Source organism: Talpa europaea, assembly GCF_964194135.1.
Source record: "Talpa europaea genome assembly, chromosome: 5".
NCBI lineage: Eukaryota > Metazoa > Chordata > Mammalia > Eulipotyphla > Talpidae > Talpa > Talpa europaea.
This window is the reverse complement of record NC_140071.1, coordinates 42,647,527-42,719,615: the sequence shown is the minus strand read 5'-3', so window position 1 is coordinate 42,719,615 and position 72,089 is coordinate 42,647,527. Positions and strand designations below refer to the sequence as shown.

Genomic DNA, 72,089 nt, shown 5'->3' with positions numbered 1-72,089 from the left:
ACCTTGGCAAACACTTATTTTCTCTTGTCACCATTGTTTTGCCTATTCCAAAACGTCATACAGTTGGATTCATATAGTGCACAGCATTTTAAGAATTACTGCTTTCGCATACCAATATGCTTTATGTTTTCTCCAAATTTTTCCATGACTTGACAGTTCATTTCATTTTAGCACTGAATAATATTCCATTGTCTGAATGTATCACAGTTTATTTTTCTGTTCATTTATTGAAGGACATCTTGGTTGCTTCTAAGTTTTGACAGTAATTGAATAAAACTGCTATAAACATTTATATATAGGTTTTTGTGTAAACATGAGCTTTCAACTCCTTTGGGTAAACACTGAGGAGCATGATTACTTGATCATTGGTAAAAGTAAATTTAGATTTGTAAGAAGCCAACAAACTGTCTTCCTAATAGACTGGACCATTTTCCATTCCCACCAGCTTTGTATGAGAGTTTCTATACTTCACACCCAGCATTTAGTGATGTCCATATTCCAGATGTTAGCCACTCTAATTGATATATAGTGATATGTCATGGATGTTTTATGGGAATTTCCATAATGACATATAATATCAAGCATGTATGCTTACATTAATTTCATAGGCTTATTTGCCACCTGTGTGTCTTCCCTGGTAGGAAGAGACTGTTAGGTTCTTTTGCCCAATTTTAATCAGGTAATTTGTTTTCTTATTTTGTTAATTTCTTTGTTTTGAATGAAAGTTCCTTACCAGATGTGTAACTTATGTCTACTTCAGTGTGTGATTTTTCTTCTTATTCTCAACATTGTCCTTCACAGAGCAGAAGTTTTAAATTACACTAAAGTCCAGCTTAGCAATTATTTCTTCCACTGTTCATATGTTTCATGCAGTATCTAAAAAGGCATTACCATACCAAGCTTATATAGGTTTTATCCTATCTTATCTACTAGGAGTTTCATAGTTTTGCATTTATATTTGGGTCTGTGATCCATTTTGAGTTAATTTTTATAAAGAATGTTAGTTCTGTGTCCAGATTCATTTTTTGCTTGTGAGTATCCTGTGGTCTCAGCCCTGTTGGTTGAAAAGACTTTCTATGCTTCATTCTATTACCTTATTTCCTATGTCAAATATCAGCTGACTATATTTATGGATGTCTACTTCTAGACTCTCTATTCTGTTTCATTTCTCTATTTGTACATTCTTTCGTAATGCCAAGCTGTCTTGATTACTGTTGCTTTCTAGTGATTCTTAGTTGGATAATATCAATCCCCCAGTTTTGTTCTTCCCCTGAAATATTGCGCTGGTTAGCCTGAGTCCTTTTCTTCTCTATGTAAACTTTAGAAATCTATATAAACTTTTTCCTCTTTATATAAACATGTGATCTCTCCTCTACTATTCTGTGCTAAGTAGTGGAGAAGACTAAAGTTACCTGTATCTATAGTGAAATCAACAACTTAAGAACATGTGAGTGTTTCTGTAGCTAAAGATATTTATCTTAAAGCACGGGTGCTTTGAAATTGTTTTTAGCTTATGCTATATTAAAATGCCCTTTAATTTTAAGAAATTATCTTAATAGGTAGAAATTTTAAGCTTAGAATTGTTACTGGCAATATTTAAATTTGGCGGCTTCATTCTGATATTCCATTTTTTGTCAAGATGTTCTCGTCTTGTAGATACCAAAATATGGGAACTCCTGTGCTTGATTTCCTAAATAGCTGAAGATTCTTCCTAGCATCTCAGTCTCAGCCACTGCCCCTGGAGAGGCTATCAAAGGAATTAGAGGGAATCTAGTCTCTCTCTCCAGATAAATCAGAGCTAAAATAAATAGACTCATAAGTTGGATAATAAATAACATTAAACTTTTCCTGAGGGAAATAATTATCCTAAAATACCAGTTTTGCCACTAGATTATTGATATACATTAAATTTGTGTCTCTGGGATTAGCTTATGAAATATACTTCTATTTGTGTAGTGGCCTCAATGGAATTTAACCTATCAACATTCTTCTGATAGGCTTTCCAGTGAAATAAAAACAGTCTACCTAAAATAGCTGACCCTGCCCAGTGAACTCAAGTTTCTCCCTTCCTATCACAGTCCATTTGACTCAATTCATTAAAAAAAATCCATGTGGGCCTCCCTGGTGGCACAAGGGTAAGTTAAGAGGCAACCTATGAAGCTATCTGCAACCACTGCAGCACGAGTTTGATCCCTGGCCAGGGAGATACCCACATGGCATGGCAGACCTTACCGGACTTGCCTGCTGTTCCTCTCAGCAGTGTATTTCAGCCAATTTGCCTGTTCCATTCCCCACTCTGTCTTTGGTGAATCCTCTCACCCCCCCACACCTCTGGTCTGAACCTCAGTTCTTGTATGCATAAATAAATAAATATTTTTAAAAAATCTATGTGAAAAACTACTGCAGAAAGATGTTGGTATAGTGTGCATGGAATAAAAAAAAATAGCATGAGAATATGCTTGAACTAAAAGTGACCACAGTAGTGTATATAGCAATATGTATGTAACCAAATAAAGAATTTGCAGTTCCTACTGGGAAAAAAATACTGAATAAGTCAACAGTATGTTTAAATAAAGAGAAATGGTCTTTTTTTCTAGAATGGTAACAGATGGAAAAGGACTGAGCATTTCCAGGTTGATGCCATATAGCCAAGGCACACACTAGAATAAACAGTATAGATGTACTCACCCACTTGGTGCCTAGAAGAATAAAAAGAACTGCATAGAAGGTAATACTCCCCTTAACTAGAGAATTCTGAATGTGTTCTGCTGTTATAGGGCTGGCAAGTTAATAGTACATTCTATGTCTACCAAGTACAACAAGTATAAAAAGCAGTGCAGTTTGCCTAAGACCACATGGTATAGGTGATTGTCATGAAAATGTACCACCCAATGCCCATTTAAGCAAGTCTGTTGTAGTGGGCAGAAGCTGGCTTGGGTCTGCCTGCGCTACAGAGGTTGCCACCTTGGTCAAGGACACATATCCAGTGCAACCCTCATCCAATAACTGACTGATGTAAAAAGACTCTGTCATTTCAGCACAAGGAGACTCCAAAGGGTTGTTTTAATTTTCAAATTTCCCACCACATCAGCTGAGGCTCTTTATTAGGCCTGCATTGTAGCTCTTCTTCTGCCTCTGCTAAGTGTGGTTTCTCTTGAAGAATATTCTTATAAAAATACCACACATTAGCTTCTGCACTCCCAGGTTCTTTGCAGCACTATTTATAATAGCCAAGTTACGGAGACAATCTCAGTGTTCAAAAGCAGGTGAATAGTTTAAGGAAATGTGGTATATATGGACATAATGGAATACTATTCAGCAATATAAAAGATGAACTTTTGCCGTTTGCAACAACATGGATGGCACTGGAGAGAATAAAGCTATGAAAAAATAAATCAGGAGGAGAAATACAATTACTAGATGTTCCACTTATATGTAGGATATAGAGAAATAAAACAAAGGGTCATACAAAACCAAGGTAATAACAACCCTAGAAATCTGATTGGAGAATTGAGGCTACCAGAAGGGGAAGGAAAGAGTAGAGAGTAAAGTATGGAGGGGGCCCAATAGACTATGGTGGAGGACTATGGATGCCTTGGTGGTGGATGTGGTGTAGCATATTATTCTGAAGGGCTGTGGCCTATACATCTGAATCATAAACTATGTTGTTAATCAAAGTTACCTCAAAGTAAAAAAAATTAAGGACTGCAAATTTGGATTTCAGTGGTGAAAATAAGCTTAATATCTCATCTCTCTTCTCTCCAAGCCACTGGCATCTTTCTTTCCTGTTCCCTATCCTATACATAGACAATTCTCCCAAGAATGAGTTGTTACTCAAGATCTCAGCTCTCTCACATTCAAAGGTAAAAGGAGAGAGAGCTTCAATCACTGTGTCTTTTTGTTCCATAAGGAAACAATAGTAACAACATGAACCATACTGAGTGAAAAATTAACTGCAATTTTAAGCCAAATACAACTTAAAACAAAATTCAAACAAACACTGAGGCAAGAGTTCTTTGAGCCAGAGTGGTCCAAAAGGACACTGTCTTTCCCATGGTTTTCACTTTATCCTGTAGCTGGTTCTTTTCTTGATCTATGACAGGTTTCTGTCCTCTCAACCATTTCTCTCAACTATTTCCAAAGGCTCAGTGTTCTTAACCAATGGTCTGAGGATGCCAGCACAAATGATCTCTATTAGAAGCCCTGCATGGATTTAAAGGAGAAAATGCCCTTTAAAAACTACAGTAAAAAGAGAGTGTGTGTGTGTGCGTGTGTTCATGTGCAGAAGCAGATGCATTTTCTGGAAAAAAGAGTCATATTTATTACTAATATCCTAAAAATTTCTCCAAAATTAGTCAATTTTAATGGTTCATCCATATACTTAATTCCATTTATCTGTTTTGTTCTTTTCTTCTCTCATTGCACTTACATTTAATCATATACCAATAATTCTACTCAGGCATTTTAGATCTCAAAACAGAAATATTTCCTCCTTATTCACTGTTGTTTGAGAGGATTGGCACTAGTATAGGGTCTATGTAATAACATTTCAATTAAAATGATTTTTTTCAAATAGTGTGAAAGTATGGGGACAATAAGGGGAATTAAGCTTGGCTCTTGCTGTCCAGGAGTTTGCAATAGAACAGCAAGACAGTTGTGTTAAAAGAAAAATAACCCAAAATACACCACCACCAATCATAGCAAAGCAGAGCCACATACATGGGGAATCATAGAAAGGACAGATGAGGATTTTCTACTTCTGTCTGGGACAGTTAAGATAGACCTATTGAAATAAGTCATCTTCAAAAGTATTCTGAAAGGACTTAGGGGACTCCCTGGTGGCCTAGGGGTTAAGTCTCAGTGCTATCACATCTACAGCCTGAGTTTGATCCCTGGCCTGGGAGCTAACCCACATGATGCAGCAGACATCCCCTGTCTCTCCCGCTGCTCCCCTTAGCAGTATATTTCAGTAAATTTGCCTGTTCTGCTCCCTACTCTATCTCGGGTGAGTCCCTTCATCCACTGCACCCCTGGCCTACATCCCAGTTCTTCTATGCAAGAATAATAAGAAAATTATAAAATAAAATAAAAGTACTTCAGAAATTTTCATATGAAGAATCAGTGAGAACGAACATCCTTGACAAGATTAGGTACAATTAGCTTGGGGGTGTCTGGGTGAATGGATAGGTGTGTTGAGATCTGTGTCTAGAAGAGGCCATTGGGGTCAGATGAATGATCCCAGATGAATGAATTGGGATTTAGGTCAAATAATAAATGTGTGTGTGTGTGTGTGTGTATACCCCTGGATGTGTATGTATCTACCTAGATAAAATGTACTTTGGGGAGACGTTTGCTCAGTTGCCAGGAAGTTCCAGGGAGAAGATGAGAAGGCAGATCAACAGATATAAGGCGTTTGATAACTGATGAGTCCAGCATCTGAACCCTAGAAGTGCAACAAAGATCTGAGGTAGGGATGGGGGGACATTTCCTTCAGGCATAAAAAAGGACTCCAATCCATCTGAAAGGAAAAAAGTCAAATCTGCTACATAATGAACATATACAGTGAATTCTAAGAGCACTTTCAGTGGCATCAGTGAATACAGACCCTTAAACACACTTCCATTTGCTTATTTAAACTGGGATGTTTTAACTTATGTTATTAAGAGATGTCTCGGGTTTTGTGAAGAGCATTGTGCAGAGTGTACTTGGTTTAGGTCATACAATTATGCTCCAAATGAAACCCCATTATTCACTGGTAAAGGTCATATGTAAAAGGGCTATTTTTGAAAAGGTGACTCTCACATAATTCCTTTGCATTTTAATAAATAACATGTTCCTGGACACTTTATTCTGAGCACGTCTTGGCAAAGAGGGCTACATAATATTCTCACTGATAAACACATTACTGATGGCAGAGTCTATAAACCAAACAATGCAAGACTAAACATTGTAAAGTTGTTTGCACATTATGGCTCTCTGTGAAAGAACCAGACGTTTGTATTCTTTGCCTAGGGCTGCTTAGAGACAGTTTAGCTGTCAAATAAAGTTACTAAATGGACTTTTAATTTACCATATATATTAGAACCTGAGGATAATGTCGCAAGTATCAGAGAATTGGCTAATAGGAGAAGTTAAATTTGGCTGTTATCACTGTTAAAAAGGTCATATTTGAATCATTGTTTTAGTTTGCAGAAAATATTTTAAGGAAGTGCTGAGATAATATATTTGAATTAAATTTAGTGGGCAGAATAACTATGGAAAATTTTCACTCTGAAAAATGGCTTTTATCTAAGTTCCTTTCCATGAGAAACATAGAAAATGGTATAGTCTGATGTTTTATTTTATTTGTTTTTGTTTCTCTACCAGTAATATCTACTATCTTTATTTATGACAAAAGCCTTCTTTCTCCCATTGTTATCCTGGATGATTTTGTTTACGCAGGTTACTAATAGGCTTAAATCAAAAACTTCAGGATCATGCAGGGAGGACATTGTGTTAATGTTTTACAGGATGTTGTCAGGGTACAGATTTCATTACAAGTGAAGAGATTTTGGGACTGTGACCAGTAGAGTCACAGAAAGAAGCCCTTGTCTAAATCTTCCTACTCATTCCTGGAGGGTGCATCAGCAGCCTGGAATCAGCGGACATGAACATATTGTAAAATGGATAGGAACACCACTCTACTCCCAGCCTAGTAGGCAAGAAAGCAAAGCTATTTGCATAGACATGAAGCAGGTATGCAAAACCCTACTGTCTGCAGATAAGGCAGCCTTTCAACCCCCACTAATGACCTAGGAGCCAGATAAAGATTTAAACAATGGGTATCCCACCTTTGCATCACCATCTTATTTAGAAATCAGGGAAGTGATTAAATGCCAACATTTGCCTTCTTCTGCACATAGTTAACTAACTTTAACATATATTTAGGTCAGGGTCTCCCTGGGTGCAGGGGGTTAAGATGCAACCTATGAAACTATCTGCAGCCACTGCAGTACGAGTTCCATCCCCCGCCAGGGAGATGTCCACATAGCGCAGCAGACCTCTCCTGCCTCGACTGCTGCTCCCCTCAGCAGTGTATTTCAGTCAGTCTGTCTGTTCTGTTCCCACTCTGTCTCTGCTGAATCCTCTCACGCACACCCCCCCCACACACCTCTGGCCTGAACCCCAGTTCTTATATGCATAAATAAATAAATCTTTAAAAAAAAAACCAAAAAAACCCAAAAACATGTATTTAGGTCAAAGTAACATAGGACTAGAAGCCACACCTTGTCAAGAATAATTATATTTTTATGTCAATAAGTCATTGTTCCTATCTATATCAATTGAACAAAACTTGTGATAGTTGCAACAATTCTCACAGAATAAAATCAGACTGTTTAAATCCTCATTTTGATTATCTAACTTCTTTGTCTAACTCACCTGGCAAGGAGAAAGCTCAACTGCTCTGGGAAACATATCCCTCTGAGCAAGTTATACTTCTTTACAGGCACCGAGGAAGGATGTTAGTAGCCACAGGACTGGATTAGCCTGACCATGCCCCAGATGACAATTGGGAGAGCATGCAAAAAGAGATTTGAGCAAATGTGCCTAGTGCAAAAGAAGTCACCCCGTCTTAAGCCCTTGATAGGCAACTATTTCCCCATAAAAGATCCTACATTCCCTTGCATGGGGAGAAGATACCTTTTGAGCATGAGTTTGTCCTTTTCCATTCCTTGACCAACAAATAAAGTTTCTACTTATTGTGCTAAACTCAGATTTCACTTTATTGATGAAAACAATTCTGAGTAGGGGGAAAAAAAAAGTCAGGGGCTTAACCCCATAACTATTATTGAGATTTCTCTTTCCAGTTAATATAGATCATGAACCTGGCAGAGTCTGGACCTGCAGGGGTCTGCAAGGACACACTGATACAGACATTTTCCAGAAAAACTAATCTGTGTCAATAATGGCTAAAATGTACTTCTCCATAGTTGGTATATTATCTCTAACACAAGATGCAATATATTCAGTGCAGACCAATGTGGAACACAGAGGAGAAGAAATAAAGAGCCGTCAAGAACTAATACAACTCGACAAAAAGAAAACAAATAACCCAATCAAAAAACTGGCCTAAGAGCTAAATAGGCGATTCTCCAGTGAAAACATACAAATGGAAAACAGCATGTGAAAAATGCTCATCATCATCTATTGTAAGGGAAATGCAAATCAAAATCACAATGAGATGCCACTTCATACTTGTAAGAAGGCCAAAACAATAAATGTTTGTGAGGAACCTCACGTGCTTTTAGTGGGAATGAATACTGGTGCAGCCTTTATGCAAAACAGTATGGAGATTTCTCAGAATATTAAAAATAGATCTGCCTTATGATTCAGCAATTACACTCCTAGGTATCTACCTGAATAATGCAAAAACACTACTTTGAAAGAATATATGCACTCCTATGTTCATTGCATCATTTTTTTTAAGATTTATTTATTTATGCATACAAGAACTGGGGTATAAGCCAGAGGTGCAGGGGGGTAAGGATTCACCAGAGACAGAGTGGGGAACAGAAAAAGCAGATTGACTGAACTACACTACTGAGGGTAGCAGCAGGTGAGTCAGGAGATGTCTGCCGTTCCATGTGGGTCAGCTGCCTGGCCAGGGATTGAAATCATACTGCAGAGGCTGCTGATAGCTTCATAGCTATCCGCGTAGTGCTGTGTTTAACCCGTTCACTAGGTAGGCCCTATTCATATAACTTCTAACATCAGCCACAGTATTGCAAGATGGCCCTGCATCATTGTTTGCAATAGCCAAGCTATGAAAACAGTTTATGTGCCCAAAGACAGATGACTGGATTTGGAAGGTGTTTTCTATACACACAATGGGATATTACTCAGCTATTAAAGAAGATATTTTTTTTAATTTTGTGACAACATGGATGGAAATTGAAGGGATTATTCTAAGTGAAATAAGTCAGAAGGAAAAAGACAAATACCTGATATGTCACTTATATGTAGGATACAGAGAAAAAAACACAACAATGAGTGTTAATATTTTAAGAGTTTCAGGAACTCAGAGAGAAAGTCTTTTTGAGGGCTATGGGAGTGATGACTGATGCTGGTCCATTATTGTTACACTGGAAAAAGGCAAAGAAAAACTGAGGTGACTAATCATTAATTAAAGAAAAAATGAAAAATCATTAATTAAATAAAAAATATCTTTAGAAGCAAATAAATCAGCTCTTACATTCTATTAGTGTAAGGTAGAGAAACCTAAGTTTTAGACCCAAGACTTAAGCAGAAGTGAAACAAAACTGCAGAGAAGGAATGCTAGAATCCCAACCTCAACAAGTGTGTATATCAAGGTCTAGGCAGCCATGGGGAACATGTGGGTGTCTACAATCTTGAGTTTGATGCACTGAAATTTCAACTTTAAATCACTGAAACTTTTGAATCTGCAGAACTGAGCCAGTCCTCTCTAAGGGACTAGTGTCCTGGATTTTTTTTGAAGATGATACAAAGACCTCTGCCTTGTGAGGTAACAAGCACTCCTCTGAGGCTATACGTCACCTGGGTGTTTGGAAACTGGATCAATTGCTGAAGCTGAGTCACCACATAACCTGGTCAGAATTGGTGGAAGACAATGTCCCTTGAAGAAGCTGTGTGACTCAGCCAGTGTATTCTAACAAGAGTTGGGAGACCATGTATTGCACTAGATTCTGAGGGTGCTGAATCAGGGGAATAGAAAGTAAAGTTGGGTAAGAGATATTTATTCAATACTGGAGCACTGTCCTGTGATCTAAGAGTTAACATCTTATGAAAAATGGCAGAGAGAGTGCCAACACTCTCTGAAGAAAGCTCTGAGAAGACAGGACAAAGTAATGGCCCCCACTAAGTAAAGTAGAAACATGAGAGCTGCTGAACAAATGTTGGGAAGAGATCAGATAGAGGCTTGAAGTGGGCAAGCTAGGCAGATGTGCTATGTAAGAGCAGAAAACACTGGCTGGATTAAATTTGTAAAGAAAAAGAAAACAACATTTGTGTTATTGAAGGTGCCCAATCTGACTGCCCCAAGATTCCCAGAAAGGGTCTCCTCAAGAAGTCCTACTCTGGAACACAAAGTATTTTGAGCTAAGAGTAATGAAATCCCTTGGGACTGAGGAGAAGCTTCTGTTCTTGCCTGTGTCCTTCAGCCTGTCTAATCAAAGAAGAGATCATCATGTTCTAAGTTTCTGCTCTTTTCCAAATCAGAGAAATGGTCATTACTTTCCCCATTAATGACCTAGAAGAATATAGTTTGGGGGTATCATCCACTTGTAGATTTATCAGTGAACATGTTCTATCTAAAAATCTCATTTTTAATCTCAGAGTAAGGATAAGGTAACCCCCTCTCCTTATTATTGTTATTATTTTTGCTAACCCATTTGATGCTCTTTTGATTATGGGTCCAGCTTGAGAAAAACCCAGAGGAAGATGGGGTGATGGCCTTTGTGCCCTGATGCTCTGTTCTCAGACTGGACATCATTTTCAACCAATAATTGCGTTTATTATATTTTGAGTGCTGTTGATTGGTGTATGGTTGGTAGGTTTTATTTTGTTGTTTGTTTTTAACTACAAGTATATCTTGAAAAGAGAGAGTAAAACAAGGACTGTGTGTTCCACCAGATTCCCATTCTGTGTGGTCTCTCTTTGCTCTGGGAAATGACTTTCCCTCTTCTCCAAAGGTATACAAGTCTCTTCTGTTCTAGATGTTTAGATGGGGGTGGGGCAGTCTTGGGTTGCAAACCAAAGGTGGATGTTTGGTGGGTGGGCTGTGGCCTTACAGGGAATCAGTTCTATGCTGCCTCAGGCCTACATCACCCCCTTTTGTTGACAGGAACTACTTGAATGTCTTTCCTGCTGTCTTCATCCATTCTGTCTACATGGTAGCCTCTGTTGTCTCTCCTTTCACCCACTGCATCATTTCTTTTAAGCCCCTCTACAAGCATGCACCTGAATCTTTCATCTTTCCTGTTAGGCCTTAGTGCTGTTGAACAGTTGATCATTTTAGCTCCCTTTTTTAGACTTGGTGTGGGAGACTTGTATTTGCCCTGAGACCTAAGAAAATCGTTAGGGAAGAGTGAACAAATTCAGTATTTGGAAAGAAAGATGCAAACCAATACTTCAAAATATTATTTGCACCACAAAAGGGACGTCTATATTATTTGATGTGTGTAAGATGGCAAAAATTGTTCCAGAACTACTAAAACATATAACGTTGCCTGGCTAAACCAATGAGGAATCATTTCAGTCAAACCTAGAAGTAAGTTTGCTTTTAAAATTTGTGGGTTCTTGCACATTCTGGTGGGACAATTTGTATGCATTTCCACTCATTTATTTAGCAAGCTGAGAAGCACCTGCAGGCTTGGAAATTTATCTTATAGACCCCATTTCTTCCCATATTTACCAGGACTAACTCTTATTAAATCACCCAGCAAAACTTAAACAAGCATCAATAATGTTTCCCCCCTACACAATTTGCTTTTCATTAAAAGGATACATGAAGAGGAGAAACTCAATTATTTTAAGATAAAAAGTTCGATTAGGTGGAACTCTGCATATTTTCCAGCCATCTGGTTCAGTCACAAACTCCCCAGGGTTCCTGAACATATTTGCAACAGAAAAGAATTTGAACTTGAATGACTTTTAAATTGGGACATAAAATGTGGCAACCCAGACTATGCACAGATACTTTGCAAGGACTAATGAGTAGAGATCTATTTAGAGGCTTCTGTTGGTGATGTTTTCTTTTCTTCAGAGAGAACTAAAAAGAATGCAAACACTTGTTAATAACTGAATAAAATCCCCTTTTGCCCAAATTAAACCATACCTGTAAAGTGTATTTTAAATGAAGCCAAAAAGCATTCCACTCTGAGTGACCTGTCTCATTTACCAGTTTGCAGGGAAACACATTTTCAGTACTTAAGATCTTATGTTGAGGAAACGCCTGTAAAGGAAATTCAAAGTGGCTGTAGATAAGACTGCAGATTATAAAGTAACAAACCTAATACTCATTATGGATTTTAAAAAATTTTCTATTGCAATATATTTGGCATAAAATGCTGTGTAAAATTAAAGTGTACAACATGCTGAGTTTGTACATTTATAGACTGGTATGATTGCTCTCATAGTGAAAGCACTTCTGTTCTGACACATAATGATCATTTCTTTTTGTGGTGGGAATAATGAAGATCTAGAAAAGGGTTATTTTTATAGTCACATCAGACACATGTCTTCAGCTATTTCTTCCTCAATCAAGCTGCACCTTTATTGAGATCTATAGTGAGCAATTGACGAGGGTGTGCGCTGCTGGAGCTATGCAAGAAGTGAAGAGCTGTGTAATGGTATGTATTTGAGCTCTCAAGAAACTTGCAGAGTTTTTGTAGAAAAGTCATGTATCAAAGTATAGGTGACCAAGTAAGTAAGAATATGCCAAGTAAGTATATGTCAAAGTAAGTATACCAAGTAAGTATATGTCAAAATATAGCTGATTTTCAATTTATAATAGTTTGTCGTGCATACATCAATTTTACATCTTTTGTAAGAACCTTGCCCACACTCCCCAAATTGTGTCTACTCCATGAAAGGGACTGTAGTCTCTGCCAAGACTGGCCCAGACAACAGGTGGTCCAGGATGATCGATCAGTAAAGATATCTCCCAACTTTCCTTCATGTAACTGAAGATGAACAACCTTGAGAGAGTTGACTCTGATTTAGAATCCTAGAGGGAGGCTCTTTGATCAATGAAAAAATGCTTTACTTGCTATAGGAACTGTCGCAGCGACAGCTCTTCCATGAACTTTCTAAAGCACCAGGCAGCATTCTCTATACTATGCTATCGTATAAGTTTGCAAAGTTTATCCTGACCAGTGCTCTCCCACCAAACTTTCCAAGCTCTGGTACCTGAACTTTCCTCTGCCCATGCTTTAGTAGGGAGACAGTTCTCAATGAATTTGTTTTATTTCATTAGTCTTGTGTATCTTTTTAGTGGCAACTAAGCGCTGCCGCCCCCACCCCAACATTTGGATTATGAGTCATGTCATTTACTTTCTTCTCTATCTTGTCAGCATAGTGTTGGCTTGTTCATTTATTTTTCAGGGTCTGAGTTCTCATGTTTGTAATATAAGTGCATAGGTATTTCTCTCTGAAATCTCAGAAGTTATTCACTTCAATGTGGAGTTTGAATTCTTATCCCCAAAATGTTGAACAGCATTATTGTGATAGCCCTTGGATTTCAGTTCTTTCTGAACTGAAGTGATATCAAGATAAGAGATATGGTTTAAAGTGGTTTTATAGATGGACTGACAATAATAGGGCAGGCAGGCAGATAAATGGCCTATAAAATGTGCCTATAAAATGGGAATGTCACTAGGAGAAAAAGAAAATCAAATGAATTAAAAATCTATATTTGAAGAATATTCTAAGTTCTGTCAAATTTAAACATATTATACTATTTTAATTGTGTATATAAATATCTGATGTGAAACTATAAGTGTCTATTTAATTAAGTGTAATAATCACATACATATTAATTGAGTGACTGGTTTTTCTTCACAGATCTGTTAAGACCAGTGGTTCTCAACTCTGGCTGCATATTAGAATTAATGGGGTCAGAGGGCTATTTAAAAAATCTTGATGTCCAGGTTGTATCCTTCACCATAATGTTTTTCTAAATGTCCCCATGTGATGATTCCAATACATCTAGTACAGTTGCTTTAATTGCTTTAGCAGGTTACTGAATTTTCATATATTTATTAAACTGAAAGATTAACTTTTGACAACCATTCTTTCTACTAGAACAGAATGTGCTTCTCAGCAACTTGAAATTTAACTTTCATCATGGAATTTCTTCCCATGGAGCAAGTATATTCAATTTAGCAGAACTTGAGCACAGGAAGAACCACAAATGACTTTATCTTTTCCCTGGGCTCAGAGCAATCATTATGCATGAATGTGTTTATTTACCAGTAAAATAAATGAATGGCCCAGCAATTTAGTTTTAGATTCACATATAAGATTCTCAGCATCTTCAAAGAAAAAGCTTTTAAAGATTCCAAAACTTCAAACTTGCTTACATATTTTTTTATTGTTTCCGGCTTTCTACATGTATATGAGTTTTGGCAGCCAGAGTTTTCATTGACTAAAATCAAAGGGAAAGAGATTTTAAAAAAATTCCAAGCTATTTCAAGGAGGCGGATGAGCCAGTGGTTGGGCTCCTTTCCTAGAAAGAAAAATGTGGGAATAAAATATTCTTAGAATTCTGTTGCTATCCAAGAATTCTACATTTGTTGATAAAGCCAATAGTTTCATTGTTAGATAACGGAGAAGCTGAGCTCTCTCTACACCTTGGGAATACTCCGAGTAAATGATGCTCAGGTGGCAGTCTGAAAGAGCCGTCTTTTTTTTATATATGTAAGTTAGTTTTTTTAAAGATTTATTTATTTATACAACAACCTGGGTACAGGCCAGATGTGCAGGAGAGTGAGAGGATTCACCAGAGACAGAGCAGGGAACAGAACAGGCAGACTGACTGAAACACACTGCTGAGGGGAGCAGTGGGCGAGAGAGGAGAGGTCTGCTGTGCCATGTGGGTATCTCATTGACCAGCCGGCATCAAACCCACACTGTAGAGGCTGCTGACAGCTTCACAGCTCTGCGCTCAACTGCCTGTGCCACCAGGGAGGCCCTATGTAAGGTTGGTTTTTTTTGTTTTGTTTTTTTATAAAGGTAACATTGGCTTAGAACACTGTATGGGATTCAGACTTACTGAATGTACCTCTTCAGAAGTGAACTTCTGAAACAGAGCAGGTCAGAAACAGAGCAAGTTAAAACTTCCATGCTGATCAGAAAGAGTCATCTTTTAGTAGCTGAGACATGTGATGCTGAAGCCCCAGTGGACAGAGAGAAGCTGAAAAGGAAAAAAGGAGAGAATTTAAGAAAGTAGAGTTTAAAAAAAAAAAAAGTAGAGTTTAAGAAAGATATGGAGAGGCCTCCCTGATGGCACAAGGAGTTGAGACACAGCACTGTGAAGCGATCTGCAGCCACTGCAGCATATGAGTTCAATGCCCGGCAAGGGAGGTGACTCACATGTTGCAGCAGACCTCTCCTGTGTTGCCCTCTGCTCCCCTCAGCAGTGTATTTCAGTGGATCTGCCTGTTCTGTTCCCCATTCTGTCTCTGGTGAATCCTCTTCCCTCTCCACCCACCCCCACCATCTCTGGCCTACACCCCAGCTCTTGTATGCATAAATAAATAAATCTTTTTTTTTTTTTAAAAGAAAGATATGGAATCACCCTCAGGGCTGACCCAAGTCATGTCAGATGTGTGGTTATGCAGGTAACAAAACTTTAACGGCCTGGAAGCATCAGACATAAAGCAGATAAATTTTATTTTCTTCATAGTGGAAAAAAAAAAAAAGTACGGTGAATTTCTTCCTTAAGATTGGGACATGTAGTCTGCAGTCAGTGTGCTGAATAGATCCCCTACCCAGAAGCAATGACTGCAGTGCCACCTTAAGTTGTGCCTCTAAATAATCCTAAAGGGAGGCCTAAGAAGAAATCAAGGCAGAAAATGGAAATATTTTTTTCTTGCACTTTTGGTGTCATTTTCTTCTTAGTTGGTCCTTGTTTCCTTATAGACCCAATAGCCCTTTGTTTTTGGTACTCTTCTTGCATATCTGACTATCCAGGATGGAGTCCATTCTATTCAAGAATTGTCTTGGTTTTAATACTTAGCATTAAGTCTTAGTATTAAGACTTGTAATATTATGTCTTAGTATTAAGTATTGACACTTAATGGGGAGCTAAGGGTATCACATCAGAACAGTTTAAACTTGTTCTTATTTCAGTGCTATGAAGCTCCACAGGACTCTTCACTGTCACCACCAAGCAGGTTTTGTGTATCAACTATAAATTGCAATGATATATGGAATTTGCTGGCAAAGTGAAGATGATAACCTTTATCTATATGAAAACTTAAACAGTAAAATAAAATGATTTAATTTTATATTACCCTTGGACTTTCTTTTCTAGGGTTGTTCAATGTATTCTGAAAAAGTATAGGAAAAGATTCTTATAGGGCATCTTCCTATTTGAACGTCAATGACTCAAATTGTCTTAAGCATGTTTGTAATCAAGTCATTACACCAGGTAGATTCTTGCACACAATAATCCATTTCTGTACACAGGAATATCCAGACACCATATTCCACATTCAGAATTCAGGGAAGGGTGGAAATATTGAAAATATGTTCCTTGCTATTGCAGTGCAAAGTGCAAATAAGAAGGACTTTATTATGAAAATAAAATTCTTTCCTTTAATTCTGTACTGATAACATATAAATCTAATCAGTGAAACTAATTTCTTGGATTAACTGGGTGGGCAAAATAAATTATGCTTAAATCATATAAAAGAGAGGAAAATACAATAGACTTTGGGATAGAATTGTTGCTGATTTAGCAATACCATAGATATGCTCCTTTCCCCCTTTAGCTTCGTAAAGATACAGGAGATGGGAATTGCTATGTTTACAATTTCAGCTCTGTTGTATTAGAACAAAGATGGGCTAAAGGTCTTTTCTTGAAATAAAGTATTTATAGTTTGACACAAAGAATAATAGCTAAGATTCTACAACTCAGAAGAATCAAAAGATACTGCAGTAACACAAAATTGACTTTTAATGTTTGTTTACCAGTTCATTGTATCTTACAGAAAATGAAAATGAAAACATTTTTTTTTTTTTCGGTAATACAGATTGTTTCTTCTCCTCAGATTTGTACTCAAGAGGTATTAAATGACTTTAAATACTGATTTTCTTTTAATCAGGTGGCTTAATGACTTTTGTATTTTTTATTTCTTCCATTGTACATCATTGCTGCTCTGGCAGTAGTGAGCTATGATACAGTTAACTTCTCAGCCAAACTTTGTCAATAATCCACTGATCATTCTTGATGCATTCTATTCTGCAAACTGATAGGTAATTCCTTTTGAATCCTCCTTCGTGGTCAACTATTCCATGAGACCACCATATTCTTTGGAGCACTGAAGTGGAGAAACCCAATATGGCTGCCAGCAACCAAACTGGTATTTCTTTGGAGTCTACTTCTAAATGCCAAAATAATAAGCAACTATATTATTGCATAAAATAAAACTTTAATAGGTACCGGCCCTGTTTCTATGAGAGAAAGTTTAAATTTACAAATACCATAGTTGACTAAAACTTACTGTGATACAATATGGCAGCAGTCATTAAAAGATGGCTTCCAGTGTTAATGTGACTAACTAGTTTCCATTTCTCTACACTCTTTGCTATTTGAATCATTTCTTTTTGTTCAGGTTTTCAACTGTAGGTGTTTCAGTGAAATTTGCAGATGTACTTTGTTCCTTACGTGGGGCACAAGTATTATGAGCAAATGGTCCAATCAATATTTCCTAAGCAAGACTCCTATTTTATCCATCCAATACTCTTAGAACCCAAGTCTGAGGAGCAATTTCTGAATTAGCCATTGTTGTACTAACTTCCTGCTGTGTTAGGATAACCTTTATTTTTAAACATTCTCAGTGAGATATCTTGAGGAATAAAGTAGGACAATAGACATTTAGTGGGAAAATGGCAAATGGAATTTTTTTTAAAATACCATTATTCAAATAGGAATCTACAGGGGTACAGGAATTCTAATGCTTTGGGAGAAATCAGAAGATAAAAATTCTGCCTAGCAGTATTCACTCTGTTAAACTTTGTTTTTTACAAGCATGTGTAATCATTATAGATTTTAATCAGCTAACAGTCACTCGAGAGATTTTGATCAGCACCAATTCTTATACTGGTAAGTATTCAAAAGTTAAGAAATATTATTATGCTTAACATTATAAAGGTAGAGTTCTGTGGCAATATCTGAAAAATTATGTACATGCTTCAATAGAAATTTGTTCCCATTTGCATTTCCAGTAAAATTCATTTACATGATAGTAATCCTTCAAGTATGGACTTCTTCCAATAAGCTAACCCCCATATTTGAGGTGTTAGAGTTGCTATTTTGGAGATAGCCACCTTTTTAAATAATGTGTTCATCTTCTCTTAGACCAGTCAGGTATTTTTAATTTAGAAGTTTGAGTTGTCTCAGCATGTTTAAATTAAACCTCACAATCACTTTGGATTTATATTTTTGTCCAATTTGCATGTCCAACTTAATGTCAAAATGTGCATGCATCTTTTAATATTAAAGCATCTGAAAATTTCCAGATAGGCTTTTGATAAAAGAAATATCTATTTTTATTTACAACAATTTGTCTAGATAATGTATGAATATAGTTATGGTTTCATGAACTTTCAATTGTTCTATAACTTTCACACACATAACTCTACATTTATAGCACAAATTTATTAGAATTATTACAGAGCTTTAAATGCAACACAATCAATTCAGGAAATAGGTTTATTTACTGATGTTCATGGGAGGAAAATCTACATAAAAACATTCATGAAAGCATACTAGCTATGTCATACTTGAATTATTATACTAAATCCCATTTATTAAAACTCATTGTGAAACAATGGGAAACCATGAAATGTAATTTGAATACAAATATTGGTCCCTGGGGGGGTCTCAACAGTCATAAAAATATAGGAAAACAGATCTTTATTTAAGATTGGAGCTGTTAATGTGGAAAGCTGTTTTTCTGAAGCTGGCCTTACAGTTTCATTTAAAGCCCTGAAGATTTTAGTGTAAACTTTTTGATGACATCTTCGGCATTTCATTTAAGCCTAATGATGACCAGCAAGGAAAGTGACCACATTTTCTGTATGGAGAAAGGTTTAGAATTACTTTGTTGACTTCGTTTCCCCAAACACAGGCACCAGTTGGACTTTCTAGTGTATAAACAAATAAGAATAATAAGAATTGTGAAGATTGGGTCTCAATGTCTTGTTTAAGCAAGTGTATAGTTACTCATTGCTTTTATTTTTTTCATGTAATGTAAATAAGAAGGAAATATTAAATAGTTTAAAGTTATTTTTATAGGACAATAACATTTCATAGGCTAACATAAAATCAAGCTGCTAAATTTTACAATTTTTCTGTCCAGCAGTTTATCTATATAACTGCCCTGAGTAGATGCTAAATGCTGCTTAGCAAATGGCCCTTAGAATTTAAATATGACTCAGTAAAGCTACTCAAGAGATAAAACAATTCTCCTCAGGCATGTGTAATTTTAATTAGAAGAAGGTAGGAGTCTCATTGGTTAATTATCTGCTTGTTTAATTTCATACTTCATATAAATGGGATTATAAGAAGTTTTAACTGTGCTTGTTACTGTGCATTTGAGTCCATATGAATTTTTTTTTTTTGGTCAAAAAGGCAGGAATTGAAGGAGTAAAGTGTTCTCTCTCTTGGAAACTAGCTATATTAACTTTTAGAAAAGTGTATATTGTTCCCTTGCTAAACAGCTTTGTGTAACCGCTCAGAATCTTAGTTTTTCTAAAGAAGGCTGTATCTCAAATGTGTTGCTTAATTTGTTTATTGTAGTGCATTTCAAAACTGTACAAATGTGTAAAATTTGTGCTTGTGGAAGTTGCTGTTCTGAGTAGCTTTACTTTCCTTCATTGGATCCTAGCAATCCTCAAGCTATTGCATGCCCCGTTCATGAAAGGAATACTTCGTTGGGATGATGTGGCCTAAACGGTTTGGCTCTAAGCCTCTTTACTAGCACTTCCCTTACAATTATATTAATTTATAATAGATATTGAATGATAGTTTTACAAAAAACAAATTAATGAATTGGTCTTTATGAAAATGACTCTTTACAGTAAGTAAAAAAGGGTTATCACAGTTTTGGTAACTTGCATGAGTTCATATTGAAAAAAAAAAAAAAACACCTTTCACATGTTCTTAATAACTTTAAAACTGCCGCGCTCTACGGGCGCGCTCAGTTGTATGCTCTGAAGCAGTAGACACCATACAGCTTATGCTTCTTATCTGGGAAACCCACGAAGCGCACCGCAGCCTCGTTGGGACTGCAGCGCCTTCTTGGCCTAGAGATGGGGTAGCGGACGCTGCCATCTGCCAGCCAGCCCGCATCGCAGCGGTCATATCCCAGAAGTTTCCAGGCAGCAAATATTTGGCCCACTTTGGCAATCTGAGCACCATCTTTGAGGCAAGCCTGGACCGCTTCATCATAGGTCAGCTTGGTAGGGTGGATCAGATAGTAAAAACGGCCTGCAGAGGCAGAAAGAGAGAGAACATCAATGGGCTTGTCCTTGCCTGAGTCACACAGAGGTGAAAGGAGCCAAATTGTGTTTCTCAATGGAGGGGAATATGGAGCAATGTCTGTAAGGTTTTGTGGAACATAAGATCACCAATTAAATGTAGTGCCCAGGTCGCTCTCCACTAAATTAGTTTTTCCCTTGCCCCTTAAATGTGTGTTCAGACATGCCCTTGTACAGCTTTTAAAAAAGCAAAGGGAAATGACAGATGCAGTTTCTTTTAGCTAATTAGTAACTAAAAGGGCTCTTCTGTGGCACTAGAGAAGACAGAATCCCATGTTAAAAGCAAGAGCTATTTAAATTCTAGCTGTAGCAAGACCCAAGCCCAGTACAAGTTTCTGGAGAGGCAAGATTTGAATGTGAAAGGATCAAAAAACATTACTGACATAAAAGTCCATTTAAAAAAATCAAAAGCCCTCAAGTTCTTTTCATTACAGGTATCAATAAGACATTATTCTTATTCAAAGACTACAGTATGAAAATGCAAAAAATACAGGAAGTCACTTGCCATAAATAACACAGACTCAGAATGTAAACTCGGCTGGGTTTGCTTCCTTGCAAGAGGATGAATTTTTTTTCAACTTTCCTCCTTTGGAACCCTGATACCCACCATTTCTTGATTCCACAGCAAAGAACAAGTTAATTTCAAACATTTATTGAATAGTGGTAATTATTGAGATTCCCTCAAAATGTGTTATAAAGGCATTAAAAAGTAAAAAATGACATAACTGACCGAAGTGATAAATACTGATGCAAGATTTTCTCAGACTTTTAGCTTCAGATAGAATCTAATCCCTCTCATTTGATTACAAATTGCATTGTGGGGCTCCCCTGCTCCTCACTGAATATAGATGACTCAAGTATAAGCTAATGTTTACAATTTCTTTCTACCTTAAGATATGTGATTTGCAGAGATGGAAGAGGTCAGGGGAACATGAACTAGAGGGTGAGTTCTGTCATCTATCCCGGAGGTCAGCAATTGCAGCGCAGGAAGCAAGTGAAACTTTATTAGAACACGCCACACCCACCCATTTAAAAGCGTCTATGGCTGCTTTTGTTTTACAAGGTACAATGACACACTGAGGAGTAACAGCAGAGACCATATGGCCCGCAAGGCCAAAACTATGACGAGTTGGTTCTCTATAGAACATTTGTTCATCTCGGATCCTTTATTATTTTTCCCCAAAGCAAAGCACTAGAAACTATGGAGCCAAGATTTGCTTCATGGGTGTGACTGGGCAGTTACACAGGGCCCCAAGCTTGACTTGATAGTCTCCTGAACCAAGATTAAAATTCTTAATCATTTTTAAATATGGATGACACATTTTCATTTTTCACAACCACAAATTATGTTGCTATTTCTGGATGGAGCAAGAGAAAGTTGGGATTTGTGATGCATTCAATAAATCACTTTCATCACTGACGCAACGGGGATTTCTTTTCTTCTGCTTTTGTCTCCAGTGTTACTCTCTACTTATTTTTCTGGCAAAATTTTCCTCTCTCTTTATGAAAGAGAGAAAGATAGAGAACCTTTCTTTATCTTGAGTTTTGCTGATCATCCATGCATCCATTGTAATTTAGAAGCGAACATGGCACAGAAGCCATCTTTACTTCAAATGAGAGATCTACATTCCAGAGAGAGCACACAATGGCAACATCATCTTTGGCAAAAAGAAAAGTTAACAACGAGGTAAGAAAATAAATATGAAAAAATGAAAAAAAAAAAACCTGATCATATAGTACCTACACACATCCAAAAAGGAAAAAAAGGAAGAAACACAACCCATATGATGTCACAATTAAAGCTATTTTATAACAATTAGATGAAATATAACCTAAGAGTAGAGGAAACAGACACCTTTGCCTGCCTTATGTGGATACTTTTAAAAAATTATGACATTAAAGAACTTTCACATCTTTTCAAGCTAAATCAACACTTCAAAGTTTTTTTCTTTCTTTTTTAAGCGGATAAGATAAAAAGTCAAGTGTAATCTCTAGGATAAGAAAGAAGGCAGCATGGTTCATATCTTACCATTGAAGTTGGACGTAAAACAGAAAACATCATATCGGCTTTTATCTTTATCCCAAAACCCGTAGTTCCTGACTCCGGGGACTGTGTTCTGGCCTCCACAAGGCTCTCTGGGCTTTGTGATGGGGTATTGCACAGACCCATCGCTGAGCCAGCCAGCATTGCACCAGTCCAGCCCGGCCCGCCAGGCATCATACAGCTGGTCGAAAGAGGCCATTACCGCATCCTGGTCCACACAAGCCTGCTGGGCCTCGTGGAAATTCAGATTGTAGCGTCCCAGTCGTGGAAAGTATGGGAATACCACACCTGTCCAAAGAAGGTGAGGGTCATTAGTGGCACAAAGAGCAACAACTATGAGCAAATATGTCATTTTTATGATTATTGTTCTCATTTTAATGACAGATCAACAGAGTTTAGAATTGTAAATTTCAGAAGCCTTTAGGAAACACAATCACCAATTACCTAATTTTTATGAAATTCTAACTTCCCAAATCCAAATAAGAATTCCCTGAAATACAATTAGATATATTTCAAGAGTCTAAATTAAAGATACATCACCAGATATTTCAAATTACATCACAAATAGTTTTTTTTTGTTTGTTTGTTTTTTTTTTTTTTATAGAGGCATGTTTTCTTTCTTTCTTTGTTTATACATGCACTGGGTACAGTCAGAAGCGCGGGAGGGTGAGAGAATTCACCAGAGCCAGAGCGGGGAGCAGAGCAGGCAGAAGGACCGAAGCACACTGCTGAGGGGAGCAGCGGGCGGCAGGAGAGGTCTGCGCGCCATGTGGGATCCTCCTCCGGGGGCCGGGAAGCAGCCGGGGATCGAACCGGCGCCGCAGAGGCCGCGGGCAGCTTCGCAACCCAGCGCTCAACCGCTGCGCCACCGGGGAGGCCCTACATCACAAATAGTTTTTTGGGGGATTGTTTTGTACAAGCAAATCTGAATTGACTGGTGAAAAACCGAATGGCCTTACCATTTATAGAAAGAGCAGTTTTTTGGTGCACTGGCAGTGGTTTCTCATCTACCTTTCTCCTGCAAGCTGTCTTTCAATTTTGAGCATCTCACAACTAAATATTTGGTTTGATAAGTTCAGTGATGTATCACTTTGGTTAAGAATTCAACTCTTAAAATTTTCCTTTATGAAATGATTTGTCTGCCTCTTGTAGTTTCCAAATAGTCCTCCCTCAGAATTTAACTTCTGCTGCTGGTTTCCCTAAAACAGATGACCACCCAGACTTGTCCACACAGGAAAAAAAATCAAATAGTAGTGAGTAGAAAGAGTGGTAGGAGATGCAGAAATTGTGCTCAGAGAGAAGGCATTTATCAAAATTCACAATTTTTCTTCTTAATTATTATCATATAATTAGTAATTTGTTTTTTTATGTTCTTGTAAAATACATGTATTTTTAAAGATTTATTTATTTATGCATACAAGAGCTGGGATACAGGCCAGAGATGCGGGGGCGGGGGAGGGGGAGGTGAGAGGATTCATCAGAGACAGAGTGGGGAACAGAACAGACAGGCCGACTGAAATACACTGCTGAGGGGAGCAGTGGGAGAGGTCTGGAGACGTCTGCTGCACCATGTGGGTTGCTCCCTGACCAGCTGGGGATCATATTCATTCTGCAGAGGCTGTGGGCTGCCTCATAGTGCAGTGCTTAACCTCTTGCACCAGCAGGGAGGCCCTCTTGTAAAATATTTGTTAACAGGTGAGTAAAATATAGATATATACACCTGTGCTCCTAAAAACTTGCAGGTAAGGAGCCTTTCTGGTGGCACTGGGGTTAAAATCTCAGTGCTATCAAGCTATCGCCAGCCACTGCGGCCTGAGTTTGATCCCCAGCCTGGAAGCTAACCCACATGGCACAACAGACCTCTCCTATCTTTGCTGCTGCTCCCCTCAGCAGTGTATTTCAGTGGATCTGCCTGTTCTGCTCCCCACTCTGTCTCTGGTGAATCCTCTTACTTCCCTCCCCCTACCTCTGGCCTACACCCCAGTTCTTACATGCATAAATAAATAAAAATAAATCTTTTAAAAAACTTGCACTTATTGGATTTCTTATTTAGAGAAGATTTAAAGTGAATCCTGTTGGATATCTAACAAAAACCTAATAAAGTCTTATTCCATAGTAATAAGGCAATTCTCTACAGTGAGGCACACCCCTGTAGAAAGCATCGTGGCTCTCTTATCTCTTTAAACTTTATTGGAGTGCTTTATCTTACTTTGTGCCATCCTTGAATAGCAAAACTAAAACACGAGCTTTCATTTAAAAGTATTTTCATTACTATTTTTAGCTTCCATGTTGACATACTTTAAAGCAAAACTAATATTTTAAGAACTTTTTTTATTGCAAATAGAAAAATAGCTTCCCAGAGCATCCTATACAAAGGAAGTACATACAGATAACCATTGATTAAGAATTAATAGATTTTAAGAATTAAGCTACATATTTTAAGGGTATAAACCCTTAGCAAATATAAGAATTAATCCACACATGTTAAGGACACTAACCCTTAGCAAATATAAAAAGCACAACTTGGAACTTGCCTTTGCTTAAGAAGATGTAATGTTTTGCCCCAAAATAACTCTTTTTAGTCAAATAAGCATGGGAGGTGATTGAATCATCCCATACTTTCTACATAATTTCCTTAAAGAGTAAGGCTCATAAGAAAGCAAAGTTGGGGCCTCCCCGGTGGCGCAGCGGTTGAGCGCTGGGTTGCGAAGCTGCCCGCGGCCTCTGCGGCGCCGGTTCGATCCCCTGCTGCTCCCCGGCCACCGGAGGAGGATCCCACATGGTGCGCAGACCTCTCCTGCCACCCGCTGCTCCCCTCAGCAGTGTACTTCAGTCCTTCTGCCTGCTCTGCTCCCCACTCTGGCTCTGGTGAATTCTCTCACCCTCCCGCGCTTCTGACTGTACCCAGTGCATGTATAAACAAAACAAACAAACAAATATAATAAATAAATAAATAAACATGCCTCTAAAAAAAAAAATTATAAAAAAAAAAAAAAAGAAAGCAAAGTTGTATCATTTGATGAACTTCCAGAAGGACTGACTGCTCTATCAAAATGTTTCTCCTAAAGTGGCTAAAAGACAATCAATTTACAGTGATTATTGAAGCCTTGTCTTGGATTTTTTAAGATAGAAATAATATTTTTAGCATGTACAATGTAAAAGACTGTCCCCTTGATGATCATTTGTGGAGCGTATCACATGTGCTATTTTATGAGACTGCTGACACTGTTCAAAAGAAATGTACAATTCACTAATCGTGTAACCAGTACACAGGCCATGTTTTCTTTTATAAGTTGAAGACTCTAAAGAAGAAATTTCAATAGCCTAAATCAAGTTGCGCCTCTGCAGGGCACGTTTGTCCCTCTAAAGCTGTCCAGCTGGCACTGTGCATGAGAGGCAGAGGTCCAAGAAGGTTTCCTGATCTGATCCTGCCTTCTCAGATTCTTGGCTGCAGGATCTATAAGCTGAGTCAGGGCCAAAAAGAGGAGGAAAAGACTCTCTTGGTTGCCATTCCCCCTGCAGTGATGGGGGTAGGGAAGCCTAGAAATGGTTGGGTCTAAGAGCATCTGCTAAGAGTCGAGTTAGTGCTGGGAAGGAAATGCAATGTTCTCCCTGTTCTCACGTGCCTTTTATTCTCTTTCCTTAGCACACCAAGGAATACCAATGAAAAGGAAAATATTTAATTTATCTAGTAGAGATTTCCTTAAGTGAGAGAAAATCTCAAGGTATCTCAATCTGGAGAGAAAGAAACCCTTTGGGTTGAATTTCACTTCCCAAAGGGGTCAAGATAGTAATAGAGAACACAGGATATTTTACCTTATCATAGTTTTAAAGACCTAGATGACCCTTCAGGTTTAAATTCACAATAGTATATTTGGTGAGCTACTATGGACATTAGAAAAATTTTTTTTCCTGAAGTATTTTGTCCTTGATTAACCATTGAATGTCACTTAAATATGATTCATTCAGTACCAAATCCATTGTAATATATTTAATTTTAGTTGTTTTCAAATTTAACATAACTTTCATGCAATAGTTTCTTAAAGTCATAATGAAACCCAATATAAAATTTTAGTATTTTTAAATTGTAACACAAATGGTTAAATTCTTGTTATGTTATCTCAAAAGACTTACTTAACAAAATTCGATTAATATCTGATGATGCTGCAATGAACAAATTCCAAGTAAATCAAGGTCAATTTCTATGTCAGATTCAGTCAAAGCTTTGAGGGTTTTATTGTCTTAAATGCATTTGTTGTACAAATTTCAACAATAAGCTATTTCTTACATGCAGGGACATTTCTGAAACTACATATTAGTATTCTATTTATTTACTTATTTAATTTCCAGTTAGTTAAGATTTCCACATCTAAGACTTTAATTGCAGAAACTTCTTGACTCTGGAGAAATGTGCAATACAGATTAACTGTTGATTAAGAATTAATCTACATATTAAGAATTAAGTTTAATTCTTAATTATGGAGCAAATTATGACTGCTTTCATCCAGCATTACAAAAATAAGAAAAGTTAAATTTTCATGAGTGAGAAAGAAGGCTGCATGATTATTTTTCCAACTGTGATTATTTTATACTTTATGACAAAATATAATCAAAAGCCTTCACTTTTCCATGAAGGCCTAGATGCATCTCTAAAAAGAATATTACTATGGATGATGCATCACATGGAAAATAATAATATCAAACTATGTGAGTAGCTTTAGTCTGTCAAAATGTTTTGAAACACATTTTTTTAAGATTTATAATTACATAATTCAACTCATCCTAGTTGTTAACAAATATGAATTCATTAGACAGAAGGTGGATTCTCACACCATGGTACATATAAAAGCCAAAATAAATTTTAATGAATATTTTTAGTAATAAAAATTCAGAAACCATGTAGCATACTTTTACTTTCCTTAGTGTTTTTCTAAGTGCATACTAGTAATATGTTTAGCTGAAATTTTCTATTTCTTAAAATTCTCAAACTATACTTTTTTATTTGACCCCATTTTCATGAAAATGAAATGACCCCATTTTCATGAGAAAACATACAGTGGGTGATTGGGAGCGCAAATATCATGTTTTTCATATCATTACTCATATTATTGATTGCTGAGATGAATTCTGCAGCCCAGGCTACTTACCAATTTCTAGTGACAATCTCCTTGTTATATTCATATAAAACTTGTCTTTTTATATTCATGTAAAGATATATACAATCTCCTTGTATATACTCATGCAAAGACAATGTGGGTAATTGGTACTAGCAATGTGGGTAATTGGTACTTTTCAGTACCAATTTGCCCAAGATCCATAAAAAAAAGTATTTCAACATCTCGGTACAAACCATAAATAGGTCAATCAGTCTTTCAAAAGGGCTTACAGTTATTTTTTATTGGTGTGATTCAAATATTTTTTTTAACAGATAGTTAAGAGCAAGTGCTGCACCTCCCCCTGCAGTGACCCTCAGGGCTAATGGCTGTTGCCATGGTCCCAAGGTACTACACTCTGTACTAAAATACAATTTTGGGGTAGGCCCTCTTCTTATGAGGAGTCTGTGATTATATATATCTCAATGGATAGTTTATAAATTTGAATCCAAGGCAGAATAAAATCTTGTAATATAAAAACAAACCATACAATTTGGGCATCTTAAAGAACTTCTTTTTTCTAATTGGAAAAATTCTTTGTAGAACATAGTATTTAATCTTGTATTAAAAAAGGGCCAATATAATGAAAGACATCATACAGTTAACAGTTGCAATGACAACTTCATCATGACATTGAAAATGATATGCTTTCCTGATCTTACTTAAGCATTTTAGGAAATTGGCAAAGAGTTTGAGTGAATCTTTCTTGATGCTCCCATGTTAAGGATGTAATTGATAATGCAAAAAGATCAGAATCTGGAACAAGAACTAATAAATAATAAACACAAGGTATCTCCTTTGTCACATGTAGTTTTCCGTAACCTTCAAACTCTTATGTATATAACCTGGGTACTCTGATCATCTATTCCAGAGCATGTGGAAATCATCCTCTGGTAAGCAACAAGGTACCTCAAATCATAATCTATGGTATTGTGTCTCTCTTAAATTTGTTGTAGTAATTTCACTTACAATATGTGTCCTTCTCATATTAGAGTACATATATAAAATAATGCCCCATGAATTTTTCTTAAAAATTCTTCAGTGAAAGTGGAGTAAATAAAGCAAGAAAGAATAAGACTGTCTATATCATAATTTTGAAAGATGGATGCTGGTATACAGAAATTCATATACCAATATTTTCACTTTCCCCAATGTTTGAAATTAGTTATAGCAAAAAAAAAATTATTCCATCCTATTGCCAAATTGAGCCTTAAACTAGTCAAGCAGGATGCTAACTGTCTGTGGTATCTTCATTCTCTCTGATACCTATGATGCCCTATAACCCTTTTCATACTCTTCATCAACTAGTGAAAAAAAGCCATGCACTTTTCAGTGTCCAAATCAGTGTCTCTTCCTTAGGAGTGGTTTCCCTCACCCCTCTATTGCATATATAATGTTTTGTATTTAAAAGTATATGGTGTTGAGATAAAAGTTCATAGTTTTAAACCTACATATGAAAAGGTGTGATCACATATCTCTGAAACATACAGAACATTATAAACCAATGTTACCTCTATTTAAAATAAATACAAGAAAAAGAAGTTTTAAACATTCAATCACTTATTACTGAGTGTACTAACTCTGTTCTTGGCACTTGACTGCCCTCAAATAGATCATATTTAGCAGGTAGAGACAGAGATTTTTGCAAATATTTACAAAACATAATGTGGGGCCTCCCTAGTGGTGCAAGGGTTTAAGTCTTAGCACTATAAAGCTATCAGCAGCCTCTGCAGCATGAGTTCTTCCCTGGCCAGGGAGCTAACACATATGGTGCAGCAGACCTCTCTTGTGTCTCCCCCTGCTTCCCTCAGCAGTGTGTTTCAGTAGATCTGCCTGTTCTGCTTCCCACTCTGTCTCGGTGAATACTCTAACCCTCCCCACATCTCTGGCCTGCATCCCAGCTCTTGTATGCATAAATAAATATTTATTAAAAAAATAATATAATTAGAGCTGTAATGGAAATCTATATAAGTTGCTACGAGAAAGTCATAGCTGGAGGGTGGAAGGCAAGCACACAGAATAAAATTGATCTTTGATTTTACTATTGAAGGATTATGCTTTCTTCAGTTGTTCAAAAATGGATTGATGTGTAAAATGTTCAAAGTTAAAATATCAGTTATTTCTAGGCAATTTCTCTGATTAATGACTGCTTCTATCCTTTCTACAGCACACAAGAAAGATGGAAAAATGCTATCTGCAATGATAGGATTTGGCAGTTCTCATGGGTACACCAATTAATACAGTAGGACAGTCCCAAGGTCATCCCCCAAACCTGCCAAATGTTGCTGCCTTCTTGAAACTTCTTATCTCTTGTCCAGCAGAGAATTTCTCCTTCCTTTGAATTCCTAGGCCATAGTGGATAAAAGCATTGGCTTCACCCAATGCCCTTAGTATGAAATTCCATCTCTGACTCTTATTACTAGCCATGTTATCTTAAAAAAGGAGTTATCCCTAAGTGTCATCTGTCAAGGGGAATTATGGAAAGTATAGAAAGTAAACAAAATAAGTAGTGCATAATATTAGAATATCTTGTTTCTATCTACCTACTTCACCAAACTTTGTCTTATTTTAAAGTACTCATTTTTGAAGGTATCCTAGAACCTTCAATGGACTGTAAACCAATTCACCTTTCAGGGTTCAAATCATTGTTGAATGAAAAGAACCAAGATTTGAAATTCTTCATATCTCATGGCATCAAAAATAGCACTTATAAAATATTTACCTATTAAATTGGTTTCTTGGACCCAGAGACTTGACTCAGGTTTGTTCTATGGTAGGGAAGTGTTCCAAAAGTATGTCAACATGGAGATTTGGGATGGCAGAAGACCTACGCAGGAAATAGTACTCTCCTTACATTTCACCTTCAAAACCTCTAATTGTGTGTTGACTGGAGTCTCAGAGGCTAGAGTGCATTATTTTCTAACATATACAAAATCGCCTTTTAAAGCAAAAGGAGAGCAGATACCATGCTCAATGCCATTAGCAAGCAGTGGTATCAAACTAGAAGTAGAAATATCTTGCATTCATTTTTATGGTTTCCTTCTATTTCTGGCAAGATATACTGTTTCTACATATTTAAATGTCATTTTAAAGTAAATGCAGGGAGAGAGAAAATATGACAAGAGCATTACTTACATTTTAGAAATATTGTGATATATAAATACAGAATTTCAGAAGAAAAAATGATATCACATAATATAGGTAGGTCAGTCTTTGATTCTTAAATGAGGAAGTAAAAGTACCTCAAAAGTAAGTAACTTGTGGGCCTCCCTGGTGGCTCAAGGGTTAAGACGCAACCTATGAAGTGATCCACAGCCACTGCCGCAAGAGTTCAATCCCTGGCCAGGGAGCAACCCACATGGCTCAGCAGATCTCTCCTGACTCGCCTGCTGTTCCCTCAGCAGTGTGTTTCAGTCAATCTGCCTGTTCTGTTCCCCACTCTGCCTCTGGTGAATCCTCTCACCCCCCACACCTCTGGCCTGTACCCCAGTTCTTGTATGCATAAATAAATAAATCTTAAAAATAAAACATAACTAACTTGCATAAATAAATAAATCTTAAAAATAAAACATAACTAACTTGCACCACCTATTAAATGTATGTTGGCAGAGTTGGTATGAGCCTAAGCATCGTGACTAACAGCTCAAGGCTCTGTCCATTGCCTGATTCCCCTTCAATGAAGGACATGGCTTTTAATTAATAGCTAATTATTGATTGTTTTCTCTAACCCAATTACTTCTTTCATCCTGAATAATGCTAATATTCATGAACATTGATGTGAATCAATAAAATTGAAAGCACAAGGTGGTTTGCAATCAGGAACAAAAAGCTACAACTAAGAGAGATAAAAGGACACAAAAATGCATTTTGTGTTATTGCAAATCCAGTAAATTTCCATACATGAGATGGGGTTCTGTGGGATTCAGAAGGTCATGATTTCCGTGATGTGCCGGTTGCTCAGATATTTTTCTTAAAATGAGAAATCTATCCTAGATGTGAATGGGACTTCTAGAAAACGCACAATTTATAGTTTATGGACATAAAGAAGGAATTTAGGGCCTCTCTGGTGGCACAGATGTTAAGCACAGAACTGTGAAGCTATCTGCAGCCTCTGCAGCAAGACTTAGATCCTTGGCTGGCCAGGGCGTAGCAGACCTCTCCAGTCTCTCCCACTGCTGCCCTCAGCAGTGTATTTCAGTAGATCTGCCTGTTTTGGTCCCCATTCTGTCTCTGGTGAATCCTCTTACCACCACCACCTCCGTACTTTTGGCCTGCATCCCAGCTCTTGTATGCATAAATGAATAAAAATAAATCTTATTTATTTAAATATGTATTTAAATATTTATTTATTTTATTTATACAAGCACTGGGTACAGTCAGAAGCGTGGGAGGGTGAGAGAATTCACCAGAGCCAGAGCGGGGAGCAGAGCAGGCAGAAGTACCGGAGCACGCTGCTGAGGGGAGCAGCGGGCGGCAGGAGAGGTCTGCACGCCATGTTGGACCCTCCTTTGGTGGCTGGGGAGCTCCTGGGGATCGAACCGGCGCTGCAGAGGCTGCGGGCAGCTTTGCAACCCAGCGCTCAACCGCTGCGCCACCGGGGAGGCCCTAAATCTCTTTTTAAAAAAGGAATTTATTCTATTAATGTAATCGAAATTCATCCTTTACTGTAAAGAAACACTAATAGCCATGAATGTAGATGTTTTGAGATACATGTGCCACCAAGAAGAAGAATTTCCTTATTGTTGGGACATATTAAGTAAAATTTAGGAAGAGACAGGATGACAAGGACTTTTTATTGTTTAACTTTGTGTTTATTTTGGTTTTGAAACTACTGAAAGGGCTATATGTTTAAGAACTAAATTCTAACCCCTTTCAATCTGATATTCATTTAGTATTAAATGTCTAAGAGACTCTGGGCCATTTAAAAAATACTTCTTTATATAAGAATATTTTAATGAATCAAGAGGTTACTTGTTTGTTAAATTGAGTTTTCACAGTTACTTTACAGAATACAATTACATGGATGTTAGTTAGCAGATGTCCTTCACAAAACTTGCCATTTTTTTTAAAAATTGAGATAATTTTAGAAGCATGATGAAAAAAGAAAACATTCCAATCTGAATTTCTCAATAACCATAAAATGAGGTTTTAATTTTGAACAGCATAAGGCAGGTCTTGAATATTGCTCATTTAAGTTCCACTGCATATCTCTCCTATTTGCAAATGGCTTCAGTTTTGCATGTAACTATTGTGTGAACATTTCAAATATGAAAGTTTGAATGATAGAGAGCAAAATACAAAAGAACAGAAACACATGCTATACATAGAATTTTGGTTTCTCACATCATCACTATGGAGACCACTAGCTATTCCTTGTCAAGAAAAAAAAAAAAGTAATGATTAGTTCTCATTTCTAAGTTTGAGATGAGTTGTAGAAACCTACCTTGTAAATCCAATGCTACCACAGCAGTATCATCTTCTAAGCCTTCAATTACCTCACACTTGTACCTCCCGTAATCCTCCAGGGTGAGGTCGGTGATCACCAGAGAAGCGTCGTTATCACTGCTTCTCTTCAGAAACACTCTATCCTGGTAGCCTCCATAGGTTTTCTTGTGGTAGCCCATGGAAACAAAAACATCCACTTCCTTGAGGTAATCTGAAGTCAGCTTGGTCCACTTAATTCGGATTTTGTGGGTTCCTGAGCCAAAAGCTGTAGGGTCTCGATAAAATTTGCATGGCAGTGTAACATTGCCACCTCTATGTGAGAACACCTTGGCTTGTTCTGCTTCCACGAGTAGGCGGGGACCATTTTCTGCTATAATTGAAAAGAAAAGAACTATTAATATTTTTTAGGCTTTTTAATAAAATGAAAAATGCTATCTATACAGGGAATCTGGCAGATAGCCTTGGATGATAAGCTTCTCTGCAATGTTGAATCTCCTTTGAACCACATCAAAAGATAAATCTAATACCTAGACATCATCTATTCAATATAAGGAAATCGTATCTTTTAAAACACTGAAAAATGGAAGGATGGGCATGATAATCATTGAAAAATATTGGATAGCTCCCCCCCTCAGTTGCTTAAGGGTGAAGTCTCAGTGCTATCACCACTGGGGCCTGAGTTCGATCCCTGGTCAGGGAGCAACCCACATAGTGCAAGCAGAGCCCTCCTGTCTCCACCTCTGCTCCACTTAGCAGTATATTTCAGTAGCTATTTCTGTTCTTCTCCCCACTCTGTCTCTGGTGAATCCTCTCACTCCCCACACCTCTGGCCTGCATCCCAGTTCTTTTATGCATAAATAATAAAAATCTTAAAAAATGCATCCATTAAAAAAGGAAAGAAATATTAGATAACAAGGTAATATTCAGATAAGAAAGTCATCGAAGTTTGATGATTTCACAATAAATTCTACTTATTTTTCTTCTATATTTAAACATAAAAATGTAAAACAAAGACAAGTGAACGTTTCATGACTACCTCCCCAATGCAAGCACAAAAATTGCAAGTGAGACAAATTTATCTCTTTCCATCTGACCTTTCTAGTACAATAAATCTGTATTATATATTTTGGAAAATGTATAGAGCAGCATTAACTTTAATTGTACTGTTTTGACCAAAGAAATTTAGGATAACCTCATGGCTTCTAGTGAAATATACACCTGCAATATGCCACTCTGGAGCATTTCAAGCATCTGTATATATTTTATTTTAACACTATAAAGGCTAGATATCAAAAAGGTTTTTTGGTGAGTGTTTCAAAAACTCCAGCTTTGAGAAATATATTCCTCAAAACTTAAATGTTACAAGTATTCCCAAAGTTGTACTTACTTTTTGATTAACCAAATAATTATTTTGTTTACTCTGTTTAATCTCCTTTGTCTCCTCTCTTTGCTTTCTGCTATGTCTTATTTGACAGTTACTGCTTCCACCTTTCCTTTCCTCCCCCTTTTTTTTCCCTCCTCCCTCTTCCAAGGACTTTATTGCCTTCCAGAGAGCACCGCAATATTCCAAGCCTGCCAAGTCAGCAGACTGCTGGTCTCTAGAGATCCAGCTGTTATTTTCAGATCTTGGCTTTCTCTGGGGTTTCCCCTGGTTAGCTCATTGTGTTTTTGACCTTGACAAGGTCTCCTGAGGATGTGCGAGATTTGAAAATGAGAAATCATTATAAAAACTCCTGGACACACACCTTCTCATCCACACACAGCTCTCAAAATTGCCTTTCATGGAGCTCTGCAGCCCTACCTGCTGTAGGCTGGTAGGTTACGAATAAACTTTAGGCACAAATCATTTAAGATACACAATTCACCAGGAAGAATAACCACACACCTTCTCATCCACGCACGGCTCTCAAAATTGCCTTTCATGGAGCTCTGCAGCCCTACCTGCTGTAGGCTGGTAGGTTACGAATAAACTTTAGGCACAAATCATTTAAGATACACAATTCACCAGGAAGAGTAACCAATCACCTTCAGAAAGATCTCAAACTTAGTTATGTAATGGCATACACAGGATTCAGATTTTAAAATAGTGTTCAAAAGTGACACAGTGGTCCATTTTTTATTATATGGCATCCAAATTAATATAAAAATGAACATATTTCATGTATAATCAGTCTCAATCCTCAGGATCTGGAGTTAACAAAGCCATCAATGTCCACACTGAGTAGATAATAAAATCAAAGGGCAATGGTTAATTAAAATGAATCACAAATTCACCTCATTAAGTTTTTCCATTAGATTCTGCTTTTTGTCTCTCACTTAGGGCTGTTTAGGGGAGGTACCATGTCTCCAACTGCACTTATATGTAGTCACCTTAGACTAGCCATTGGGAACTAGATTTTTCACAGTATTTCTCAAATATTATACTGCTAAATATTGAGCCTATTTTTGGCAAGTTAGTTAATCTTCCACGGTTTCACTTACTTATAAAGTTTTGAACCATGTGGAATGAAAAGGTATATAAAATATCACCTGTTTTATATAGACCTAGAAATTATTGCGTGGTTTAGCATAATCATAAGGTGTTCCAGAATGAATACAGTTTTGCCCATTTGATAAATTAAAGATCAAAGCAAAGATCAAAACTCTTGCATGAGGGACCAAAACATCTTTTTTTTTCTGTGGTTAATTGTAAATTGTTTTTGGAGTATTTTAGAAGGATAGGTTTCTAATTTTTGACTTCATTATGCTCCAGAATAATGAATAGATGATGACTCATGTGGTGTAATATTGAGAACTGAGCAGACACTAAAGTTGACTTATTTCCCATAGAATAATTTTTTTTTAAATAATTCTGCCAGAATGTAAAATTCTACCATTCTTATTTCTCTTTTGGAGGGTTGAGGTGTTGAGGTAATAAAGACCAGAAGTCCCTGGACTGAAATTCTAGAAGTACTAAAAAAGACGTGTAATATGTAGCACATTGAGTGACTGAGTGCCGTGAAAGTTCACAAACCTGAACCTTCAAAAACATTGCCTTGGAACAGTATTTGTTGTGGGTCACGTGATTTAGAAGACCGATATTGCGGAGTCCACAACAGTGAGCACTGTTCGTGGGAGTGGCCTGTGGCAGCACAGGTAAGATGTTGAAGAAGGAGCACTGGTCAGTGAGTGAGGTGCTCTGGGTCCCAGAGCAGACTCTTCTATGTTCTACCTCAGAGAACATGAAGTTTAAGATTGTTATCAGGCTTGCTATGGTGAGCTGTCATCAGAGATCACCAGGAAACACACTATGTTGGACAGAAGAGGGAACGAGGGCAGAGAGCAGAAAAGGGCAACCAAGAGGGAAAATGGCAAACTGCACAAGTTGCCTAGATTAACTATGGATTATGAGCACTGAATTTAAAAACCTGGATCAGTTTAAAGTTTAAATCAGAGCTCTTTGATCAACAAGCAACTGCAAAACAAATAAAAGCAACAGATAAAAATAAACCTCGATCATCAAAATGAGTATTGCTCATTTTCCTTTTTTAAAAAAATGAAAGAACAAATAAAAACAAACAACATACATGTGTTTACTTGAAGACTGAATTTTTTTAAGTCCAATTGTTAAGTTACAGGATTTCCTATTTTTATTAGTGAGACTCAATGCCAGTGACTTGAAAGACTTCATGCCCTTCAAAGACCACACTTGTCTCCAGGGGAAACAGCAGGACCTCATTATTCTCTTATACATTCTGCTGTGAAATCCAGAGGACTTCATTCAATTTCACCGTATTATGAAAGCAATGGCATGACCTGACCACCAATCTTTGTATGCTGTGTCATTTCGATGAAGTTTTAAACATCAGGACAAAAACAATTAACTGCAGAAAAATAATTTAGATATATAATACTAGACTATTATCAATTGTTCTCAGCTCTATTAAAAGTGCAATGGGGGAGGGGGTGCAGATGATCACCAAAGAAACACAGGTGACAGAAAAAAGGAGAAGGTGCTATGGATCAAAATTTGTCTCTTTAAAACTGTATGTCCGTGCAGGGGCAATCTTGGTGTTGGCTACTTCCTCACTGCTGCTTAAGTGAAGTAGCCTCCTTATTTCTGGATTTCCTAGACCAATAACATGTTAATACAAAAACAAAATTGGAGGAAACTGTTTAAGATGATGACATCAGTTGTTAAATGAGAACATTACAAATGCTTCCCTTTTCCCCCAAAAAATATTGCAACCATTTGAATTTTTTTAATCATAAAATTTGCCATAATAACCATTTTCAGTGTAGAATTCAGGGACATTTGCTGCTTTCACAGTGTTGTGCAACCATCACTATCTAGTTCCAAATCTTTGTCATCACTCCAAACAGAAAGCTAATGCTTCCCTGACATTCTACACTGGTTGGCAGAGACTCAACTGTCAGCTTCATGATGAGTCATTTGAAAAACTGCAAAAGGTTTTTAAAATGTTACCTTAGTTATGTGACAACCGTTATCACTTGATAGGTTTCGATTTGTAAGACTAATGCTGTTACTCTCTGTAGAGTAGCCAAATCTGCCTGAGGGTGAGCAATCGGGATGGATTTACATCCTGTGCTTTCCTTCCTCTGCTGAAAGCAATCACTGTCTCCCTGGGCCATGTGTTGTTTACATTGCTCCTCCAGCATCAAGGCAGTGCCCTGCATGAGCTAAGTGTCAGCTGCTGAAATGTACCAGAGCTGCCTAGTGGCTGTGCTTAGCTATGAATACACCTGAGCTTTCTGTATATCATATCATAGTGGGGCAATGAAAACACTTCATAAAATCAATTATACAAGTACATAGCAAAATACTTAAGCAGAATACATAATTTAGATATTGAACTCCTAGTACCTTACGCATGACATGAGTAGGATGCACACTAGGAGAAATTAAGGAGGATCTTACTGTAAATGTTAACTTTTGGATTATGTTGTTTCCTTCTAACTGGAAAGATCTAATTTTCCCTAAGGTGCTCACCAGAACCAGGGCTCCCACTGTCTGCTCATGAGCATGGTGTGTCCAGTTTGGCATCAGCAACTTTTATGAGGCTTGTCCTCTGTCTCTGTTGCCCCCACCCCCACCCAGCCTGTATAGCCGCTCCCCCTCTCCTCTCCTCGGTGTTGGTTACCCGAAGTCAACCTCGGTTCAAAATTATTATGCGCAATGGGCTATTTTGAAAGATACCCACAGTCACGTAACTCTTATTACAATATATTATTACAATTCTTCTACTTTGTTATTAGTTATTGTTGAAACTTTATCATAGATGTGTGTGTATAGGAAAACTTTGTATATAGAGGGTTCATTACTATTTGCAGTTTCGGACATCCACTAATGGTCTTGGAAAAAAATCTACCTTGAATATAAGGGACTGCTGTACTGTCTATTTGGAGGGCTGATTACTTTTATTTATTTATTTATTTATTAGTTAAGTTTTTTGTATATCTTTTGTATCATTTTGTATTGCTGGTAAAATTCCCACCACCAATTCACCCATGAACCATCACCATAGTCCCTCGTGCTCTTCACTCCCCTGTCTTGATTACTTTTAATTAGTCGGAGACAGGATTTAGTTTTTTCCCCAGCTCTTCCTGATACAAAGGACACTGAGCCTGTAATTGTGAGTTATGCATAATAAATGGTGATAAATTTTAAAATCAACTTATTAATATTACCACTGGTAAGTGAAATATTACAATCCCAGAACTAGAGACAATCTTAGTAGCTTCTCAACTCAGAGATGTTTTGGCTAATAGTTTAAATTTGTCCTTGTTATCAAAGGTATGGATAAAGAAATAACACTTCAATTTCTATTATTTTAGACTTAGAAAATATTGGGTTATCATAATTATAGAGAATTAAGATTCTGTAACAACAGTCCTCAGAAATCACCATATGTGTGCATGTATATAGTTAAACTCTTCTATTAAAAAATAAATTCTGAGTTTATAGTGCAGTGACATTCTTAATATAAACATACTTTCCAGGACTTTAACTGTAATAGAGGTTTCTTTCAAAGACCATGGAGAAACCAAAACATTAGCTTGAATCATTCTTTTTCATTAGGCTATAATTAACCACACACTCCTTAATTATTGGAAATGTGCCTTTATGTGGTAAAGGGGTACAGCTTAAATCTCCTTGTTTCCACTCAGACCACTTCCACTTTGTGGTTAAGTGTAAGGCCAAGTTATTTGCAATTGCAGAAAGGACACTGTTGGTGTTATATACTGATATAGTTAATATTTTCAACTTAACAAGAAAGTCATAAAACCCATACTGCCATAGTCAATCCTAGAGGCAGAAGGGACAAAAAAGGAGCTTGTGGTTCTTAATGAATTCTCCTGAACTGATAGCCTGTAATGTGTCTTAAGTTTAGTGCTAAAGCAAGATGAAAGGTAAGTCAAACACAAATATCCAGTGGACAAGGCTGAGGAAGTAAATGGAACAGCAGAAACTGAGGGCAGCAGGGATGGAAAGAATGCTACCATTTCTGGGCACAAATGCCCCTTTCTACAGGGAGCAGGTACTGAGGGGAGCAGCGGGCGAGACAGGAGAGGTTGGCCGTGGCATGTGGGCATCTCCCTGGGGGGCCGGGAATCGAACCCGTGCTGCAGAGGTGCAGACAGCTTCACACCGCTGTGCTTAACCCGCTGCACCACCGGGGAGGCCCTTGAAATGCCTTAAAATTTTTTTTTTTTAAAGATTTATTTATTTATTTATACAAACACTGGGTACAGTCAGAAGCGCGGGAGGGTGAGAGAATTCACCAGAGCCAGAGCGGAGAACAGAACAGGCAGACTGACGAAGTGCACTGCTCAGGGGAGCAGCGGGTGGCAGGAGAGGTCTGCGCGCCATGTGGGACCCTCACGGGGGGGGGGGGGGGGGCCTGGGGATTGAACCGGCGCTGCGGAGGCTGGGGGCAGCTTCGCAATCCAGCGCTCAACCGCTGCGCCACTGGGGAGGCCCTTGAGATACTTTTAGAATAAAATTTGAACTTTGTACTTTTAAACACAAAGTGCAGTGTTTGGCCCCTGCGTACTCTTCCAATCTCATCTTAAACTACACCCTCTCTTACCACCAGGCTGGAATCCTTTCAGCAACTTTTTGCTTTAAAAACACCATATTTATTCCTATCTTAAGAGAATATGAATTTCCCACTTTTTCTACTTAGAAAGTTCTGGAGCTGACTTTTGATGTGGCCGGCTTCTGATACAGATGATTCAGGTCTCAGCTTAATCCTCACCTGATTGGGGAGCCCTTCCTCATCGCCCCTCTAAAGAGGTTCACCCTACAGCCCCCCTGATGCTCTCTCACAATCTTTAGTCCTTAAAAAACACTTTTATATTTGTTATGTGTTAACTTGTTTCTTTTTACTAAGTTATGTATGAAGACCAAATAAATAGTGACACAAAAGGAGGCTGAGTTCAAAGTGCTGGCTCTTGGTGCACAATTTGATTGTAATATATTGTGGATAGTCTATAAAAAGCTGACACTTTAGTTATCTTTTAAGATAAGGAATTGCTCATATGGAAACATCTAAGTGAAGCATTAACCACCCTGCCACATGTGATATAATTATCCCTGGCCACTGGCGAGGGTCCCACACACACACAAAAAATTAAAATGGCCATTTGTACTAATGATAGTCATTCTTGAGGGCATACATGTATAGTGCTACTATATCATGGCAATACAACATATGCAAAATAATTTCAAAGCACTTTTATAAAATTTATTATGCTTTCTATGTCTTCATTTTGAAATAAAAATATTTCCATAGCAAAGATTTCTTCATTTTCCTTGGATACTATTAGAGAACTTTTTAGCTAAGTTTAACTTTTTAGCATTGTGTAAGATTTTTGTATTCCAATAGTTTCCCAGATAGTATAATTCTAATTTGCATATAAAATAGCCAAAACTAATAAAAATTTCTTTCTTAACAAAGAAATGTAAATCTATTCTTTCTTGATGTTTGGTAAAATCAGAGAAACATAGCAGGTTGAAATTACATTAGCATGAAGCGTTAAGCTACAGGTCAGTGCCTTAGTTGAGTCAACATTGGTTCTTGCAGATTTGCAACCAAAGGGAAAAGCTTCTCCACTTAGTGGATTTTTCTGGGTATTTGGGGAAGTTTCCAAATAATCTTTGGCTTCTTGCATACATTTGTTAGTTTCTGCACCCAGAATGGAACAGAGAAAGCAATGACTGTTAGTGTGAATTTGTTACCTGCAAATATTATTGAAATAGGAACTTATTCCTAAAAATGTCCTAAAATTTATTGTTTTAAAACATTCTTTATAGAACAGCATGGAATTCAATATTATAGGTTACTCAATAAGTTTAGAAATATTCTTAAAATATATTTTATGGTTTTATATCTACTGAGTGAAAAAACTAGCGAATGTAGATACAAAGTTTTAAATAATAAAATCTTTGTGTTTAGTAACTACTCTTTTTTCCATATTTTCACCTCTATTGATACTTATTCTTTCTTGCCTCACTTTGTTGCCTCAATAGTATTATCAGTTATCAGTAAGCTCAGTAAGGAGATGGTCTGTGCTTTAATATGAGGAGGCCTGTGTTGAACAAATATCAAAGGGGTAGATTTTCTCAAAAGGACAGACAAAAATCAAAGGTGAGGGCATGGGGTAGCATATGCCAAGTTGGTATGAAAATAAATATATTTCTGAATACAGAGTTAGAGATTTATAAAAATTATATGTCTATCTATAATCATTTCATTCCTAGTATTTTCTACCCTAACCACTGTGTATGTGTGTATATATGTTTAACGTATGCATGTTTGTGTATTTAGAACAGCAGCTATATAATTGAAGAAAGATATTGGCCATGTTTGACTTATGCCAATAATTTGAAAAAATTGCTTTTTCCAATACTTCTTAAATAAAAGTAATAACACTTAGTGCCATTTTCTCTGTAGCATTGCATACTTTTCTTTCATAGCTGTTATTATAGTCAATAGTTCTATATTCTTGGTAATGTCTGTTTCCCTGACTGTAAGCTCAATGAAGACAATGACCTTGTGTTAATTCTCATTCTGTCCTCAAAGCTTATTTAAAGTAAATGCTTGCTCTAGAGTAAATGCTTGTATACCCCCAAACTCAAATGTTGAAACCTAGTCCCAAATATGATGATATTTAGAAGCAGGGTCTTTGAGAGATAATTATATCACAAGGCTGAAGCCCTTATGAATGGGTTAGTGCCCTTATGAGATACCCCAGAGCACTCCCTTTTACCATGTGAGCTTAAAGCAAAAATTTGACATTTAATGAACTAGAAAATAAGCTCTTAGCAGACATGGAATCTCCAATGCCTTGGTTATGAACTTCCTAATATCCAAAATTGTGAAAAATAAATAAGTCATCCAGTCTATGGTATTTTGTTTCAGCCATCTGAATGGGTGTGTATATACCTATTTTTACGTATGTATCTCTCTATATACATTTCACTCTTTTCTTTTGGGCTTATTTATGATATTCATATGCTCATATTCTAGTTTGATAAAAAATTAACCCGTGCTTAATGTAGCACATTTTTATTGTCAAGATTGGCTTCATATCTTATAGTAAAACATAAAGGATTTTAGAATTAGTCACTTAATTACAGTTAAGGTTACTAATTTTTATAATTCCTCTAGTTTTCTGATAATATAGCTAATAATTACTAGATAGAATTATTAAAAAGTATATTTTTCTCTAATACAGTTTGGAAGATATACTCCTTGATATTTATGAATTTTGCATTTGTGGCTAAAAGTAATATACTCTGCCTCAAAAAGACAAAAATGAATCAATTTAACTTTTTAAAACAGACCATGAAGTCAAAATGATTTTAAGTGGAAGAGAGAAAACTAAGCTGGATTAACACTAGTTACTGGGAGAAGATTTTCCCATTAAACTCTGGCTCTGAGATGGCTTGTGATCATACATTATTAAATTCATTCCACATTGTTTGATCCACTTTATACCATTAGATCCCAACTCTGCAGACATTACATAAGGAAAAGGATAGCCTTGCATTGACCAAATGTAAATCCATTTCTTTTCAAAGCTGCATGCACATTTTAGACAATTGCTGTGGTGTCTTTCCTCTGGGGCACTCATGGGGCAGCAGATGTTATGTGAAGTAAGGAAGCCATGCAATCAGTCAAACAAAATTTGCTTCTGAAACTCATTATCCTCTTCCTCATTGCTGCTTCTTATTCTATGAACAGAGATTTTCCTAGGGTTTGGTAAAATTAATTAGGACTTGCTTAGGAAAAGTACCTGGTTTTGGTCTTGGATTTACTCAGGAAATAAATGTGCCAGGTAGCACGTTAAATAACCAGAACACATCAGATAAGGGTTGCTGCACTTTAGCAGCTGAGATATATGTTCTTTGTTTGAAAATAATTTTTATTGAAGAGGCATTAAATTATAACATTATATTAGTTTCAGGTGTACATCATTATAAATCAAATTTATATATACTACCTTAAGTTTACCACTAAAAGATTCTTATTGCAGAGATGGACACAAACAATTGTATTAAAATAAGTGGATGGCTAGGGCTAGAGGGAGAGGTAAAAGAAGTTTGAGAGAGATTTGGGGGCCAGGAGGGTGAAGAGTGCAGTGGTCAGGGTGAGAAATAAGCCCAGAGATGAGGAAGGGAAGTGTATTAGGTAAGAGAATCTGCCCCTCATCAGCCTTGCCATATAGTATAAGTGACATAAAAACTCTGGGTCTTGATTACTTCATTTGCACAATGGATATTGATCTGGATGATCTCTACTGAACAACTTTTAAGTCCTTAAATTCTGTAAATATGGTTTATCTTATGCCAACATTACAGAATGAAAGCTGTCATCCAGTTAACATTCTAAATCTACACAATATGTCATGTGTTGCTACATGGATGCCACAGAATTCAATAAATGGTCATTATGATACACACCTTGCATTATATGCATTTATTTACTCAACAAACATTTATTTTTTAAAAGATTTATTTATTTATGCATACAAGAACTGGGGTACTGGCCAGAGGTGGGGGGGCTGGTGAGAGGATTCACCAGGGACAGAGTGGGGAACAGAACATGTGGATTGAATGAAATAAACTGCTGGGGGTAGCAGCAGGCAAGACAGGAGAGGTCTGCTGCACCATGTAGGTCAGCCCCCTGGCCAGCTGGGAATCGAACTTGTGCTGCAGTGGCTGCAGATAGCTTCATAGTGCTGCATCCTAAGCCCTTGCACCATCAGGAAGGCCCCCTCAACAAACATTTATTAAGCACCTACTACATGTCACACTGTAGCATATAGATGGACTGACAGTCTAATAAAGAAGGGAGGGATTTTAGCAAAAGGTAATAAATGCCAAACTGGGACAGTGTTGTATGGGGCAAATGCAGGAAAGAGGAATTAACCACATTGGTAGGAGAGTACCCACTTCTAGAGATGAACTTCTGACAATTCTTTCTTTGGGGGAAAAAAACACAAACAAAAACAACTAATCATTTTATCTTTTGAGAAAGGTAACAATAAATTTTACTTATTTAATAGGAGGGAACAGTTTTCATTTCTGAGATTTCCTCACTAGTCTTTAAAAAAAAAAAAAGGTAAAGTAGCTTCTCTGTTCACCTAGTAAGAAGGTGACATAGAAAATATTCACCCCATTAGAACTAAGACAACGAGATAGTTCTATTAACAAAAGAGTTTGAAAAAGATGAGCTATTCCCACCAATAGTTGTGCTTCCTTTTCTATTAATATATCTGTTTTTCATTGTGGTTAAAATGACAGTAACTATTATCTTCTCCTGGGAGCTAATGTGTCAGGCTCTTTTCCATGTATTATCTCATTTAATTCTCACAAAGGCCTGTGGAATAATCAGTGATTAGTACAGTCTTACAGAATAGGTAACTAACTAGAAGAAAGTAATTGTCTATCATATAAAATCAGAAGTCACGTTAGGGGAAAACCTTGAACGAGTCATCAGAAGATCTGTGTACGATCCATCACCAGAGGCTTGCCAACTTGGATAAAGTTAAGCAAGTTTTGTATTAATTATAACCTTGGGGCCACCCTGGTGGCGCAAGGGTTTAAGATGCATCACTATGAAGCTATCCACAGCCACTGCAGCACGAGTTCAATCCCTGGCCAGGGAGGTGACCCACATGGCACAGCAGACCTCTCCTGTCTCGCCTGCTGCTCCACTCAGCACTTTATTTCAGCGAATCTGCCTGTTCTGTTCCTCACTCAGTCTCTGGTGAATCCTCTCACCCCTGCATCTCTGGTGCATGCCAGCTCTTGTATGCATAAATAAATAAATCTTAAAAAAAAAAGTTTTCTCATGTCTATGCAAATTTTTTTAAAAGTTGTACCATGAAAAAATTATATTAATCATCTCTAAATGTACTGGCAATTGAAAATCTACACAAAGAGTTTTTGGAACTGAACCAAATGTTTTAAAATTTGTACTTTTGTTTGATTTGGTTCTCCAGATAAAATTCTTCCTAATGGCCTGAAGTTTCAAAGGATTTAGAAGTTGTTTGACTAGGCACATCAAGAAATGAGGGAAACAATCCAGTAATTGAGAGTGTTAATGGAGATGGAATTAACAGCAGCTATCTCTTCTGGTGGAGAGCATTTGAGGAAATTACTATCCCTTAAACACTGAGGCAGTGCATAATATATTAGCTAACACTTTACTGCACATTTTAGCAAACTCAGTGGACAAGTGAAATTTGCTTTCTCGTGTCATCAAATGAATTTTTTAAAAAATGAAGTGGAATGAATTAGTACATGTGCAACATTATCAAAGTCTCTTTCTTCTTGGTAATGTGGGAGAATTTCCTTTTTCACCACTAGAAAAAATGTTCTTCAGAAGAAATACTTTGCACAGAGCTCCACACTTGCCTTTTTTTTTTTTTTTCTGGTCATCTAATTTTTTAAGACAGATTAAATTGTTTTGATTTTGTATCCTATAGAAACTTCTACACCAAAATTAAGAGGAACCTTCAGAAAAATAATTAAGCAACGCGTGCGTGAGACTCAAGAACATATTTTCAAAGTGTTAAGCTCCTTTATTAAGGTAGACAAGGAACAATTGAGAATGATTTGCACTATACCCTTGATTTATTGAGGCCTGGAGAACTAAGAGAACAAAAATAGAAATTTAATAAAAATTGGAAAGTGTTTTGCAGCCATATGAATTTTCAACAATTTTCTGTCACTGAGGAGATCATCCTGCTTATCTGTACAATATAAGAATTCAAGAGGTAAATTACTAATTTCATCATCTGACTGCAAATTTAAAAAAAATATGAGAATTTTAGTTCTATTAGATTCCCTCTGGACCATGTTTAAAAAATAATTAAAAAATTAATATAAGGAAAGAATCCAGTATTTCAATTAATGAAGGTTATCCTTGTTAATGATTGTCTACTATGCCATATGACTTATTTTTGCTTTGTAAAAAAATAACTGAAATTATGGTAAGCCACTTGACAGTGGTTTCTCTGATGGACTGAAGCTATAAAATGTTCAATCTGAATTTATAAAGTTAAAGGAAAAATTATTTGATATAATGTAACAAGAATTAGGTACTTGGAGCAATTTTAACATATGAATAATAAATTGCTGACCTTGTACATAAATCATCATGATCCCATTACAACATTAACTTCCATAAGCAAAATGGAGTCTGGTAGTTTTATTACTTGAAAGTTCTTAGTAACTTTCTAAGAATGTGAATTTATAATTAAAATGAGATGGATTATCAAGGCATTAAAAATGAATAGTGTATGCAAATAATTTGGATAACTGTCCTACTTTGCCTCAAAAATTCCTTTGCATTAATTTCAAAGGGTATTGATAATGGAAAATCAGGAGCATAAGTTTTACATGCTAAGAAAACTTGAATCTTACTTATAGATTCCCCAGGAAAAATCTGTAAAATTTCAGTCCACTTTTAAAATAATATTTTCTTATGCTAGGTGTAATTTAGTGATTTGTACATATTTAATTATGTTTGTACATATTTAATTATATTCCAGTTATTTATCTAATAATAACTTAAAATCATAGCTAAAATTTGTTTCACATTGGATTTAAAAATTTAAAAATGTTGTTAATAATGGCTAGGTATTACTATTTGGGCTGAATTGAATTCTGTGAGTAGATGTTATTCCTTATCGGATCTCTATGTATAATATCTCAATAGTCTTTGGGAACCAGCTTTGATTCTGCTATATACATTAAAGGAAACTGCTGAGTCAGCAGCTTGCATATTAAAATGTATGATTATATAATTCTTATTCATGATCAAGCAGTGAAAAACATACAGCTGTTAGAAACAAAGAGAACAGAAAAAGATGTCTCAAATAGTCATTGTCAATTTCAGAATTCTGTGTGTGTGGTCCTAATGCATACAGGAAAATACTTCTAGTCAGACTTACAGTATCACTTGACCTTCACAAGTCACACTTTTCAATAGTGGATGCAGTTTTCTGAGACTACACTTTTGACCTTGAAGATATAAGTTGGTGTTTTATGTCTCTTCATAAACTTCTTATGCCTCTCATTCCCAAACTGAGTTCATCTATATTAATGTTATCATATGTTCAAACTGTTAAATTCTGCAGTTCTCATTTTAATTATTCAGCATCCAAGGGCAAAGAGAAATTGCAGCTCCTTTAGACTATTTTTTTCTTACTGCATAAGTCTCTTAGCTTTCTTAATGCAGGATGTCCCTCATCTGAAGCTGGGACAGGAAATAGCTGCAGTGTGCTGCAGCCTCAAATCTTGCTACAGCTCTCAGGTTTAGGACACAGCTGAACTGAACAGAAAGATACAGGGACAATGTCTTAGTCTGTGGGAACTAAAGCTTTACGGAAGGAGATTATAGTATGGTGAGTTACTTTTTCTGAAACTTGTCTGCCTTTCATTTTCTCATTATTATTAATGATCACTCTGACAGAATAACCTTACAGAGTAAGTTTTACTTCCTACTTCTTCCCCCTTTTCCTTGCACGTAAATAAACTTTATGCCCCCCAGTTTACTTACAAGATAGTAGCTGTACTAAAAAACCTTGAATCACAAATCCCTGCAATTGGACATCCTTAAGTCATTTCACTTTAATTGTCCCCAATTCTTCACTCTACTGTAATGCAATAGCATTCAAAAGCCATGGAGCTTATTCACCAATTAGCAGAAAGGGAAAAAAAAGGCAATGCATCAGAACTAAAATCAAGACACACTAAACAAGCATCTCAACTGTAAGTAACTTGAAATTAATTTGACTTTCATAAGAGCACCTGGGTTTTCTTACCTTGGATGTGAATAACTCTGTCATGATCTAGAGTATAGTTGTCTGAATGATGATCAGCCCAGCAGATTGAAATCAGCACCAGAAGAAGTAAACTCTTCATCTTTAAAGCGAAAGGATCTTCTTCACTGTAAGAGCATCACATAGAAAGAGGCTTGTAAGATTTGGAAGCTTTTAGAGTGTTGCACTGCACAACTTATTACTGCCTTATCATCATAGAATGGGTCTGTAAGAATATTTAACCCAATCTGTTCAGAAAGTTACTGTAGCTGCCTTCGGAGCTGAAGACTGCAGCTTTGAACAATTACAGTTTCCCTTATGTAGCCAGAGTTCACATAGTATTTAACTCTATCTTTGCAGAATGGTAAATCTAGAAATTGAAAACAGTGTAGTTTTGATGTAGAGAGTTACAGCAAGTTACAAAGTGATGTGGCAAGAATGCAGAATAGACCTAAATTTTTTTAAACCTCTGAATTTGAAGTATAAGTTAATATAACAATACTTTGATATATTTATGTTTGAATATTTATCACTCAGTCTAACTTGGAACTGAATCTTAGACCAAGGCAAATAAAGAATATTTGTATGAAACTTGACATCGTCATTCATTTTAGGTGGTTTCCTAAGGAGGTTAAATTTGCTTGTTCTAAAATAGAAAAGAGGACAAAAAAATGCCTGATTAAGTAGAAGCAGCATAGTTGTCACAGATTTACTTACCATCTTAAACACTGCTTGGTTCTATGGTGAAGAGTTGAAAATTATGGACAAACTAGGTTAGAGTTGTGCGGGCTACCACTGCAGTCCTCCTGATTGATTTTTCATTCATTTCTCCCTAAAATGCTGATGCAACAACTTCAGAGTGCCAGGTAGGGTCTCTGCAGTCAGCACAGGCACGGCTGCAGAGAATGTCCCTGCCAGCCTCGCAGGGTAATTAGGCAAATGAAGAGCCAAAATAGGCAGGGAGGCTCGGCTCAGGTCCTACGTGAAAGGCAGAGCCATCACTTGACTGTCCTCTAGCACCACGCTGATATGCTAAAAGCAGACATAATACCCCCAAACTTTGTCATTGGAAGGACCAAAAACTGACTCCAAGTGATACCAACCTTCTGCCCTTTGCAGTATTTGCCAGGCAAGAATTGCAGTGTAGCTCCTCTGTTTTAATGTGGAAGCAGAGGCAGATATTAACAAGGGCTTCTCTCATGCACACAGCAGCCTTAACAGTACATGGCTATTTTTAAAACTGAAATTGCACAGTACTGGCTTCTCACACTAATTTGCTTTTTCCAGGAAAGACTGACTCCCTGGAATACTTATTAAAGAGCTCAGAGTCCGTTCCTGGAGGTCCTTGTAGGCCAGTACTATTCACAGACTCCCCAAGTCTCTCCTGGGACAGACACACCTCTGCATGTCTCCTCTAAAAATTGTCATAGCTTTGATACTGATGGCTTCAGTCTTTCATATTTTCTTTAACCTTTTACTTTTTCTTCATTATGTCACAGAAAGATGGTAGACAAGCAAATTGAGAGACTTACTTTTCTAGGCAACTAATAGTGTCACCTTTAAAATTCTACCTGATTACCAATCTTACTTTCAGAAGTTCACTTGCTTGTGTCTCTAAGGATTTTTTTTGGAAATGTTTAATTTTTTTTGAAACTTCTGACTTTTATCCATAGGAATACTATCAACAAGTATTACATATTTTCAGCCCAGAAATACATTTTGGGTAAACAAATACAATAAAGATGATATTTTAGAATTTGGAATATAATTTGGACAATTATCCAAACAAACATAAAACCATGGACAAACCAACAAAGAGGTGTCAGGCACTTGCTAGCTGTCACAGGAATGGCTGAGGGAGGAATGTGGGAGAGTGTGAGGACAGCATACAATTTTGTCTATTAAAGAAAGGGGAAATTCTGGACCTCCCTGGTGGCTCAGGGGTTAGCTCAGCACTATTACTGCTATGACCTGAGTTCAATCCCCAGCCAGAGAGCTGATTCACATGATGCAGCAGACCTCTGCTATCTTGCCCGCTGCTCCTCTCAGCAGTGTATTTTAGTCGATCTGCCTGTTCTGCTCCCTACTCTGTCTTTGGTGAATTCTCTCACCCCCCACATCTCTGGCCTGCACCCTAGATCTTGTGTGCATAAATAAATAAAAATAAATCTTTTTTTAAGAAAAGGAGACCTTCTTTGTAAGAGTTCAAGATGATCAGAGATTTCGCTACATTAATTTTCATGTGTGTGGTCATCTACAGTATAATTTTTTTTAAGATTTATTTATTTATGCATAAGAGCTGGGGTACAGGCCAGAGATGCAGGGGGTGAGAGGACTAACCAGAGACAGAGTGGGGAACAGAACAGGCAGACTGACTGAAATACACTGCTGAGGGGAGCAGTGGGCAAGACAGGAGAGGTCTGCTGCGCCATGTGGGTTGCTCCCTGGCTGGCCAGGGATGGAACTCATATTGCAGAGGCTCGTATTGCTTCATAGTGTGGTGCTTAACCCCTTGTGCCATCAGGGAGGCCCTACAGTACAATTTATAAGGAATTGTATATACACACACACACACTCACACACACACTTAGGGTTGTGCATTCTACCACTGCAGCCTCTCTCATTTTTATACCTTTACCTAAAATATATTGCATGAAAATGTATCTCTTTTAATTCCATATCATAATATTAAATACTTTACCATTAAGGGTTCATACCATTGAGTTAACTTTGGTGACACAGCCTTCAGCAAGCTGCAAGTACAACATGAAGTACATGGACCAAGGTCCTTAAAGACCAGTGCTGCCAGTGGCTGAGCTCTGGTCCTCAGGGGAGAAAGATGCTTTCATATAGCAGATGGTCATGTGCGTGTATAAATGTAGGCTCCTGCCTATTTGCATTGTGGGCTGACATCTGACTATCCAGTTGTTAGGTAAAAGGTTTTATTTTTGACAGGAGTAAAATTTAGGAAATTTGGGAGACTTCACAGAGGCAGCAACTGCCAGCCTTGAGTTAATACTCATAGTTCACCCGCAGGTCACATGTAGTGGGGCTCTTTTGATTGCCCACCTCGCCCTGCTGCCATGATGTTTCAACCAGGTTTCAGATGAGTCAAATTGCAAGGTTTGTGTTCATGCTGAAAGACATATAATAAGACTGAAATTTTATCCTTCTGCTTTGGTGATAATTGAACCATTATAATGGAAGCAAGGTACTCTAGACAAAGCAAAAGTCAAATAGTTAGATAGAAATAAAAATATACCAATGCTAACCTATCACCACCAAAGTGGCCAGTTGTTATTCTTTAAACACTCACTATGTTAAAATCATTGTACTAGGGAAACAAGAACAAAGGGAAGACACACATGCTATTCTCTGTGCCTTGAGATCTAATGCCACTTATTTCTTGAGCTACGGTGACATGCTAGGCACTGTCCTTGAGGCTTCACCCATTTATTTGTTCTTTCCCAGAACATCTCAATTGAAATATGGACTACACACATTTTACACTTCTGGAAATGGAATCTTAAAAGTGGGATAGCCACCCCCCCCGCCCCCATGTAAGGAAAGAGATGGTGCTCTAACCACAGAGTCTGCAATCTCTACTTACTTTTATTGGTGCCCTAGGAATTCAATCAGCTTTCTAAGACAGTTCTCACAACTCTCAAGCCTTCACAGACGCTGAAATGCCTCTCTCACTTGGCGGTGGGTATCAGTACAGCCTTGTTCGCACAGGAAATGTGTGACTTCAAATTCTGAGTACTTTCTTATTCCTCACTGCATGCACAGTACCTGACACTGATCTGAGTGCCTTGAGAGAGGCTGAACAGGGAGTTAGCACAGAGTTTGCAGGCCTCTTCTTTGCCCCACCTCCACACACTACCAGTTACTCTCGAAACATGGTTTTGCACATTCCAGAGCAAGGTAACCCAAACCCTAATCATTAGACCCTTTATCTCACTCCCTGTCTAGGCAACATTATTGTAAAACTCTCCCATGTTGCTTGACCAAGAGGAATGTTATGGACACGTGGTCTTGCTAGACAAAACTGCTGAGAACCTGTTCAGAATCCCATTTGTGAGCCTCTGCCCCTCAAATCAAGTATATATAGATGTGTACCAGCAGCTTCAACACGCAAGGCACAACTCTCTCTAGAATCTGCCTGCACTCCTTTATTATTATTTTTTTTCCTTACACTCTTTTTCAAGTGTGTACCATCACTTGTAATAAAAGCCTCACTTCTAACTCACCTATTCTGACTCTCACAAGCATTCTTTTCTACACTGAAGACAAGAACCTCCAGGAGCCCCCCAGCTCTCCAGCTCCATCAAGAGGATGACTAAATGGAAGACTGCATTTGGGAGAAACCATTACAAAGACTAAAAGAGCTAAGATAAAGCGGAATCTAACACTGTTTCAAGTTTCACATAAGTTATTTTATAGAAGATGGTGATAAGTTTCTTTTTCCTTCCATTCCTGGGCATAATGATATAAACCAGGATTCAATTTAACACTTGAAATTTCATTTAAAAATACAAAGGATATTAGAAATTGGATGAGCAAAGACACCACAGCAGCTCATTTGACAGAACTATTTCAAAACAGACTGAATCTTCTCTTCCTTGTTATCTTTTAAGTATGATGGGGTTATAAGTAGAAGAGGGTCCATGATGAGTATTTCCTAAAAGTTGATTAGTGCTTCAATAAAGTAAAACAAAGTTAAATAAAATAAGGACTGTGAAAGTATGCTTTTTCACTAGGTTATATTAATTCAATTTTTTTTTGGGAAATAGCTCTTAACTTCTTGCTATTAGAATGGCCTTTACTTCATGGAATGGCATCTTTTTAGACTATTCATATTGTAGATTTACTTAACTACAACAAAATTTTTTTAATGGCCACCTGATCCTGACTCCTCAATAGTTTTCTGTTGTTGGTTCACTATTTTCTGTTTTGAATCTACAGGTATATGAAATTCAGAAATCAGTTAAATGACTACTAACACATTTGAATTGTCCAATGTGTAGAGGTACAAATGGACAAAGTCCTAGGATTACTACACACAATGGGGGCAGAAGACAAAATCACTTGGAATACATCCAAAGCTCATGAAAGATGCTATATTTGGGGGAAAAAAATCTTTGTTCAATTATATAATGACAACTTCCCTAAGGGAGTATTCTGTGTCAAAGCTGTGTGAACAGAGCTGTCCTCTTGCATTGGTCTAGGAGAGCACATGCTGCTGGAGAAATTAACAGGCCCCGAAAGAGGTGCAACCAGAGACAGCATGGGGACCTTCTAACCTGGTCATGGTCATTCTGCTGCTTCCTTGCCCTTCCAGTGACCCTTTAGCAAACAAAGTCCTAGACCAGAAGGTTCTACTTCTGGTCATGTAACTATTATATCAGGTCTCAATGTCACATACAAAATAGTAATATAGCAATAATCTCCCCAGGGTGAGCAGTATTTTTCAAAAAGGATTAAAAACTATACAAATTATTGTTAATTGAGTTGGCATGGTCCACCTCAAACCCAAACAATTTTACAGATACATGTAAGAAAAAGAGCAAACTAAAGATATCTCCATCTCAGATGCAAATAGGTTCTAAGAGTTCACTATTTGGGATGAGTGCTGGAGTGAAAGCTATGTGTGGGGTCTGAACAACGGAAAACAGCACCTGGGAATTTGTTGGAAAAACAAATTCTCAGCATCCTACAAGCCCCGCCCCCATCTCGTGACCCTGACTCAGACTCCAATTTGAGAATCACTGGTCTCAGCCATTAAGATTACTAGGTGTTCTTCATTCTATGGTTATGCTCCAAAGAATCCACAGATGCCTAGAAAAAAATGCAAATGCCTGTGTTTATCTTTCCTCTCTTCCCATTTTCCTTTTTTCATCTTACATTGAACATGTATTTTTTTAATAAAAAGTGTGACTTAAAAACTCTGTACAGGAATACACACATTTTTCTCTTATCTTACAAACTCTTTGTGATGTTGTTATGTTTATACAAATTTTCAAGGCAAAAAACTATGTAATTCAATTTGGAAAGATTCCCATTCAAAAATGGCTAATCATCTAAAATATATATTTGGTACTAAAAAAGGATTATTTGCCAGAATTTAGTTTTTTGTTTAGAATGGGATGACTGTCATTTTACCGAAGCAGTTTCATAAACTTCCTGAGACTGTCTCTGGACCTTTGACAATTATACCATGTCTACATCAGCCTTGACCCCTTAATCCTTCTCCACGGTCAACTTGGTTTCCCTGACTGGCTCATTGCAAAAGGAGGAAAGTGGCTAGAAATAGGGTAAAAAGTAGGAAAATGGTATAAAGGGAATATGAAGAACAGAATGAAAAGATGAAGAAAAGGCCACTAAAAATAACAAGAGCAGTAAAAAAGAAGCAAAGGAATAATAAAAGGGATATTTGACATACTATCTTGAAGTTTAAAGAAATGAAAATGCCACATGAAATGAATGCCGTGTTGCAGTTTCCAGAACCAAGAATGTCTTAAGAGGACTTCTCAAAGAACAAGATTTGTTATTTAGCTCAAGAGTCATCTTTTCTGGCAATGGTGGAAGGGATCTGTGGATTTCCCAGTTGTTTATTTGAGTGATATATATCCAATATATATATGAACACATATTTCAATATAATACTTACTTGACTCATCAATGCTTGTGATTATTACTAACTTACCCTAAATTGCTTAGGACTAGAGGAAATCATTTAGAAGTAACCACTTAGTGATAGCTTTTTCGCTGTGACTGTTTCCACTGTTTAGCTGTGGTTTCTATCCACAATTAAAAGTCTCATAAATCTCAGCAAGTCTGCTAGGGTCCTGTGACTCTCAGAATAAACTGCATTTGAAAATTTGAGTGATTTCTTTTCTTCGTTCTCTTCTGCAGATTCAAATCAACCTATTTCCTTTCCATTTCCCCTTTAATTTTTCATTATCATGCTCTTACTTTTCATTGGCACTTCTATTTCTCCATCCGTTCTTACTCTGCTTTTTCTCTTTTCTATTTCACTGTATTTATTTCTTTATTGTTGCATCTTTGACACGATGACGTATTTTTTCACCAAACCAGGCCATAGGGTTAACAGGAGAATTATTTTTAACTATATAGAAATTGGGGATAACAGAAAGGGTTAACAGGAGAATTATTTTTAATTATATAGAAATTGGGGATAACAGAAAGATAGGAATATATGGTAGGAGTGTAATGGAAGAAGGCAGATTGAGTTTCTTTTCATCTGCCTCTTTCTAGTTGTATGATCCTGAGAAGTCATTCAACTACTTCTCCGTATCAAGTTTTTCATCTGTCAATTAGAATACTTGCACGTCAAATGTCAAAGACTTTTAAGCTGTTAATCTTATTTAACCACTCTTTACTAGAGTTATTAGGCCCATACTGCATTTTGAGATGGTACTTTTCAGCGAGTAAATTCATGGGCTATTAAAGAGGTGGTAGAAATAATGTTTGTTTAAGTAGCAATTCAATTCACTTATTGCTTTTGGCTACTTATTCTTCCTTCCTCGGCTCTCTCTTTGAAAATATTGATAATAATGTGGGACAAACTTAGAAATCTTTCACTGAATCAAAGTACATCTGCTCAGGCTGTTCATTTGCCATCTGAAACTGCTTTAGATAATTCCTGAAACAAGAGTTACATTTGAGAAAACCAGCTTTTATGAAAGGGTTCTGCAGCCATTTTGTTGGTTTCTAAAATAAATATAAAAGGCGTATATGAATAAAAACATAAATTATATTTGGTGTTTATAGTGCTGAATTCAACAAGCCTTTATTGAATTCCTGGGGGTTAAGGGGAGCAGTGCATTATATATTAATAAGTGCAGGGACTTATTGAGACTTTTTTCATTTCTGAGTAACCAACAATCTGACATTGCTGAAAAAATAAATGAATGAAGAACATATAGAAAGAATTTGGTACTCCTATGTTATAAATTATATGGAGCCTAAACTTAAAGTAATACTTAAAATTTGTGAATGTTTCATTCAACATTTCTTTCCATGAAATGCCTTCAGTGGAAATTGTGTTCTCTAATCCAGTGCACATTGAGGTGGGGATGGAATTTAAAGTTATAATAAATATATTTCTATGTTTATATTATATCTTATTTGGGTAATTTCTCCAGGATGTAAAGGGTAGGTTATGACTCCCTAATCTTGTGTTATGGTCTCCTTAGCCAGGAATCTCTTCATCTTGGCTAAAACCAGTGGAGGGGTAGTTTTCAAAACCCAACAAATGACTGGAAGAACACAATATAAATTGTTATCTTGTCAAAAATGGAGTTTCTTGTCATTGTGTATTCTTAGGGTCTTTGCATGTGTTGCCACATGACAGGGATGGTGTGTGTACACAGAAACATCAGTTCATTCTGAGATTATGTGCTTTTCCCTAAGCAGTTCATTTACAGTCAGTAAGACTCTCTTTCCAGGTCATATGGAGATAATTCCAGACTTGCTTTTAATATTTTCCAATATTCTAGTTCTAACTCTAGCCAATAATTCACAACCTTTTGGGAAAAGGTGGTATGTTAGATGGACAAGGAGATTCCTGGTCTCAAAGCCCTAGAGTGTGGCAGAATTTACTCTGGTAGTTTTGGGGTGTTTCTGGGAGTTCTGTCTATCAGAGGGGTTCTCACTAGCTACTCAAAAGTTTTTCATTTACAAGATATTGTGAAGTCTTCATGTCTTCCAAAAACAACAGTCTCTTTTTTAATCAGACAGTTGTTGACAGAGGAGGATAATAACATTAATATATTAAGCAATAAATTTGGATGGTAATGATGATATTAAAAGAAAATAAAGTTATCTTCCCCTCTGTTTATCTTTGGGAAAATTGTTCTATTTTTGATGCCCTGAAAATTATAATTTTGCCATAAGACATTAAAAGTTAGATGATAACTAATATGAATGTTATTTGTTTATGCTACTAAAAATACACCATAGAAAGCAGAAGAAAACATTCATTTTTATCATAACACCAAGAAAATTATCAAAAATCAAATCACCTCATAAACAACTCTTAAAAGATGATTAAATGTGTCACAGTAGAAATTAGCAATGCTGCCACTTTTCAGGCTAACTCATAATTTCTTTACACATTTGTATTCTAAATGCTGCCAGGTGTATTGACATTCTAATAAGCATCAAATTTTGAAATAAGAAGTCTGAATAATAGAGGTAATTTTTACTAATTTTTTTTTCCTGGTCTAGAATAATTTCCTCAAAAACCAAACAAACAAGAGAAGATTGTACTTGTGTTTACATTGTTCTGGAAAAAAATTCTCTAAAGAGTAAATAAGCATTCTCTAGGAGTATGCTTGGTAGGTATACTTGTACAGGAAAGACATCATTTTATAGACACATTCTTCCTTGATTCCATGACCAAAAAAATCTCACTAGCATCAATAACTAAGCACTGTATTGAATAACTAAAAGCTAGACTCCGAAACATTCTTTCTCAATGTATAAAATCAAGTGACTTACAGTCATTATTAGCAATAGTAAATGATTTTGAACACTGACAAGGAGTTTGGTACTATGATTTATACAAAGGTAGACTTATTTCTGACTGAACTGAATTTCAAATAGAACTTCAACATAGGCAACTTAAAGAAAGTAGAAATTACCTTCTTAGCAACTATGTATAACAGTTTTTTTCCCTGAAACATTACAAAAGAATATTCTAGCAAGTAGTAACAGTTTAGAAATCTCTTATTATTTTCTAAATAAAACAAATTCAAAAACAGACAAGAGCAAATCAAACAAGTTTCCATTTTTATTACTTTTATGTCATTTTAAAATCATAGACTATAACTTTCCTGTTTATATTTTAATGTGCAAATATGAATAAAATAAGACTGATTTTAAATATAAATTACATAAAAACAAGTTTAGGACTAGCTTATATACATACAACTAAATGACTGCTCTTAGTTACAGGCTTTATAATGTGGGAACAAAAGTTTTTAAATGAAAATATTTGAGAGTATGGTTTATATGGATAGAAATATCACTTTCAAACAAATTGCTTCCAAGAGTATTTCTAAATGAGCTAACAAAACATTATTTTAAGATTTCATTTCATTTAAAATTCTAGCATTTCTTATAAAGTTCAAAATTTCAACAGCTGTCAGTTAAACATATTAGATCCATATATCAACACTGGATAGAAAAATACAATTGTAAATCATCTACAAAATAGCTTTGGTGGCAACAGTAACAAGTTTTCTACATAATGCAAAATCCAACCCTGCATCCCACATGTAATTTTAAAATAGTCAATAAACAACAAGAATCAGGCAACTCACATATATTTTAAACGATGATCAGATTCTGAGAAGGTGTAGACTGATTTTTAAATATATATACCAATTCTGACTTTTTACTACATGCAAGGAATAGGTTTAGAATTAATTTACTGAGGTATCTGACTGTGCTAAGTCATGGTAAAAACAAAATAAATCTATTAAAATAGTGAGTGATCTTTAGCAGCAGAACTTCCCTTCTCTCCTCTCAGCTTGATGCAGTTCCCACCTCTTTTGGCTGTCACTTTTAAGATATCTTCCAAGCTTTGAAGCAGGTTTACTATTGGTCCACATTCTACGTCAAAACATGATCTCATCAGAATTCAGTTCATTGGCTTCTAGTAACAAAGCCTGTTGCAGCCAAAAAAACATTCTACACAGCATAAAAATGGAGAATAGAATATTCTCCAATTAGCATGGCAAATATTGACAACTAAATTCACTAAATTAAGTTTCCAAATTGGTTTACTGAAGCAAAATACATCCTAAGATTCGTCTTAATAGATTCTTAAGTTATGGAGATCTTTGAATGTGTGTTTTAGACTTTTAAAATGAAATCATTCTCATTTACATCTTCTTTAGCTAAGGGATTTGTTTATTCTAAAAAGAAATGCATTTAAACAACTTACTTTATAGATACTGAAGCTTAGTCAATTAGAATGAAATATTCTATACTTCAAAAAATGTTTCTATATAACTGGTAACTTTCTTTTACAAAGAACAATGGCACTTCAGACTTTTTTAAGTATTAGGCCTGCCATCAATTTAAAGCTAAATAATCATCCTTCACTATAATATACAAAAAATATGAGCAGTACTAACCCAACAAATGGCAAGACTAGGTACACCTAAATCTCAAAGATATTTTATGCCCTAAATACCATAAAATGACCACATCTTCCCCTCCTGAAGGACTTTCCCTTTCAACCTGAATCCATGTTACTACCTTTAGAATTACCAGAGTGCCAACTACTCAAGATCTTTTCATTTCAAACTTGACCATGGTTTTATAGAATATTATGGGTAGTCTCAAGTTTTTGATCACAAGAGCAGTTTAAAGGTTACAGAATTCCTGAGTGGGTACTGACAAAATTAAGAGGAAGAGAGAAATATAAAAATGAAGTTTCATAGAGACTTCCATACATTTCAGAGAAAGTAGGCATTCTATGAACAATTGTGTAAGATACTCAAATGCTTATCAATGGCAGCTGAGGGTAATTTGTGTACCAATGACCTTTGAGTAACCTCTTATATCACTTAGCTTTAGCAAGTACAAAGATATATTTATATCTAAGTGATAGAATGTAATCCTGAGAATACCTGGAAAAACAAGTGGCATGGTAAATTTTCATGACTCCTCAAAAAAGGCACTGCTATCCAAAAACTGTAGAAAAACCTCATACACACAGCTGTCTGTCATCACCCTCATATGCTGATAATAACTGCACACTTGAAAGTCATTTTTATACACAAAACTACAAATACTGAGAGAACCTGTAAAGATATTGATACCGGAATTGTAGGTTTTCAGGCCTAGTCTCCCAGCCAGGAATGGATCCCAAGCTACAGGGGCAGTGCTGAGTCCCAGCCACTAGACCACCATGGGTTGGTTTCTCATGAAGCCGCAGCAGGAACTTTGCAGACACTCAGGCAAGCAAATGAGAAGAGGTAGATTTGTTTAGAGAAAGAAAAAGTTTATTGAGGAGAAAAGGAACAGAAATAAAGTGGGACTCCCAGGCCATGAAACCAGGCTAGGTAGGGGCAAGGAAGCCAAAGTGTATTCTTGTCTCAGGGAATATATACCTTCTTTACCTAATTATTCTAAGGCTCCACTAGCCTCTTTGTGATTGGTTAGTTCTCCCAGTGGTGTCACTCACTGCCTAAATGTCTCTGTACCCAGAACTAAGTCTTTGTGTCCCAACCTGTAAGTTAAGTGATTTTCAGGCTTTTCTGCCCTCCCACCATTAGGATTAATAATGGATCCTTGCGGTCCTGAATGCATGCCTGATGGTGGACACCTCAAGTAGGTGTGGGCATGCGTAAGTAGGTACACCTGGGTTAAGAGACTGGGCTTTTAAGGGCAGCATCACGGGGATGCCAGAAGAAGCAGAGAGAACAAGAGCGAAAGAAAGACTGAATGAGAAGCAGACTGCCAGCAAATGCCAGAGAGCCCAGAAGGAGTGAAGACTTGCTGGGGGATGGGAGGCCTGCCAGCCTCCTTCCACCCCTGCCTGCTGTGTACCCAGTAAAATCCAAATAAAAGCCTAAAAAGCCCCCAGGACTCCAGGACTCTCCAGGACTCCTTTACTCTGTCTGCTCGGATCATAGAGATCCTGCCCTGTGGCCATCCCACCATTACACAGCCCTTATCTTTTTTTCTTCATTGCCCTCTATTTGGAAAGTCTTGTTGACCCTAAGGTCATAAAGTAAGTCCCTAATATCATAAGTCCTGGGGTGTTTGATTAGTCCCCTTTGGAATTTGTTGCCCTTATCTCTGGAGCCTTCCTTAACTCTCCTGAAGTCCCTGCACTGTCCTTGAGGCTGCCTAATTATCCTTAACTTGCCCTAGGATTCAATATTAATGTAATAGAAAATGGAATATTAGTGACTGATTCTGAGACTGATTTGTGAAAAAGTGTATTTTTGTTGGGAATATTTTAAAAGGCTAAAGGCCCTAGGGGGCCTCCCTGGTGGCACAAGGGGTTAAGACACAACCTATGAAGCTGTCCACAGCGACTGCAGCACAAGTTCAATCCCTGGCAAGGGAGCTACCCACATGGTGCAGCAGACCTCTCCTGCCTCACCCGCTGCTCCCCTCAGCAGTGTATTTCAGTCAATCTGCCTGTTCTGTTCCCCACTCTGTCTCTGGTGAATCCTCTCACCCCCCACATCTCTGGCCTGTACCCCAGCTCTTGTATGCATTAAAAAAAAAAAAAAAGGCCCTAGGGCTGAGAAACAAGCTGCAAGGAAAAGAAAAGAGAAAAAGGAGGAGGAGGAAGAACAGGAAGCGGATGATGATTTGGGGGCAGAGGGAGAAAATTGGGGAAAGAAGGAAGAAGGGGAGGAGGAGCCAGGGAGGGGGAACGGATAGTAGGAGGAGAAGGGATAGAAGGAAGTAAAGCGGGACAGGAAGGAAGTGGAAAAGAAGGGGAGGGAGAAGAGGAAAAAATGGAACAGTTGGGGAGAGGGGGGTAGTGTGGCTTGGTGATAGAGGATACCTGAAAATGGCACAACCAGCACATCCCCTGGAAGTGGGAGAAATAAATTAAAGACAGAGGGCCTCCCCGGTGGCGCAGCGGTTGAGCGCTGGGTTGCGAAAGCTGCCTGCAGCCGCTGCAGCGCCGGTTCGATCCCCGGCTGCTCCCCGGCCACCGGAGGAGGGTCCCACATGGTGCGCAGACCTCTCCTGCCGCCCGCTGCTCCCCTCAGCAGTGTACTTCGGTCCTTCTGCCTGCTCTGCTCCCCGCTCTGGCTCTGGTGAATTCTCTCGCCCTCCGGTGCTTCTGACTGTACCCAGTGCTTGTATAAATAAATAAAAATAAATCTTAAAAAAAAAAATAAAGACAGATACTTCAACAGAGGGGGAATAGAGCAGCAGATAAGCTAAATGAAGTATCGAGCAGATCTACAGAGGGACACACAGCCTTATGTAATTCAGGGACTCCTAGATGATGTGCTGTGCCATACAAATTCATAATTCAAGTAATTATCTGTTGCATACCACTTTCTGCCTAGCAAGTAGAAACAAACTCAGCTGCAGCTTCCAAAGCAGAGAGGCCATGGAACAACAGAACAGAGCAGGAGGTAAGAGGTGTGTTCAAGAAATATTTTAAAAGGCAATGCTTCACTTGTAATCAGGGAAATGCAAATCAAAACTACAATGAAATATCATCTTACACCAGTGAGAATGGCACATATTAAAAAAACTAGCAGGCCTCCCCTGGTGGTGCAGCAGTTGAGCGCTGGGCTGTGAAGCTGCCTGCAGCCTCTGCAGCACTGGTTTAATACCTGGCTGCTGGCGAGGGTCCCACATGGCAGGACAGACCTCTCCTGCTGCGCCCCCTGCTCCCCTCAGCATTGTGATTTGTCACTCTGCCTGTTTTGTTCCCCACTCTGGTTCTGGTGAATTTTCTCACCCTCCCGTGCTTCTGACTGTACCCAGAGCTTGTATAAATAAATAATCTTTAAAAAAACAAAAAACAAAAAACAAAAAAAAACTAGCAACAACAAATGTTGGTGAGGATTTGGAGAAAAAGGAACTCTCCTGCACTGCTGGTGGGAGTGCAAACTTGTCCAACCATATGGAGAGCTGTGGTTCCTCAATCTGCTAAAGATGGAACTTCCATATGATCTAGCAATTCTACTCCTAGATATTTACCCAAAGGACATAGAAACATTAATTCAAAGGGGCACCTGCAACCCTATGTTTATAGCAACACTATTTACAATAGCTAAGCTGTGGAAACAACCTAAATGCCCCAAAATAGATGACTGGATCAAGAAGATGTGGTACATATACACAATGGAATATCACTCAGCAATCAAAAAAGAGAAACTCATGCAATTTGCAGCAACAAGGATAGAGCTGGAAGGGATCATGCTCAGCGAAATAAACTAGAAAGAAAAAGAAAAATACCAGATGGTCTCACTCATAGCAGGAATTTAGAAAACCTAAATAAGGGACCAGGAAAAAGACTAATTATAATAAAGTAAAAATCAAAATCAACAAGCAACTATAAACCAGAGACACAGTATGGGGGGAGGGGGAGGAGGGAGTAGGATTAAAACAGGGAGGGGGGAATTGTATGGGGACTATAACCAAGATGAAAATGCATACAATGTGCAAAAATGAAAAATAATGTAAAAATGTATAAAATTAAAAAAAAAACTTAAAAAAGGAACTATTGGAGAAAGATGGGCTCTTCAGCATACAATGGAAATGGTACCCTGAGGCCATCCAGTGCAACAGCCCAGCTGGTACCTAACCCAGCCTGAGAGAGAACAGGAGTGTAACACAAAGAAGATTGCTTAGCCAGATTGAAAGACAAAGAAATGAGAGGAGGGCAAGAGATAATAGTAATTGCTAGAAAGGCATATGCACGGGGGAATGAGCTACAGGGACTTGGGCTGTTCATTTTACTGCACAGAGTTCTGCGTGACTGGAGAGTAAGATAATCAGAATTAAGTGACTGGAGACAAGGCTGGACAAGCAGTAGGGCCAGGCACGAGAAAGTCTGTATGTCACTGTAGGGGCAGGCAGGGACACAGTGCAGGTTTTCTATGATCCAGCAGACCGGGTAAAGAAGTCAGAGTCCTCAGTGGTTTTTGCAGGTCTTTTATTGGGATTTACCTGGTAGTCCTCCCAGCCCCCAGCAAATCCTCACTCTATCTGGGCTCTCCGGCCTTCTCTGCTTCTGCTTCTGCTTCTGCTTCTTTGCTTCTCTCTCAGCTTCTCTTTCGGCTTCTCCTGGCGTCCCCGTTATGCTGCCCTTAATAGCCCAGTCTCAGCCCAGGTGAATCCCATCTACCTATGCCCACACCCTACTCCAGGTGCCCGCCATCAGGCATGCATTCAGGACCGCAAGGATCCATCATCTATCCTGATGGCAGGAGGGCAGAAAAGCCTGACATTTTTCCTTCCCCTACAGTCCAACCCCTCAGGGTTTTCTGCCATACAGTCTATATATATAAACAATTTTCTTATCAAACATAAACAATGCAGCCATGGCCCACAAAAGCAAATACATCACAATATAACAACAAAATACAACAGAACACAAATAAGTCCAGGCAGGGCCCCAACCTAGTGCAAAAGACAATTATTGGTACCAGCAGATGATCCACCAAATCTGCTGCCGAAGGCACTGCTCATACAAGGGAGGGGAACCACTCACGGCATTTACTATAACACGCCAGCAGCTGTCAGGCTTCCTGACCTTCTCTGGTTGTAGTCTCGGCTACAAGCCACACACAGCATCCACCCCCAGGATGCACTCACTCTGGGATTGGCGACTATTCTGTTGGGGGTAATCGCCAACCCTCAGGGTTTCTGTCTGCAGTTGCTCCAACACTCGGCCTTCATAGCCACCCATGCGACTCGCAGACCCCTGCACTCAGGTCAACCCACTGCACAAGCACATGGGTTGGGGATCCAAACTCTACATGCGGCTTGGGCTCCACCCCAAGCCATGTTCCCCACCCGTCCCCAAGGACGGGTCCCTCAGCAACTCACCCTCACTCGACAATGAGCAGGGCATCATCCACAGGTGATTTTACGAGACTCACATGTCTTCAGCATACTCAGGCTGCCTAACAGCCGCTCAGGGCTTCCCAAACTTAGCATCAGCACCAGATTTTGCCTTCTCAGTTGGCTTTTCTCCTCTGCCTGGCTGCTGGGCATACACAGGTTGCTTTTGGCCACCAAGGCCTACTGGCCACCCCTAGATTCCCATCTCCTGGGGTTTACAAACGAAACTGTTCCACCCCCAGGGTCCCAAAAACATATCAACCTGCAAGTTCCTCTGCCTTCTGGAGGGATTGTCAGTCCAAGTTCATCAGTCCAAGTCTGTTAGTCCAAGTCCATTGGCCTCTCCCTGCATCAGCACTGGCAAGCTCTGAATCGTAGTCCTCTCTTCTGACGATTCTTGCTGCCTCAGGGGTCGTTGGCTGGTCCTCTCGGGCGTCTCCTCCTCCAGCTGAGGTCTTGTCCCGCAGCTGCCGGATGGTGTCCACCTTCTGTGCCGCCATGGCGCCTCCAGTGTGGTCACGGGCTCACACAGTCTGTTACTCCTAAGTCCCTCCAGGTCTTCGAAGGGCTCCATACCCGTCTGCATGTATCATCCTGATGACTATGCCAATTGTAAGGTCAGGACATGGACACAGTGTAGGTTTTCTGATATCCAGCAGACCGGGTAAAGGAGGAATCAGAGTCCTCAGTAGTTTTTTTTGCAGGCTTTTATTGGGTTTACCAGGGACACGGCAGGCAGGCCTCCCAGCCCCCAGCAAGTCTTCACTCTATCTGGGCTTTCCGGCCTTCTCTGCTTCTCTCTAGGCTTCTATTCATTCTTGGCTTCTTGGCTTCTGCTGGTGTCCCTGTGATGCCGCCCTTAAAAGCCCAGTCTCAGCCCAGGTGAATCCATCTACCTATGCCCACACCCTACTCCAGGTGCCCGCCATCAGGCATGCATTCAGGACCGCAAGGATCCATCATCTATCCTGATGGAGGGAGGGCAGAAAAGCCTGACATTTTTCCTTACCCTACAGTCACGCTAATCTGCATGTTTCCTGATGCTAGCAGGTCTTCTAAAAAAAGAGCTGCCGCCACTTCAAGTTATTTTCCTTATCTTTAAATATTTCTTAATAATACCCTAAAATACAAGTGTGTTAGGGCACATTGCAAAGAGGGATTTTCCTAACCATGTCATGTATACTCTGTTTACTAAGGCAGATGCAGTCATAACACACTTTAAAATGCCTTCCAGTGCTTGCTTCAGTAGCAAATATACTAAAATTGGAACGAAATGGAGATTAGTATGGCCCTGCCTAATAGTGACACACAAATTTGTGGAGCACCCCTAGTTCTCATGTGCACTAATGGAGGTGTGAAGTTTGTACTCTCAAAATTATATAGTAAAAAAATGACAAGTTTTTTTTTTTTTTTTTTACATTTTAAAAAGACAGGTTTATTGGGAAAAGGAGAAAGAAAGAAGAGAGGCACTTCCATAGTCACAGGTGTGCAGGAGAGCTGTCTGACTAATGAAATTTGAGGGAAAAAAGTTGTCCAATATTTACAAAATCAAAATGTGAAGATTTCAAAATATAAGTTTAGTATTGGATATTCATTCACTCGTCAGGAAGGTCAGATTAGAACAGCAGTTGCTGTAAACTCAGCATAGTTGTGGGACACATCTGTTACAGATACACCTGTGTGAAAGTGGGAGGAACTATTTCCCCTGCCCCCCACCCCCTTAAATGCAGCTGTCTTGGATTGCAAGACCCAGCATGCCATGAAGCAGACTTCCTGCATGGAAGGCAGCTGGGAAGGAGCAAGGTGGATATCTAAAGGGAGATGGAACAATGGTAGGGAGATGCATGGAGGAGGGTCATGGAGAGACACTTGGAAGAGACACAAAGGGGATAGATATGTGGGGGAGTGGGGCTGCTCTTGGTCCTTGGCAGAGACAATGACCGTCATTACCTTGACCTCATTTTGGATCATGTGGTATATTTTGAATTTGGAGTCTCTCCTTCTGTCCCAATTGTGTGTGGCCTGCTTAACTCCTTTCCTGGGGTTCCTTGCCAGAGGGTATCTTAGACTTGTGGCAAGCTTTTGGACCTCAGCAGCTCTACTTCAGGACCTCAGTAGCTCTACTTCAGGCCAAGCCTTTCTACATAGGTGTTTTCCCAAACGGAATGGATAATTTTTGGAGTTCTGTTGGGAAACTATTGTTTGAAATGCTTTCTTCTCAATCTCTCTCTCCATACCAATCCTATTAAAATCTATGAATCAGCTTCCTTTGTCTTTGTGTGTGTGTGTTTGGCCAAATCCCTTTTAAAGCATAGACTTTTTAATAGTTTGGGGTTCCTGGATACCACTGATCACACACAAACACTGTCCAAAATTCAATATGTATTTTTATTGGGTTGTATCAAGAGATTCAAGTGGTTCCAGAATATCTTTTGGGATTTGCGAGCTGAATCCAGCCCATAATGTGGATGTATAACTACTGGACTGTGACCTAGGGGATGAGAGTACGTTCACCATGATATATTCTGGCACACATTAGAGTTGGTTTTACAGTGCACATTTAAGAATGAATGGCAGGGCCTCCCCTGGTGGTACAGCGGTTGAACGCTGGGCTGCAAAGCTGCTCGCAGCCTCTGCAGCACTGGTTCAATCCCCGGCTGCCAGGTGAGGGTCCCACATGGTGCACAGACCTCTCCTGCCGCCTGCTGCTCCCCTCAGCAGTGTACTTTGGTCTTTCTGCCTGTTCTGCTCCCTGCTCTGGCTCTGGTGAATTATCTCACCCTCCCGTGCTTCTGACTGTACCCACTGCTTGTATAAATAAATAAATAAATAAATAAAATCTTAAAAAAAAAAAAAAAGAATGAATGGCAGCCCCAGCCTTGCACAGTATACAATCTGCACAATGATATGCTATAGCCCTCTAGATATTAGACATACCACACACACACATACACACTCACACATGGCTTGGTTATTGTAAATAATAATGCAATAAACATAGGAGGGTATATATTCCTTTAAATTAGTGTTTTTATATTCTTCAGCAAATAAATACCTCGGAGTGAAATTGGTGGGTCATATATGGTGGATCATGTTCAATATTTTGGGTAACCTCTATGTTGCTTCCATAGAAGTTGGATCAGACTACATTCCTGCCAACAGTGTCAGAGGCTTTCTTTTTCTCCACATCCTCACCGACATCTGTTGTTTCTAGTCATTTTGACATGAGCCATTCTCACAGGTGTGAAGTGAAATCCCCTCGCCCTATGTGACAACATGGATGGAACTTAGGGGATTATGACAAGCAAACTAAGTCAGAAGGAGAAAGGCAAATACCAGATGGTGTCACTTACATGTGACATATGGAGAAGCAAAATGAAGTCAGAAAAAGCAAACCAGTAATAAACGCTAGAAATTTGACTGTAGAACTGAGGTCAGTATTGGGGGTCGGGAAGAGGAAGGGGCAAAAATAAAGAAGTAGGGAGCACACTGGAATATGGTAGTAGATGATGGATGTTTTGGTGGTGGGTGTGGGGTTATTCCAACACCTGAAGGGAGAGACCTTATATGTCTAAAATATAGAATATGTTATAAACCAAATTTACCTTAATAAAAGAGAATAAATTTGCTTGAGGATTTTGCCCATTTCAATCCATTCCTTGCATGAATATCTGACCTCTGTCTTAAAAAGGGAAAGGTAAGACAGGTGCACAAAGAAGCAGATGTTGCTAGTGATGAAAAGTTAATAGAAGAACAAAATCAGACTGTTTTCTTAATATAATAACCTTTAGTGAGGCTTATCTGAACTCTGTTATTCTTTCCTGTCAGGCTTATTAAAACCTCCTTTGGCTTGAAGGAGCGTCAAAGACAGTGGAATCCACATACCTTAATTTTTTTTTTTTTTTTTTTTTGGTGGGACCCTCGCCAGTGGCCGGGGATCGAACTGGCGCTGCAGAGGCTGTGTGCGGGCAGTCCCGCAACCCAGCGCTTAACCACTGAGCCACCAGGGGAGGCCCCACATACCTTAATTCTTATCTGAGTTGGTAACAGAAGTTGCAGCGATGAAGTGAGAAGGCTCAATATCATTAAATGTTAAAAGGCAATTTCTAGCAGTAAATTAATTCAGAGGCAACCATGTTGTCTCTTCATTTTTCTAATGCTGACTGAAAATGTAATGCATCAAACCTAACACAGATAATTTGAGGCATATGCCCCATCCCTTACCTTTAGCCCCAGCTGGCATTTTAGAGGTAGCCAGCAAGTGAACTGAGGGAAGCTCCTTGAATCAACTATGCTAGGTCAAGTTGAGGGAGGGAAGAAGAAGATAATAAAACAGGTGGAGTACAAAGAGACACAAAACAAAAGAAGGTCATTTAAATTTCAGGAAGGTCAAGAGCAGGATAAGGTTTATTTTCTCCACATCTGGAAGGGTGTGTTGTTTTGTTCATTCCTGAATTTCAAGGGAAGAATTTCATTGTGTAAAAATACCAATGCCTGAAAAAAGAGTAGTTAATAAAAGTTGACTGAGCGTTAAAGTAACAGGACTTTCGGAATATAAAACAAAAGGGAAAATGGACTTTAAAATAATAAAACGTATGCAACAAAACTGATTTGGAAACAGACAACTGGTCAAAGGCAAAACCAACCAACCAACCAACCCATGAGAAAGAGTAAAGGACAATAACTTCATCTGATGTTTAACTCCGCTGATCTAGTCTATTGGAAGCAACTTTTAAAATTGCACAAATGGTGAATATTCTCTCAGCATATAGTGAATGGCCTGGGGGTGTAGCTGTGATTTCTCCCACGACCCTCAATTAGGAACCTCTTGAATACAATTTGCATTTTTAGTGATGGTATAGAAAAGTCTTTGCAAAAATAACCATCTGAGCAAAAGCTTAAATTTCTGGTTAGTCATATGCATAAGTAGAATAAATAACTACTTTCTCATATAGTATTTAAAGCACTTATTCCACAATATCTTTTTAAGATTTATTTATTTATGCATACAAGAACGGGGGTACAGGTCAGAAGTGGGGGGGGAGAGGCACCAGAGACAGAGTAGGGAGCAGAACAGGCAGGCTGACTGAAACACACTGCTGAGGGGAGCAGCTGGTGAGACAGGAGAGGTCTGTTGTGCCATGTGGGTTGCTCCCTGGCCAGGGATCGAACGCATGCTACAGTGGCTGTGGACAGCTTCCCAGGCTGTGCTTAACTCCTTGCGCCACTGGGGAGGCCCTTATTCTACAATATTTTAGAGGCAAGTGTGTAAAATGTAATCCACATCCCCCCAAATCACTCACTGATATGGTATCTGAAGGAGGAATGATCTCTTTAAATCCCATTGGATTGCATGTGATGTCACATTAAAGTGATTTGACACTCAACATCCCCAATCAACATACAATTGTTTTGATCAGAACAATGCACACACTGTGTTATCAATCCTTGAATCTCTGGCACGCAAACTAAAAGAATGTCCTCATAACTATTTTGAAAATTATATCTGTTTATTTCAATACTTTGGCATACCCAATTTCTGAATCTATGTAATGGGAAGGAAAAGATGACAGCATCAGGAGGATTGATTAGCTTTTTATTTGTTCTTTTTGCCACTAGACTCTAATTTTTTTTTAAGATTTATTTATTTATGCATACAAGAACGGGAGTACAGGCAGAGGTGCGGGGGGATGAGAGGATTCACCAGAGACACAGTGGGGAGCAGAACAGGCAGAACTACTGAAATACACTGCTGAGGGCAGCAGCGGGAGGGACAGGAGAGGTCTACTGTTCCCTGTGGGTAGCTCCCTGTCTGGCATGGCTCGTGCTGCAGAGGCTGTGGATAGGTTCACAGTGCGGTGCTTAACCCCTTGAGCCACCGGGAAGGCCGTTATATATAACATTTCCAGTTACTGCTTTTCTGCTATAACATCAAAAAGTTATTCTTAGCCATCTGATTTTTTAAAGATACAAATATTGGATAGATAAGTACTTCTAAGCCACAAAATAGGCCAAATGGGACAGGGTAAGTTTGTTCTCATATCCATCCATGCCTTCTTTTGTTTACATTCTTTCTTCTTTTTCTTTTCAGAATGTCCTGGGTGTCTGTGATATCCTAACGTTCAGGTTCTCTCCTCAGACCTGAGGTTCTGCTGAAAAAGTCAACTCATTTCTGACCTTCTCTGCCCTTGAAACCAAGATTTCCTTTGCCTTTGTCTTCTGATAATCTCTTGTTTGCCTAATAATGCCTTTGATTCAAAGTTTTATATTCCATAGTGAACCTTTCAGGCATGGAAGAAATATTTCTTCTCAAAAGTCATCCCAGTGACCACTGCATCACACCATCTACCTTGGCTGCCTGTTCTGAAGCACTAGGCTCCATTTATCTCTACACAGCAGATTAGTTCCTGCCATTCTTTATTTGGTTCTCCTCACAAGTTAAACTTTTCAGTACCCACAATGAATCTGGCATGAATTTACTGGCACAGACCCTATTTTAAGAAGTCCTCATTCTCAATTGTAAAATGAAATTGCTTCAAAATATTAGCATAATTGGCAAATCAAATTCCCTCCAATAATTAAACGCACATGAAAAGCAAATGGTTCTTGACCTCTTTTGTGGGCGCCCACGATTTTGGATAATTTCCTGGAATACAATTTGCCAAATGCAGATTCGAGTGTTTTTTTTTTTTTCCTTTTGCTTTGGATAATGGGTATTTGAGGAAAGTTCATTTAAATAGGAGGTATTAATATAAACTGGGGAGAAAATGATACTAGAAAATGATGTATTTAAGGCAATGGTGGACAGAGTAGCAAACTGTTATTGCCTTCTATTTATATACATTGAGAAATAGCTAGTAATAATGACACTAATAAAGCTGCAAATTGAATAAAACTATGCTGAAGGCCATGGCAATATTCACTTGCCAACCAATGCCTGTTTGGCCAATAGCTGATGAAACTCAGCAGCTCCGGGAGGAGCTTAAATTCAATGTTCTGTATTCAGGCTTAAGTACAATTCTTGTACAGACATTGTATTTACACAGCCAAAAATGCCTTTTAGAATGAACTTGCCAGGGGGATTTGCAAAATCTACAATAGATGCATAGTCTACTTTATTTAAATTTGCTCAATCTACTGACCAATAATCCCAATTATTAAGGCCCTGTTTGTAGAAGATTATCTTTTTTTCAAGACAGAATTAATTTAACTATCCTTCCTATTTGGGT

General features: G+C 37.9%; 1 protein-coding gene across 1 annotated transcript; it reads right to left on the bottom strand.

Annotated features, from left to right (window-relative positions):
- Window positions 1-19,946: 19,946 nt before the first annotated feature.
- HAPLN1 (hyaluronan and proteoglycan link protein 1) lies at window positions 19,947-48,370 on the bottom strand (the record flags this gene model as incomplete). The annotated part of the gene is made up of 4 exons (XM_084233802.1): window positions 19,947-20,236; window positions 22,316-22,618; window positions 32,927-33,298; window positions 48,271-48,370. The coding sequence occupies 4 exons, from the start codon at window positions 48,368-48,370 to the stop codon at window positions 19,947-19,949; spliced, it is 1,065 nt and encodes a 354-aa protein (XP_084089928.1).
- Window positions 48,371-72,089: the final 23,719 nt, after the last annotated feature.